Source organism: Apium graveolens, chromosome 3 (assembly GCF_009905375.1).
Source record: "Apium graveolens cultivar Ventura chromosome 3, ASM990537v1, whole genome shotgun sequence".
NCBI lineage: Eukaryota > Viridiplantae > Streptophyta > Magnoliopsida > Apiales > Apiaceae > Apium > Apium graveolens.
The window spans coordinates 298,003,555-298,075,643 of NC_133649.1; the positions used below are offsets into that span (position 1 = coordinate 298,003,555).

Sequence of the window (72,089 nt, forward strand, 5' to 3'; positions counted from 1 at the left end):
TTGCATACCTTGTTTCATTCGTTTCAGCCCCGATTCACTTTCGGACGACCCCAAATAAATGCGAATGCAATTTCATTAATCCATAGGGACAAATTATGAAAAGATATCCAAAAAATGGGCCGCCTCAATTTTAGCTCCATACCTCGTGTACTACTCCCTACGAGAAATATTTGCATACCTTGTTTCATTCGTTTCAGCCCCGATTCACTTTCGGATGACCCCAAATAAACGCGAATGCAATTTCATAAATCCATAGGGACAAATTATGAAAAGATATCCAAAAAATGGGTCGCCTCAATTTATGCTCCATACCTCGTGTACTACTGCCTACGAGAAATATTTACAAACCTAGTTTCATTCATTTCAGCCCCGATTCACTTTCGGACGACCCAAAATAAACGTGAATGCAATTTCATAAATCTATAAGGACAAATTATGAAAAGATATCCAAAAAACAGACCGCCTAAATTTTGGTTCCATACCTCGTGTACTACTACTGCCTACGAGAAATATTTACAGACCTAGTTTCATTCGTTTCAGTCCCGATTCACTTTCGGACAATACCAAATAAACGCGAATGCAATTTCATAAATCCATAGGGACAAATTATGAAAAGATATCTAAAAAATGGACCGCCTCAATTTATGCTCCATATATCGTGAACTTTTGTCTACAAGAAAATTTACAGACCTAGTTTCATTTATTTCAGCCCCGATTCACTTTGGGACGACCCCAAAATTACGGGAATGCAATTTCATAAATCCATAGTGATAAATTATGAAAAGATATCCAAAAAATGGACCGCCTCAATTTTTGCTCCATACTTCGTGTACTACTGCCTATAAGAAATATTTGCAAACCTTGTTTCATTCATTTCAGCCTCGATTCACTTTCGGACGACCCCAAATAAACACGAATGCAATTTCATAAATCCAGAGGGACAAATTATGAAAAGATATCCAAAAAATGGGCCGTCTCAATTTTTGCTCCATACCTCGTGTACTACTGCCTACGAGAAAATATTTACAAACCTAGTTTCATTCGTTTCAGTCCCGATTTACTTTCAGACGACACCAAGTAAAAGAGAGTGCAATTTCATAAATCCATAGGGACAAATTATGAAAAGATATCCAAAAAATGAGCCGCATCAATTTATGCTCCATACCTTGTGTACTGCCTACGAGAAATATTTACAAACCTAGTTTCATTCATTTTAGCCCCGATTCACTTTCGGACAACCCCAAATAAATGTGAATGCAATTTCATCAATCCATAGGGACAGATTATGAAAAGATATCCAAAAAACGGATCGCCTCAATTTTTGCTCCATACCTCATGTATTACTACCTACGAGAAATATTTACAGACCTAGTTTCATTCATTTCAGTCCCGATTCACTTTCGGATGACACCAAATAAAGGCGAATGTACTTTCATAAATTCATAGGGACATATAATGAAAAGGTATCCAAAAAATGGGCCGCCTTAATTTATGCTCCATACCTCGCATACTACTGCCTACGAGAAATATTTACAGACCTAGTTTCATTTATTTCAGCCCCGATTCACTTTGGGACGACCCCAAATATACGCGAATGAAATTTCATAAATCTATCTGGACAAATTATGAAAAGATATCAAAAAACGGGCCGCCTCAATTTATGCTCCATACCTCGTGTACTACTGCCTACGAGAAATATTTACAGACCTAGTTTAATTTATTTCAGCCCCGATTCACTTTGGGACGACCCCAAATAAACGCGAATGCAATTTCATAAATCTATATGGACAAATTATGAAAAGATATCCAAGAAATGGACCACCTGAACTCATAACCCCATTCAGGTCTGCCCATGTAGCATTGAATTTGTTCCTCTGGAGGATGAAAACTGGGATTATATCTCCGAAAATTGTCCATAATATCTTGTGCAGAGAGAGTGAAGTTGACTCCACATCGTAAATAGATGTGATAGCCTAACACTATGGCAGCAGTAATCGCCCAACAACAAGCTGAAAAAAAAGAGTAAAATAATATATATAAAGTGAACGAGTTAAATATGTATATACAATTTTATATTAGATTATACATATATTATATTATAAATTTTGCTTAATTCGCATTTTTTTCCACGTGAAAGAACTTAATGTTATATTATTGATTAATTAGAGTCTTATAATGAACAGTAATATTAAACAAATATTTACTTACCATGTTGGTATTGATGGGGTATGGGCTGTGATGTGATCATCTTTTGTTCTCTCCGAATCCAATTGATTTCCTGCCGAAAAAGATAGCGTAAAGTTTCTTCTTTTTTTTTGACAAAAAACATTCATTAAAACTTTCAAATACAGTCAGGACAAATCCCCGAACTAATAATACAACCTGATTGGGAAATAAAATGAGCTAAATATCTTATTTAATCATTTTTATGCAGTAATGATGGTTTTACCCTAAATGAAAATTTATATATACATGTGTGTTATATTATCAGTTTTTTGAAAAAAATTAAAATTTTAAGTAGAGCACTTATTATTAAGATAATATATATTACAATACTTGTACTTGTTCATGAATTGTGCATGGCATTTCACTTTCTGCGCCTTCTTTAGTTCTTAATGACCGTTTATAAAAACCATATATCTTTTATAAAAATGTTCATTATTTATATGAAAAATCTCCCTCCAAGACAATTTGAAACACAAATGACAAAACACAAATCTGCATCGCTTAGCAAACTTAACTGCATTTTCATTGTGCGATAAATAAGTGGGTAACAAGATCAGGGAGGGGAGGAGGGTTGATATATCTACATACTTTCTAGGGCTAGCTTATATATTCGAAGACCTAAGCTAGGTAATGACTTAATCTAGTCTTCTACCTTGTCAATATACAGTGAGTTCTTAGGAGACGTTTTATGCTTTCAAGAACCATACTATTTTTCAACAAGTTGCACTCTTTCTTGTTCATAGTATCATATATTATATTCCTAGAAAAAGAAATATTAGGTTCAGTTTGAATCTATACGTAGACATCAGATTATCAGAACATGAAACATAAGATATTTTCAAGATGACCCTAACACATTATACAAGTTTAGGTTAAATAACATGTACCATACCTCCCCAGGATTATACGTAAAAAATTGTAGCGGATCCATTGAGTAGAAGCAGATGTGCAGCGCTCTTGGATGGGCTCAACTAACCAACCGGCTCAGTGAACGAGTTAAGAGAACACTATCAACTCTATACTGGAAGTGGAACAACTGCTGCCTCATGAACTTGTATCATCAAATGACTATGTAGATCATAAATAAGAGTGTTTATACGAGTGTGGAAGCAAATAATGTTCTCTCTCAAGACTCGGTTTAGCGGATACGAGATGAAACTTGAGAGAGTATGTAGAAGAAAGCAGAAGTGTATTTGGTGAAGTGTATTTGGTGCTCTGCTAAGTTGGAGGCTGGGTGTGGGATGGCTGTTGCTTTCTTCCAAGCATGGTCTGTCAGAGGCTATAGTAGTATAATTGGTATTTTTCTGACCTATTTGGTGCTGGTTTTTCTCAAGGGGTGCTGTGGTTTCTTTTGTTGGGATGTTTTTATGGGATTTTTATTGGGGTCTTGTTGTTGCTGGTGCTTGATTGTTTTGGCAGTAGGAGGGGTTCTGGTTTGTTCTCTGGAGTGCAAGTTATGGGTCTATGGGAGAAGATGCAGTTTTATGGAGGGGGTGCAGAGATTCTTCTGCAAGTATTGGGCCATTCTCTTGGTTGTGGTCTGGTGTGAGTGTGTTTGTGGAGTGCGTGAGTGTGTGGTGTGTGTGGGTGTGTGTGAGCCTGTGTGTGTCAGTGTGTGTGTATGAGTATGGGTGGGGTCTTGGGTTTGGGTGGGGGTTTCCCTTGCTGGGTAGAGAAGCTAGGTGGTGCTGTTTTCTGTGGGGTGGGTTTGTTGGAATTTTGTTGGTTTGGAGGGGGAGAGGGTGGTTTCTGTTGGGTTGGGGTTTTTGGAAGTGGTTTGGGAGGTTTTTTCCTTGGTGGGAGGATGGTGTTGTGTGTCTGGAGGGGGTGGGGGTTAAGGGTAGATTTAGGTTGGGGTCTGCTTTTATAGTTAGATTTAGGTGGAAGTTTTTGAAAGGAGGGTTGTGTGTTTTGGATCGTAGGAGGTGCTACAGGGCTGCTATCTTTCTGCATCTTTTTTTTGTTCGGTCGAATTTGGAGGGGTGTAGTTGCTTGTTCGTGTCGTCTCGAGGAATGGTGGATTATGCTAGGGATTTTCTGATTTCTGGTCGTCGAGCTGCTGGTTTTTCGAGATGGGGTTTGTGTTTAGGTGCTTGCGAGGTGGTGCTGCATAGGAAGTTTTTTCAAGTTTCTCTAGCTACCTATTTTCTGAATTGCAGGAGCTCGATTGGTAGAATTTTGCTGCCTGTAATTTTCGTGGCTATGTCTCCAGGCCAGGGACTTTTGCTTCGGATTTTTCATTCTACTGTAAAAGTCTGGTTTGCTGACTTTGTTTCCCTTATGTGGGGCTTTGATTTGTTGGAAGCTAGCTGGGATGTGGCTGCTTGTTTGGGTTGGGCCTGTTTGACCTTGTTTAGGTCTGTTTTTCTCATGGACCTGTTGGATTGGCCCAGTTTTGGTTGCTGGACTTTAGTTAGGCTTGTTTGGTTTGCTTTCCTTGTATTTTGGTTTGTCTTTTATCCTTTTCCTTATTTCTTTTGGAGATTTGTTCCTTAGAAATTTGGGAAAGGATCCCCTCTTTATATTCTCTTCTCTGTTTTTTTAATATATACGAGGCTTGACCTCATTTACCCAAAAAAAAAAGCAGAAGTGTCTTGCATTCTTCTTCTTTTCATTGGAGTTACTCAGTACTGTTGCTCTTTAAATTAAATTTAAAAACTAATGTCTAGAAGTATGTTTTTTTAACACCACAAACTACGTGAACAAAGTCAAAGCGACACTTATTTTAGGGAAGAGGGAATATATTATTTAGGGTCGTCCCAGCCATCATTGGCTGTAAATCACGGTTTTGCCTTCCTGACATTGATCTTATATTCTGATGAATCTACGAAGTTTAGTGCTTTTTAACCGCTGGAATCACTCGAAAGTGGGGATAAAACTTTTAATTATCGCCGTTGACCAGGATTATGTATGTTGGTTAATAGGTCGCCCCAATGTTTAAGAGTCATTTGTTTAGCAAGCATAACGTGAAAGCAAAAAGGAAATTGCAGATTTCAGTGCTAGATTATTGAAGAACTCCAACAAATTAACATCTTGTATATTTCGGTTTTGCTCGAAATATGGAGAAAATTTTCTGGAGTCAAACAGCTCAAAGACACAATCATCACCTATGTTATGGATTAAAAACTAATATATATAATTGCTGTATTTAGTACTAAGGAACGTGAGCTTCGAGGCTCGATTTGACTGCTCTCGTGTTTCGTGACTCAATCTGCCTTTACGTGATGCCTACGTATCTCTGTGAATTAGAGAATCAAGCCAAAAAATGTAGTTCTGATGTGTGGGGTGAGACCCCTTATATAGATGTTGGTGGTCCTTGAATTGGACTTGGTATAGGAGACTTGGTGGGCAAGTCTCATAATTAGAATGGACTTTGGAGTCCTAGATAGTAGGAAACTGATTCCTTATCCTTTTAGGTCCCCTTGAGGCTAATCTACAAGGATTTATATCCTTATCGGGACTCTTCTCAATAGCTGACTTTTCCCTTATTAATTAATTACGAAATTAAATTAATTAATAATCAGGGTTTTTGGGCCTTCTTTGTTCTATCAGGCCTGATCTGGTCCACCAGGCCTGATCAACGTGTTAACCTTTCTGGTCTGAATATCATACATCTTCTTATTAGGCCCAGCAGCCCATTAATGTAATATTTAATTATAAAATCAGGATTTATTTATCCCTATCATTTGCCCTCCAACTTTTGGGAAACATTGATTAGGTTTCGCAGAAGTTAAGTCTATTCATTCCCTTACAGGGTTTCATTTTTGCGTAAAGTGTGGAGCGACCTACATGTTTACAACAAATTTTTCCTTTTATTCAGGAATTATCTTAATTTCCAGGAATTTTTCCCTTAATTCCGGGATTTTTCCCTAATTTTCTGGATTTTTCCCTTAATTTCTAGGATTTATCCTTAATTTCTGGATTTTTCCCTAATTTTCTGGGATTTATCCTTAATTTTTAGGATTTATCCTTAATTTTTGGATTTTTCCCTAATTTTCTGGGATTTATCCTTAATTTCTGGATTTTTTCCCTAATTTTCTGGGATTTATCCTTAATTTCTAGATTTTTTCCCTAATTTTCTGGGATTTATCCTTAATTTCTGGATTTTCCCCTCATTTTCTGGGATTTATCCTTAATTTCTGGATTTTTTCCCTAATTTTCTGGGATTTATCCTTAATTTCTGGATTTTTTCCCTAATTTTCTGGGATTTATCCTTAATTTCTGGATTTTTTCCCTAATTTTCTGGGATTTTTCAGATTTCCTGCCCTTTTTCGACCAGGATCCTAGTCGAAATTTCGACCTGGATCCTAGTCGAAATAGGGATCAGCCTTACAATCCTTGTCAAAGGAATTCGACTAGGATCCACGACCTGGAATTCGACCAGGATCCTAGTCGAAATTTCGACCTGGATCTAAGTCGAAATATGGGTCAGCCTTGCCATCCTGGTCGAAGGAATTCGACTAGGATCCACGACCTGGAATTCGATCAGGATCTTAGTCGAACTTTCGACCTGAATCCTGTTCGAAAATTCTTTGATTCTCTTGCTTCCTGGTCGAAGGATTTCGACTAGGATCCACGACCTGGAATTCGACCAGGATCCTAGTCGAACTTCGACCTGGGTTTTTTAATCCCAATCCTTGAAAGATGCTTGGTTTATTCGACCTCATTCCTGGTCGAAGTTTCGACCTCAATTCAGTCCCGTTATTTCAGCTATTTTCGGGTGTCTGCTCGAAAGATTTCGGGCAGGATTCACGACCTGGATTTCGACCTGGATTCTAGTCTTTTTTACCCGTTATTTTCGGGTGTCTGCTCGAAAGATTTCGGGTAGGATTCACGACCTGGATTTTGACCTGGATTCTGGTCTTTTTCTAGTCTTCTCCATTGGGCCTTACATCTTTTAGGGCTATAATTGAATTTTCCAAATCCTAATTGGATTTGGGCCTGGCCTTCTTTATTGGGCTTTTCCAAATCTTACTGGGCCCCTTTATTGATCTGGGCTTAATATTGATCTGGGCTTAATATACCCTGTTTAGAACCCTCTAGAATTCCTAGGAATATTCTGGAATATTCCTTTTTCTGGGCCTTTGTCCTTAATGGGCTTTCGTCCCTTCAACTTCCTTTTCCTCTTATATAAAGGACTGAGGAGAGGCTACTACTCCTCACCTTCTCATTTCTAAGTTTTCTTCTTTCTCCTGCTAAGATTCTCAGAGTAATAACAGCAAGTCGGAGCTCAAAGCCTTTTTTAGGAGCGCTTCTTCAGGTAAAATCCCTCCCTTTACTTTTTGTGTCTGTTTTTCTATTGTGTGCCCTTTTAAGATAGCCTGTCTATGTGCCCCCCTCTTTTTCAGATGGCTGACAAAAAAATGACTCGCTTGGCCAAGATGAATGTGGCCAGAAAGTCCAATGAATTTCCTATTCGATCGAGGTACACTTCCTTGATCGACATGATCAACACTCGAGGGGACGAGTACCGTCTGATGCGCATCTGGACGCGCACGATCATATTAGTGCTTTACGGGATCCCAAGGAGCTGGAAAAGTTGAGCAGCTGCTTCAAAATCAAGGAACCTTTTAAGTTGGTTCTTGCAGGTCCGGTCGACAGGGCCTGCCAGTGGAAAAAGGACGCGCTATGCGTCTATAGGGATACTCTCAGGGCAGGTATCAGACTCCCTTTTCACCCATTCATTCCTCTATTACTGGCTAATGTGGGCATCAGCCCTTGCCAACTCCCCCCCCCCAATTCGTGGAGGCTTATTCTGTGCTACCTGTCACAATGTGCCAAGCACAAGGTCCCTACTTCTGTTGCTGTCTTCAGGAAAAATTTTCAGTTCAAAAACAGTCCTGATAAAAGTCCGGGTTGGGTTTCTTTAAACCAGCGCCCCACTATTCCCCATATTGTGAATGGGAAGTCCATCCCCGACAACAACTTGGGGTGGAAGAAAGATTTTTTGTTCATTGTTTGGGAAGGCGGAGATTGGGGCACTCTGTTTCGGTCATCCTTTGGGCTGGCCGTGGATGGGAGCCCAAATGATATAACTTTGTCTGAGGAGGAGGCTAGAGCTTTCAACCTCCTTACGCAAGACAATGGGACTTCCCATTCTTGGGACCTTATCCGGGAGACCGTCCTGGTGGAACGCGGCCTCTCGCCCGTCCATAAGAAAAGTAAGTTCCCTTCCTTTCCTCTTTTTTATTTCCTTCATTTTCTATTCCATTGATTTTTCAACTTACTTCGTTTGTTGCAGTGGCTGAGAAGATTGAGGAGGCTACCAAGCCTAAGGACCTGGAGATAACCAGGATGAAGAGGGCTGGAAAGGTCTTTAAAGACCCTCGCCTTGGTGACCACTTCCCTGAGTTCCTCCTCCAAGCAACGGAGCCAAGCGAGGAAGGCCCCAGCCAAGTTTTGCGCACCAAGCAGAGGCCAGGGGCCTATTTTCAACCTGCTTGGGGGATCCGGGGCAAGGATTCAATCGTGGGCAGCACGGCGCTGTCCAAGGAATGGTCTAAGCATTCCATCTCCCCGGTGGACTATCAAGATTTTTTCCTTCAATAGGACTTAGAGGGGAATGAGCTTTTCGGAGCCCAGGCTTTGGCGACGGTACGTCCTTTACCTACGCCCTTCCTACTTGCCTTTTCATGTTTCTTTTCTCATACTTTTGCTGCTTCTCTTGCAGGCTAACGCCCATTTCCAAGGGGCAATTCACCAAGCTAAGGCTTGGAAAGTTGGCCTGGAAGATGCTAACAAGAAGTTGGAGGAGGCCAACCAGAGAATAGAGGCCCTTGAAGCTCAACTGGCCTCTTCCACTTCTGACCTGGAAATGGCCTGGGCCGAAAATGTTATTCTGAAGGCGCAGAAGGATAAAGCCTTTGACGGCTGGATGGACACCCAGGAGTTCAAGGACTTGATGGTGGAGCACGATGCCCTCCTACACCCAGTTAGCTATAAGGAGGGCTGGGATGCTGCTGTGGAGGCCATCCAAGATGAATTTCCAGAAGTCCTCGAGCAGTCCTCCTTCTCTTGCCCTGTGCGAGTTCCGGAGCTTGGGGGCGTTACTAATAAGCTTGCTGATATAATCAAAGACGGCCCTTCAGGGAGCCCCAGCCACAAGAGGAAAGAACTGGAGTATAGCTCTGGGGAGGAGGATGCTTCATCTGAAGAAGATCCTGCGCCTGCTGCGAAGAAGATCAGGGTGGAAGAGTCTTCAAGGGCTGCGCCTCAGAATCCAGTGTCTCCCGCATCCTCCAAAGCATCTGAAGGCAGTTCTGATGGAACCTCCGCAGGGACTTCTGAAGGGACGACTGAGACGTCTGAGGAGACTTCGGATAGTGGTTCCGAAGAGTCTCAGCCTTCCGAGGATTAAGTTTGTATATATTTTTTTTAGAAAATATGTAAACTTGGTTTATGTCAGAACTTGTTACCCTTCGGGGTTATTTGACATGTTGTTTTCCTTACTTGTTTCTTTCTATTTTATATGCATTTGAACTTTAAACATCCTTAGATCGAAATAATCTCAAACTCTTTAATAAGAAGTCTGGTTTTCCAAAACCTTACATAGCATGGGTTCGACCCTTGTAAATTCTACTAGAATATAAAATCCTATGCAAGCAAAGCTTCAAGGTGCTTTTCAATCTACTTGTCATCCAGACAAGAGAGAATCGTATTCAATTGCCCTACACATAGTAAACCTTCAGGTTTTGTGCATGCCAAGTTCTTGGGACTTCAAAACCATCCATAGTCTCCAGCTTGTAGGTTCCTCTACCCTGAACGCTCTTGACTTTGTATGGCCCTTCCCAATTCGGGGCAAGCTTTCCTTTCTGTCCTACACCAGAAGCTTCTATCTTTCTCAAGACTGGGTCACCTTATTTAAAAAACCTTTCTTTAACCCTTAGGTTGTAGTAGAATGAAGCCTTTTTCTGATATTCTACTATCTTTGCATGTGCCTTATCTCGCACTTCATCGATTAGATCCAGGGCTAACCTCTGTCCTTCTTCATTTTCTTCTTCATTGAAAGCCTGAATCCTTGGAGAGGAATGTGATATCTCCACTGGAACTACTGCTTCTGCCCCATATGCCAACATGAAGGGAGTTGCTCACGTCGTGACTCTACAGGTAGTCCTATAGGCCCATAATATGGGGAGTATCTCATCCACCCAATTATTTCTTGACTTCTCGATCCTCTTTTTTAGTCCATCCAGGATTATTCGATTTGCTACTTCCGCTTGCCCATTGGCTTGTGGGTGAGCCACAGAAGTGAACCGTAACTCAATCTCATTTTCTTCACAATACTTCTTGAATTCCTCGTTGTTGAATTGTGTTCCATTGTCAGTGACGAGGATACGGGGAATTCCATATCGGCACATAATATTTTCCCACAGGAACTGTGCAACCTGCTTAGTTGTGATTTTGGCCAAGGGCTTGGCTTCAATCCACTTGGTGAAATAATCAATGGCTACAATCAGAAACTTCCTTTGTGCCGTGGCCATAGGGAAAGGCCCTAGAATATCCATCCCCCACATAGCAAAGGGAATAGGCGAGTTGATAGAGGTCAGCATCTCGGGGGGTTGTCTAACAACTGGTGCATGCTTCTGACAGCGATCACACTTCTTTACATATCCTTTGGCATCAGCCATCATTTCTGGCCAATAGAAGCCTAAACGGGTTATCTTATGAGCCAAGGCTCTACCCCCCAAGTGTTGTCCACAAATACCTTCATGCACTTCTTCAAGAGCCAAGCGTGCCTCATCGGGCCTGAGATACCTCAAGTAAGGAACCACGAAAGATCTTTTGTAAAGAATCCCATCTATCAAAGAGTACATAAGTGCTCGAACAGTTAACTTCCGTGCTTCAGTTACATCGCTTGGCAGCCAACCGGTTTGAATGTGAGCCTTGATGGGATCAATCCATGACGTCCCCTGGCCTATGGGAGCCACAAGCTTAACATCTATGCTTCGTGTCTTCAAAACACGGAAGTACACACTTCCTGAACTTTCTTCTATCTCAGATGAAACAAACTTTGATAGCGCATCTGCCTTAGCATTTTCCTTCCTTGGAATGTGTTCAACATGGCATTCGTTAAATTGAGTCATCACAGCCCTTACTAGGCGAACATACTTAGCCATTGTGTCATCCCTTGCCTCAAATTCTCCCTTTACCTGGTATATGATCAGCCTCGAGTCTCCACGGACCTTTAAGTTTTTGACTCTAAGTGTCCCAGCTAGGCCAAGGCCAGCTATCAGGGCTTCATATTCTGCCTCATTGTTTGTGGTTGGAAAGTCTAGCTTCATAGCATACTCAATTAAGAACCCATCAGGGCTTTGCAAGACCAAACCTGCTCCACTTGAATTCGTTTTTGATGCTCCATCAAAATAGAGAACCCAATATTCTTTCTCCTTATCATCCTCATCATCCTTCTCTTTGTGCCCATTATCGACTTCCTTGTCTTGAAGTGCGGTATCTTCCTGCCCCCCGACTTCTTGGTTGGGTATGGTACATTCCACCACGAAGTCAGCTAGTGCCTGGGCTTTTATTGCCGTTCGTGGCTTATACTTAATATCGAACTCTCCCAACTCTATTGCCCACTTAATCAATCTCCCACTTGCCTTAGGACTGTGAATGATATTTCTCAGGGGCTGATTCGTTAGTACCTCAATCTGGTGAGCCTGAAAATAAGGACGCAGCTTTCTCGAAGCCATTACCAAGGCTAAAGCGAATTTCTCGATAGTTGAATAATTCAACTCAGCACCATGCAAAATTTTGCTGACATAGTATACAGGTTTCTGGACTTTCAGTTCCTCCTTAACCAATACCGCGCTCAAGGCGCTCTCTGAAACAGCCAAGTACAAGAATAAAACTTCACTCAGAACTGGCTTGGCCAACAACGGGGCATGGGCCATATACTTCTTTAACTCTTCAAATGCCTTCTGGTTTTCCTCACTCCATACAAAGTCTTTGATGTTCTTTAGTGACTTGAAGAATGACAAGCACTTGTCTCCCGATTTGGAGATGAATCGTCCTAGCGCAGCAACCCTTCCTGTGAGCTTCTGAACATCCTTGACAGTTTTTGGTGGTTCCATGTCCAGGATCGCCTTTATTTTATCGGGGTTAGCCTCAATTCCCCTCTTTGAGACCATCAATCCCAAGAATTTTCCAGATCCTACTCCGAAAGCACACTTCGTAGGATTCAACATCATCTTGTGGTACCTCAGGACCTCAAAAGCTTCCCTCAAATGGGTTATATGATCAGTCTTTACTAGACTCTTGACTAACATGTCATCAACATAGACTTCCATAGTCTTACCAATAAGGTCCTTAAAAATTTTATTTACCAACCTTTGATAGGTGGCTCCTGCATTCTTAAGACCAAATGCCATAACAAGATAACAATAAACACCAAAGTCAGTGATGAATGATACCTTTGGAATGTCATCCTTGTGCATCTTAATCTGATTGTATCCGCTAAATCCATCCATGAAACTCAGCATCTCATGCCCAGCAGTGGCATCAATCAAAGTATCAATCCTTGGCAACGGAAAACAGTCTTTAGGGCATGCATCATTCAGATCAGTGAAGTCTATACACATCCTCCACTTTCCATTAGCCTTCTTCACCATTACAGGGTTTGCTAACCATTCCGGAAATTGAATCTCCTCAATGAAACCAGCCTCTAAGAGCTTTTCAACTTCCTTCTTTATAGCCTCTTGTCTTTCCGGGGCAAAGTTTCTTTTCTTTTGTTTCACTGTCTTCCTGCTTGGATCCACGTTTAACTTGTGAGTGATCAGCTCCGGGTCTATGCCTGGCATATCAGCTGCTGACCATGCGAACACATCACTATTTTCTCGCAAGAATTTCACCAACTTCCCTCTAAGGGGGGCTCCTTTAATGTGGCTCCAATGAAAGTCATCTTCTCAGAATTCTCGGGGTCTAAAGGAACCGAAACCAAGTTTTTAGCTGGCTTTCCTCTCTTCTCATCATCTTCTCGGACATCCATATCTTCAATAGGAAGAACCTGCCCCCCCCAGCTCCATCTGCCCTCAAAGAGGCCACATAACAGCTTCTTGCCATTTTTTGATCTCCTCTTTCTTCTCCAATCCCGTTTCGGGTGGGAAACTTCATGACTGAATGGTAGGAAGAGGGGACTGCCTTGAAGGCATGTATCCCTGTTCTCCCCATGATAGCATTATAAGTTGAACTAGCCTTTACCACCACGAAATCCAGCATCTGCGTTGCTTGCCTTGGTTTCGTACCTATGGTGGTTGGCAATTTGATTATCCCTTCCACAGGACATTCTACTCCAGCAAATCCGTATATCGGCATGATTGTTGTTGTGCTTTCCCACAGACGGCGCCAAATGTTATGGATTAAAAACTAATATATATAATTGCTGTATTAAGTACTAAGGAACGTGAGCTTCGAGGCTCGATTTGACTGCTCTCGTGTTTCGTGACTCAATCTGCCTTTACGAGATACCTACGTATCTCTGTGAATTAGAGAATCAAGCCAAAAAACGTAGTTCTGATGTGTGGGGTGAGACCCCTTATATAGATGTTGGTGGTCCTTGAATTGGACTTGGTATAGGAGACTTGGTGGGCAAGTCTCATAATTAGAATGGACTTTGGAGTCCTAGATAGTAGAAAACTGATTCCTTATCCTTTTAGATCCCCTTGAGGCTAATCTACAAGGATTTATATCCTTATCGGGACTCTTCTCAATAGCTGACTTTTCCCTTATTAATTAATTACGAAATTAATTAATAATCAGGGTTTTTGGGCCTCTTTTGTTCCATCAGGCCTGATCTAGTCCACCAGGCCTGATCAACGTGTTAACCTTTCTGGTCTGAATATCATACATCTTCTTATTGGGCCCAGCAGCCCATTAATGTAATATTTAATTATAAAATCAGGATTTATTTATCCCTATCAACCTACATTCAGTGAGTTGTCCCGTGTGAAATGGATGCATCACTAGTGAAGGTGCATCGATTCCGCCTCAAATTACAATCAACTGCATAACTTTTTTCTGAAACATGAAGAATAACTTGGTTCATGAAGGAGAGTTTTGAGTGTGTGTCGAGGTTGTGAGGGATCACTGAGAGGGTAATTGACAGAACGGCATGAACATGCTGAGTATTACCGGGTGAACGTGTCAAAACATGAAAACAAGATAATAGCAAAAGATTGGACAATAGATATGGTCATACGTGTATGAGTATGCTTAAAACTGCATGATCATAACATTATTTTTTAATATTTGATCTTTGTTTAATTTTTTTTCCATTTTATTTTAGGGTTCATATGTGTGTATAAACAAAGATTATAATGTAACATTCATTTAAGCCATATATCTGTTTATGAGTCTAGAAAATATTTTGTCATAGCATCAGTAGATAAACAAACAAGAACACATAATTAATGCAGCCTTTTGCCTACATGTGCTGGAGAAGCAAGTGAAAAAAGTGCTCTGATGTTCTGCAAGATAGGCAGAAAATGTTTTGGTGTGTAATTGTACGCAGCTACATTTAGCTGTGTTTCCTTAACGAAAACATGCAATGCTCTTAGGGTGAGTAATGACCATCCTTGAATGTGAAATTTCCCTATCCTATCATCCAGCAGCCCTGACTATTCCCTGCCCTAACATTACAACATGTACCTCTCTTATCCCTCTCATTCCTTTAAAAAAGACGGTCCCTTTCATTTCTTTACATACCAAAAATAGTAATATTTTATTATATAAAATTCAATCACATCATCAACTTCACCCACTATCTCCACTTTATATTTACTTTATACATTACTTATTGACCGGTCCCACCACTTTACTTGCTTTTCCTACTTTTATCTAATAAATTACACTTTTTCTTGGTCTTCGTGTCCCCCCTCAATGTTTACATTGAGGGGGCCTGAGAGTATATCCCAGTCATTTTTTTAAACTTTTTTTTGGATGTCCCATTCAATTCTTAACATTTCAAGACGAAGTATATCCCAGTCATTTTTTAAAACTTTTTTTTTGGATATCCCATCCAATTCTTTACATTTCAAAACTTATCAGAAATAGTCAATAGATCCCACTACTTTCTCATTTTTCTTCCCCTTTCACACTATTTTTATTGCATTTTCTCCCTTTTATACATTAAAAATCATTGGATCACAGCACTTCGCGCACTTTTCTTCCTCTTTTCTACTAATTTATGTAAATCATTCTTTAAGAAATGACCGGGACGGAAGTGTACATTTTGGATTACTTACAAATAAATACTTTATTTATCTCTTTTAATCTTTTGTCGCTCTCATTTTTTTACAATTTTTTTCAACTGCTTGACACGCATTTCAAGATACTTATAAAATATACTTTCATTACTTATTCTTAAGATTTTCTTTTTCTTTATAAAAATTTAAACTTTAGAAGAAAAAAAATTTGAAATCTAATTTATCAGACTACGTTTTTAAGGAGTCTTAAAATGCACGTTGGGACCTCGTCCCCCAAGGTAAAGAATCCAGGGGGAGAGAGGGAGTATTTCATTATATTTATTTTATTTCATTTTATTGCAAGACACACATTTCAAAAAATATTGATAGGGATAAATAAATTATGATTGTATAGTTAAATACTGCATTAATTGTACAAGTTGTGGGCTGCTAGGCCCAATAAAAAGATATATAAAACTCAGACCAGAAAGGTTAAGCCTGATGGACCAGATCAGGCCTGATGGAATAAAAAAGGCCCGAAAGCCCTAATTATTAATTAATTTCGTAATTAATTAATAAGGGAAAAATCAGCTATTGAGAAGAGTCCCGATAAGGATATAAATCCTTATAGATTAGCCTCAAGGGGACCTAAAAGGATAAGGAATCAGCTTCCTACTTCCTAGGACTCCTAAGTCTATCCTAATTCAGAGGCTTATCCACCAAGTCTCCTATACCAAGTCCAATTCAAGGACTCCCACATCTATATAAGGGGTCTCAATCCCCCCCCCAACCAAGAACTACGTTTTTTGACTTGATCCTTGGCAATCAGCAAGGTACGTAGGCATCTTGTTAAGGCAGATTGAGTCACGAAATACAAGAGCAGTCAAATCGAGCCTTGGAGCTCACGTTCCTTAGTATTAAATACAACAATTATATATAGTAGTTTTAATCCATAACATTTGGCGCCGTCTGTGGGAAAGCAACAACAACCATGGCGAGAACACGGAGAACAACCAGCACTCTGGAGGAGGGAACACCATCAGGGACAACCCAGGTGATTTCATCAACCGTGGAGGTTCCTCCCCATTCAACTTATGCATCTACTCAGGGGGAAGCCCGGACAGGGGCAACTCATCCTCAGCCACAAGGGACAACTCCCCCGATTATTCAAGGTACGAATCCTCAAGTTCAACAAATACATATACCTGTGAATTCTCGACCCGTCGGGTATGAATATTCAACTATTGTTACTACTAACCCCCCTTATGGGATGCCCCTTCACCCTGAGGTTGGAGGAAGTGGATATGCTGGGCGAAGCGAAGCACGAGGGCGGTCGCCCCCCTATATACGAGGTTTGGATCCTATCCCTGAGGATCGGGAATTTTCTGGTCCATACACTGAGAGAGACTCCGAATCTTCGGATGATGAAGTGGCCCCGAGAAGGAGGCGTCCTGGAAAAGAGCCAATGGCCGATGGAAGGCAACGCCCCCAAAGCACCCCAGGGGCGAATCCCCAAGAAGTGCAGGAAAAGATCAGGGCTCATGAGGCTGAAATCCAAAGGCTGAGACGTGATTTGGAGGCTCACCAAGCCACCAGATCCCACATACCTCCTAGGGGGAGAAATCTTCCTCCTATCATAGACCTGGATGGTCCGGTAAGAAGAAGGGCTACTGTCCCAAGAACTGATCCAAGCAATCTCCTTCCCCTTGGAGATCCTGATGATCCAACTCCACCCTTCACAGAAGAGATCATGAATGCCCATGTCTCAAGGAAATTCAAGATGCCCACCATCAAAGCCTATGATGGCACGGGATACCCCGCTAATCATGTTAGGACATTCTCTAATGCACTGCTGCTGCAACCCGTGAATGATGCTATAAAATGTCGGGCCTTCCCTCAAACCCTGTCGGGTATGGCTCAAAGATGGTACAGTCGCCTACCCCCAAATTCTATTGGATCATTCAGAGAACTAAGTCAGGCTTTTATTAAGCAATTCATCAGTGGAAGGGTCCATGAGAAAAGTTCAGCATCTCTTATGAGTCTTGTGCAAGGAGCTAAGGAATCCTTAAGAGATTACCTGAATCGTTTTACAAAGGAGGCTTTAAAAGTCCCAGATCTTGATGATAAGGTAGCCATGATAGCATTGCAACAAGGAACTAGGGACGAGTTCTTTAAGATGTCTTTGGCCAAACGACCCCCTGAGAGCATGTTGCAGCTCCAAGAGAGGGCAGGGAAGTATATCAAGGTTGAAGAAAGTATGAGGAAGATCGTAGTAAGCAATGAGCCCACTGGAGGCAAGAAACGAAAAACTGATTTGGAGTATATCGCTAAGGACAAATATCCTAGAACCGAACAAAACCCTGATTCAACCCCCAAGAAGGGAGGACCTGGGCAAAAGTTCACTGAATACGCTAAGCTGAACGCTCCCAGAAGTCAGATTTTGATGGAGATTGAGAAAGACAGAGATATTCGCTGGCCTAAGCCCTTGAAGGCTGATCCCGCCAAGCTAGATAGGGGCAAGTATTGCAGGTTTCACAAAGATGTTGGCCATGACACCGATGAGTGTAGGCAATTGAAAGATGAAATTGAGTTTTTGATTCGAAAAGGAAGATTGAATAAGTATACTGGAGATGGAGGGGATAGAAATAATAATGGAAGGAAGAATTTTGAAGATCGTAGGAGGGACCAAGATGATCAGGGGCGGAATCCCCAACCTAGAGGACCAGTTATAAACACCATTTATGGAGGGCCGAGACCTCAAGGGCCTGTGATAAACACGATCTTTGGAGGTCCAACTGCTGCTGGATTGTCCAAAAATTCCAGAAAGGCATATACTAGAGAGGTTATGCATATTGTTGGAGAAGCCCCGAAGAGGGCCAGGACAGAAGTAACATTGGCTTTTGATGATTCCGACCTAGAGGGTGTGAAGTTTCCCCATGATGACCCGCTGGTCATAACACCAATAATAGGAAATAGCCCGGTTAAGAGGGTCCTTGTGGATAATGGTGCTTCTGTGGATATCTTGCTCCACGACACCTTTCTAAGGATGGGGTATAACGACTCCCAGTTAACACCAACCGACATGCCGATATATGGATTTGCTGGAGTAGAATGTCCTGTGGAAGGGATAATCAAGTTGCCAACCACCATAGGTACGGAGCCAAGGCAAGCAACGCAGATGCTGGATTTCGTAGTGGTAAAGGCTAGTTCAACTTATAATGCTATCATGGGGAGAACAGGGATACATGCCTTCAACGCAGTCCCCTCTTCCTACCATTCAGTTATGAAGTTTCCCACCCGAAATGGGATTGGAGAAGAGAGAGGAGATCAAAAAATGGCTAGAAGCTGTTATGTGGCCTCTTTGAGAGCGGATGGAGTCGGGGGGCAGGTTCTTCCTATTGAAGATATGGATGTTCGAGAAAATAATGAGAATAGAGGAAGGCCAGCAGAAGAATTGGTTTCGGTTCCTTTAGATCCCAAGAATCCTGAGAGGATGACTTTCATTGGAGCTACATTAGAGGAGCCCCTTAGAGGGAAGTTAGTGAAATTTTTGCAAGAAAATAGTGATGTGTTTGCATGGTCAGCAGCTGATATGCCAGGCATAGACCCGGAGTTAATTACCCACAAGTTAAACGTGGATCCAAGCCGGAAGACAGTGAAACAAAAGAAAAGAAATTTTGCCCCGGAAAGACAAGAGGCTATAAAGCAGGAAGTGGAAAAGCTCTTAGAGGCTGGTTTCATTGAGGAAATTCAATTTCCGGAGTGGTTAGCAAATCCTGTAATGGTGAAGAAGGCTAATGGAAAGTGGAGGATGTGTATAGACTTCACCGATCTGAATGATGCATGCCCCAAAGACTGTTTTCCGCTGCCTAGAATTGATACTTTGATTGATGCCACCGCTGGACATGAGATGCTGAGTTTCATGGATGGGTTTAGCGGATACAACCAGATCAAAATGCATAAGGATGACATTCCAAAGGTATCATTTATCACTGACTTTGGTGTTTATTGTTATCTTGTTATGGCGTTTGGTCTCAAGAATGCAGGAGCCACCTATCAAAGGTTGGTGAATAAAATTTTTAAGGATCTTATTGGGAAGACTATGGAAGTCTATGTTGATGACATGCTAGTCAAGAGTCTAGTAAAGACTGATCATATAACCCATTTGAGGGAAGCTTTTGAGGTCCTGAGGTACCACAAGATGATGTTGAATCCCACGAAGTGTGCTTTCGGAGTAGGATCTGGAAAATTCTTGGGATTAATGGTCTCAAAGAGGGGAATTGAGGCTAACCCCGATAAAATAAAGGCAATCCTGGACATGGAACCCCCAAAAACTCTCAAGGATGTTCAGAAACTCACAGGAAGGGTTGCTGCGCTAGGACGATTCATCTCCAAGTCAGGAGACAAGTGCTTGTCATTCTTCAAGTCATTAAAGAACATTAAAGACTTTGTATGGAGTGAGGAAAATCAGAAGGCATTTGAAGAGTTAAAGAAGTATATGGGCCAGGCCCCGTTGTTGGCCAAGCCAGTTCTGAGTGAAGTTTTATTCTTGTACTTGGCTGTTTCAGAAAGCGCCTTGAGCGCGGTGTTGGTTAAGGAGGAACTGAAAGTCCAGAAACCCGTATACTATGTCAGCAAAATCTTGCATGGTGCTGAGTTGAATTATTCAACTATTGAGAAATTCGCTCTAGCCTTGGTAATGGCTTCGAGAAAGCTGCGTCCTTATTTTCAGGCTCACCAGATTGAGGTGCTAACGAATCAGCCCCTGAGAAACATCATTCATAGTCCCAAGGCAAGTGGGAGATTGATTAAGTGGGCAATAGAGCTGGGAGAGTTCGATCTCAAGTATAAGCCACGTACGGCGATAAAAGCCCAGGCACTAGCTGACTTCGTGGTGGAATGTACCATACCCAACCAAGAAGTCGGGGGGCAGGAAGATACCATAACTCAAGACAAGGGAGTTGATAATGAAAGCAAGGAGAAGGATGATAAAGAGTATTGGGTTCTCTATTTTGATGGAGCATCAAAAACAAACTCCAGTGGAGCAGGGTTGGTTTTGCAAAGCCCTGATGGGTTCTTAATTGAGTATGCCATGAAGCTAGACTTCCCAACCACGAATAACGAGGCAGAATATGAAGCCCTGATAGCTGGCCTTGGTCTAGCTGGGACACTTAGAGTCAAAAATTTAAAGGTCCGTGGAGACTCAAAGCTGATCATATCCCAGGTAAAGGGAGAATTTGAGGCAAGGGATGATACGATGGCTAAGTATGTCCGCCTAGTAAGGGCTGTGATGACACAATTTGATGAATGTCATGTTGAACACATTCCAAGGGAAGAAAATGTTAAGGCAGATGCGCTATCAAAGTTTACTTCATCTGAGATAGAAGAAAGTTCAGGAAGTGTATACTTCCGTGTTTTAAAGACGCGAAGCATAGATGTTAAGCTTGTGGCTCCCATAGGCCTGGGAACGTCATGGATCGATCCCATTAAGGCTCACATTCAAACTGGATGGTTGCCAAGCGATGCAGCTGAGGCACGAAAGTTAACTGTTCGAGCACTAAGGTACTCTTTGATAGATGGGATTTTATATAAAAGATCTTTCGTGGTTCCTTACTTAAGGTGTCTCAGGCCCGATGAGGCACGCTTGGCTCTTGAGGAAGTGCATGAAGGTATTTGTGGACAACACTTGGGGGGCAGAGCCTTAGCTCATAAGATAACCCGTTTAGGCTTTTATTGGCCAGAAATGATGGCTGATGCCAAAGAATATGTGAAGAAGTGTGATCGCTGTCAGAAGCATGCACCAGTTTTTAGACAACCCCCCGAGATGCTGACCTCTATCAACTCGCCTATTCCCTTTGCAATGTGGGGGATGGATATTCTAGGGCCTTTTCCTATGGCCACGGCACAAAGGAAGTTTCTGATTGTAGCCATTGATTATTTCACCAAGTGGATCGAAGCCAAACCTTCGGCCAAGATCACAACTAAGCAAGTTGCACAATTCCTGTGGGAAAACATTATGTGCCGATATGGAATTCCCCGTATCCTCGTCACTGACAATGGAACACAATTCAACAACGAGGAATTCAAGAAGTATTGCGAAGAAAATGAAATCGAGTTACGGTTCACCTCTGTGGCTCACCCGCAAGCCAATGGGCAAGCGGAGGTAGCAAATCGGATAATCCTGGATGGACTAAAGAAGAGGATCGAAAAGTCGAGAAATAATTGGGTGGATGAGATACTTCCCATATTATGGGCCTATAGGACTACTTGTAGAGTTACGACAGATGCAACTCCTTTCATGTTGGCATATGGGGCGGAAGCAGTAGTTCCCGTAGAGATATCACATTCCTCTCCAAGGATTCAGGCTTTCGATGAGAAAGAAAACGAGGAAGGGCAGAGATTAGCCCTGGATTTAATTGATGAAGTGCGAGATAAAGCACATGCAAAGATAGTAGACTATCAGAAAAAAGCTTCATTCTACTATAACTTAAGGGTTAAAGAAAGGTTTTTTAAACAAGGCGATCTAGTCTTGAGGAAGATAGAAGCATCTGGTGTAGGACAAAAAGGGAAGCTTGCCCCAAATTGGGAAGGGCCATACAGAGTCAAGAGTGTTCAAGGTAGAGGAACCTACAAGCTCGAGACTATGGATGGTTTTGAAGTCCCAAGGACCTGGCACGCACAAAACCTGAAGGTTTACTACGTGTAAGATAGGCGAAGTACGATTCTCACTTGTCATTGTGACAAGTAGGTTTAAAAGCACCTGGAAGCTTTGCTTGCATAGGATTTTATATTCCAGTAGAATTTACATTGTCTAGTTATTATTGATTAGGGTCGAACCCATGCTATGTAAGGTTTTGAAAAACCAGACTTCAAACTGAAGAAATCGAAATTATTTCAACCTATGGATGTTTGAGTTGTGATAGCACTTGCGTGGCTAATTAGTTCAAGTTTGAATGCACATTAAAGTATCGGAAAGATAAAAAAGATGCGAATAAGGAGAATAGCATATAAATAGCCCCGAAGGGTAATAAATTCTGGTACAAACAAAAGTTCAGGCATAAATTAGGGATGAAATTACAAAGTAAAAAACTACTCCTCCATGCGGGAGCCTTCATTCTCTTTCTCCTTGTCAGCACCTTCGGCATCCTTCGCAGGAGAAGCGGGAGGAGAAGCAGTGTTAGGATCCAAGATGCGATCATCTGGCTGAGGAGAGTCGAAGAGGGCGTCTATGCTGTCCTCTGACTCAGCCTGCTCAGGACTTATAAAGTCCTTAGGGTCGACTAAGCCCGGGTACTTCTCAGAAACAGCCTTCACGGCCGCATCCCATCCCTGAGTGAACTGTAGGGAGTAAAGACCCTCATCATGAATCTCCATGAGATTCCTAAACTTGTCAGAATCCATGTAGTCATCAATGAGCTTATCCTTATCGCTCCTAAGTTTCACCAGCTCGGAATGAGCCTTAGCCAGCTCCTCTTTCTTCGTGTCCAGCTTCTTCTCCAGGACCTTGGCTCTCTCCTCCCACTTCTTCATCTCCTTCTCAAAAACATCAGAGTTACCCTTCCAAGATCTAGCCTGATGGAGGGCCGCCTGGAAGTAGGTATTACTCTGCAAAGAAATATGTATGAGTTAGCACAAGTTCGTTGGAATACAAGAAAGTTGGGATTCAAAGAAGGAGAGAAAGAAAATTACCGCAGCTTGGGCTTGAGAACCCAGAAGCTCAATAGTCTCGATATCACTCCCCGTAACAATGTCAGTAAAGTCATGGGGAGTGACGGAGTGATAAGACCAATCTTTAGCGTGTTTGGTGGATCCAACCACCGTATCGCTCCTCCTGAAGCCCCAGTTAGGCCTGAAGGAATGTGCCTTAAGTGGAGGATCCACATCGTCCCCCAGCTCGACCACCGGGACATGGGGCTTAAGAAAAGAAGGACCGTCAGGTTTGCTCCTAGGGTCCCTGTTTAGCTTGGCCCTTTTCTGACGGCCCGACTCCCCCTCCTTAGGCCTGTTAACATTATTGATGGCCTCGCAAGCTGAAAGGAAAAGTAGAAGGAACATTAAAATCCAGAAAAAAAGAAAAAGTGCGATTAAAGAGAAGGAAAAATAATTACGCAGGTATAAATTTACCCTTATCACTGGCCTGGGAGAGACCAACTTTCTTCAAGGAAAACTCCTCTAAAAGGGTCCAGGTATCCGTTTTCCCATCATCTGAAATTAAGGCCTGGTAGGCCACCTCCTCCTCATCAGTCAATCTGATACTACCAGGACTACCATCTGATACCTTGCAAAATGGCCTACGGAAGAGTGTGGCCCAATCACCCCCAGCCCAGGTCAGCCTCACAAACTCATCCCTCCATTTAGGGTTGTTCTCGACTATAGAGTTACTATCAAATATATGGGGAACTTTGGGTCGTTGGCGAATTAAAACCCATCCCGGTTGACTCATGGAGCTATTATAGAATTGGAAAACTTTCCTAAAGACAGCTACGGAAAGAGGGAAGTTATTCCTGAGACAAAGGACCATAAAGCAGATAATATTCCTCCAGGCATTGGGAGGGAGTTGACAAGGGTTGATTTGTACATCGGCTAATAAACGAGGAATAAATTCGTGGAATGGGAACCTAAGACCTGCGGTCAGGGCTCCTCGATAAATGAACAGGGTATCCCCCTCCCAATTACAAGTCCTATCCCCAGGGGCGGCTGGAGTGATCCTAAGGTGGGGTGGAAGTCTGTACAGGGTGTTCATAGATTCTATTCTACCATCTAACTCATGAAAAGTGTTACCATGATTATACGAATCTAACTCAGATAGAGAAGGATATTCATCACCTCTCGAGTTAATCATGTCAATGAGAGAAGTATATGGAGATTGAATTTGAATGTTTGTACCTCTCTTAGAGACATTCATCTTCTGCAAACGAGCCAAGTCGCGGTCCGCCATTGATGTGCTTCGTTTAAAAGCTTGAAACCCAGAAATGCTTGAAAAACGGTGGAAGCTACGGTGGCTGTGAGCTCGCCGGAAATCGCCTACTCAAAGGGAGAACTCTAGAGAAGTTTATGGGAGAAAATGAGAAATGAGAAATGAGAAGTGAAGTGAGGATTCTCACTTCACACTACACTTATATAGGCGAAAAGCTCGGAATACGAGGTGTTTCTAGGCCCATTAAGACAGGTCCAACCTAAAGGCCCGACTACAAGAATTATCAGGAACAATCTAGAAGCTCCTGTGGAATTTAAAAAGTCAAAAATCGACCAGAACCTTAATATGGTTCGATCAGAGTCCTGATCGATGCAAAAGAGAGTCCTGATCGATATCTTATTCGAGCAGAAGGGTAGAAATCCCTTAAGATCGATCAGAGTCCTGATCGATGCAAAAAAGAGTCCTGATCGATAACTCATTCGAACAGGAGGGTAGAAATCCCTTAAGATCGATCAGAGTCCTGATCGATGCAAAAAAGAGTCCTGATCGATAACTCATTCGAACAGAAGGGAAGAAATCCCATAAGTTCGATCAGAGTCCTGATCGATCCGAAAAAATCCTGATCGATTCCTCAGTCGAGCAAGAAGGAAGAAAAACGCTAAGATCGATCAGAGTCCTGATCGACATAGAAGAAAGTTCTGATCGATATGCTATTCGATCAGACTGGTCGAAAGTCACTTAATTCGATCAGAGTCCTGATCGAATTCGATCAGGAATTTCGTCGACCAGAGTATAAGATCCTGAGCTAATTCAATCAGGAATCCTGATCGAAATCGATCAGGAATTTCGTCGACCAGAGTGTAAGATCCTGAGCTAAATCGATCAGGAATCCTAATCGATTTGGTTGCATCCTGATCGATTTGGATGCATCCTGATCGATTTTGGCTGCATCCTGGTCGATTTTGCATGCATTCTGATCTATTTTAAGCCAGAAACCAAGGGAAAATCCAGAAAAATTAGGATAAATCCCAGAAATTAGGATAAATCCCAGAAATTAAGGGAAAATCCAGAAAAATTAGGATAAATCCCAGAAATTAGGATAAATCCCAGAAATTAAGGAAAATTAGGATAAATCCCAGAAATTAAGGGAAAATCCAGAAAAATTAGGATAAATCCCAGAAATTAAGGGAAAATCCAGAAAAATTAGGATAAATCCCAGAAATTAAGGGAAAAATCCAGAAATTAAGGGAAAAATCCCGGAAATAAGGGAAAAATTCCTGGAAATTAAGATAATTCCTGAATAAAAGGAAAAATTTGTTGTAAACGTGTAGGTCGCTCCACACTTTACGGAAAAACGAAACCCTGTAAGGGAACAAATAGACTTAACTTCTGCGAAACCTATTCAATGTTTCCCAAAAGTTGGGGGGCAAATGATAGGGATAAATAAATTATGATTGTATAGTTAAATACTGCATTAATTGTACAAGTTGTGGGCTGCTAGGCCCAATAAAAAGATATATAAAACTCAGACCAGAAAGGTTAAGCCTGATGGACCAGATCAGGCCTGATGGAATAAAAAAGGCCCGAAAGCCCTAATTATTAATTAATTTCGTAATTAATTAATAAGGGAAAAATCAGCTATTGAGAAGAGTCCCGATAAGGATATAAATCCTTATAGATTAGCCTCAAGGGGACCTAAAAGGATAAGGAATCAGCTTCCTACTTCCTAGGACTCCTAAGTCTATCCTAATTCAGAGGCTTATCCACCAAGTCTCCTATACCAAGTCCAATTCAAGGACTCCCACATCTATATAAGGGGTCTCACCCCCCCAACCAAGAACTACGTTTTTTGACTTGATCCTTGGCAATCAGCAAGGTACGTAGGCATCTTGTTAAGGCAGATTGAGTCACGAAATACAAGAGCAGTCAAATCGAGCCTTGGAGCTCACGTTCCTTAGTATTAAATACAGCAATTATATATAGTAGTTTTAATCCATAACAAATATATATAATATAATTTTATAATTTATTGTTCAAATTCTTTTTCATAAATATTTAAACATTAAATTATATTCGGGAACAAAATATACTGATTTAGTAAACTACCTCCAACGACATAAGTAGGATTTTTTTCACTCTTGACGAGCATTGTCCGAGGTCTTTGATCACGATTTTTATGACTTTGTTCGTAATTCAGATTCCATCTCCATTTTCAGCGAAAAGGCTCAGCATGGTGAAACTGCTAGAGAGAACGAGGGAAATGGAAATTCACGCCGAAGATGTTGACCGAAACAAGTGTAAACAACAGTGAAGGGCCAGGTTTTGGGGACTTGCATTAAATTATATTTGATTAGAATATATTTAGTGCGTTATCTTGAATCCGTTTATTTATTATATAATATATCCATCTCAAAATTTGGTCAAATTAATTAAATTTTGATTAATCATTACACACATTATACAATTAAAAATATTTTAAATATATATCATTAGAAAATATTTAATCTATTTTAACATGTATTTTTAGAGTTTAAAAAATTGTAAAAGAATAATTTTTTATTTACATTCAAATGTTGGTCAATTTGATTATTAAAAAGTCAAGTAAAGTAAGACTATTATTTTGAGATAAAGGGCGTATGTTAAACTTTAGATTCCTTAATCAGATTGATTAAACCATTAGATTAAACTTTCTATATTTCTCTACATCTCCTCCTAAATATCCAAGGTTCGAATCCCATCAATACTTATTAATATTTTATAATATAATATCTATTATATCCTATATATAATTAGCATAAGTGAGTTAATATGGCATGGTTTGGTCGTCAGGGGTACAATAGTAATTTTAAAAATAGTAGTATCAAGTATAAGGGAGTTAATATGGCATGGCTTGGTCGTCAGGGATAAATAGTAATTTTAGAAATAGTAGTATCAAGTAAATAGGCATAGGTTCGACTACTCACAACTACAACAATTAACTTATTATATTCTATTTAATTATTTAATTATTTGGCTAAAACAATAATTTTAAATGTATAAAACATAACATGTAGACAATAGAAACAAGTATAGACACAAGTATTAAAGCAGACAAAATATATAATCAAAAGCCTAATAAACAGCTAATTTCGATAATTTCGTGCAATCATAACCAAAAAACAAGGGTAAAATAGTAAAATAAGCCCACCCAAAACAGCATGATCCATCCTGATTCCAGTCCACAAGAAATTACCATATTATATACAGAAATAAATACGATATATAAACAATAATAAACCCCTCCTCTCAACCACTGTCACTCACCTTTGTTATTATCATACAAACGTATCTCTCTCTCATGTAAAAATGGCTAGAAAGTTCTTCGTCGGCGGCCACTGGAAATGCGTAACTTTCTAATCCATACTTACATATACGTTGTAATCAATTGTGTATATCTGTTTTTATAGTCCGATCTGATTTTATAGCTGTTTTTGTATTAATTAATGTCACTTTGATATGAATACACAGCCTGATCTGTTTATATGCGTGTGTGTATTTATTGAGAATATTGGAGTGTTAGATCTGTTTTTAAGTGATTTGTTTGATCAATTAAGTTGTGTGGAGAGTTATTAATGATATTCGTGTTGGATCTGTTTTATAAGTGTTTGATCGATTCGATGTGGTTTATTTTCGCTGTAAGGTTATCCGTCGGCGATGCCGAGTTTTTTCAAGGAATTTGATGTTAATTAGATCATGTACTGATGTGTAATTAAATAATTATGTATATGTTTGCGTATGTAGTGTATGCACACTGTTTTGAGTTGTTGGTGTAAATTATGATTCTTTTGACATAAACTGAATGTGATATAGTTTGATTGGTTGTATGTGTGTGTATATGTACAGATGCTACTATCTGTGGTTGTTTAGTGTTATATATAATATATATAATGTGTTCAAGAGTATTTGTTTATTCAGAATGATTATGTATAGTTACGGAGCCTAGGAGATTTTGGTGCGACTGAGTTTATATGTGTGTGTATGTACAGATGCTATGATCTGTGATTGTTTAGTGTTATATCTGTGTTGAAGAGTATTTGTTTATTTAGAATGATGATGTATACTTATGTAGCCTAGAAGATTTTGGTCCGAGATTTGTTTGTGGATGGAGGGAATCTGATATTTATGTGGTTTAATTGTGTATTGCAGAACGGTACCTTGGATGAGGTTAAGAAGATCGTGGCTATGCTCAATGATGGCGCAGTGCCATCTTCCGATGTTGTGGGTATGTAATATAGAGTTCTTGCCTTGTTTAAAATAATAACAAATAAGTCTTATTGGACAATAGATATGGTCATGCGTGTATGAGTATGCTTAAAACTGCATGATCATAACATTATTTTTGAATATTTGATCTTTATTTAATTTTTTTTTCATTTTATTTTAGGGTTTTATATATGTGTATAAACAAAGATTATAATGTAATATTCATTTAGGCCATATATTTGTTTATGAGTCTAGAAGATATTTTGTCATAGCAGCAGTAGATAAACAAACAAGAACACATAATTAATGCAGCCTTTAAATGACAAGATTAGTTAAACCACATTCTAAGTCATGCGCCTGGCTAGAAGAACACACTTCCCTGCTATACTAAATTAATATAGCACTTGAATATCAGTTATACTAAATTGATGCAATGGAGCACTTCCATGCGACTGTATGTTTTACTACTAACACTCAGGCATCCGGTTGAGATTTCTTCTATTTAAGTCATTTGTACTTATTAGAGAAATTAGATACTCCATACCTGAAGAGGTTCACAGATTTATGACATAATTCAAACTTAAACTACTCCTTGAATTATGTAAATATACATAAATACATCATAAATATTAATATTTAATTGTAATATTAATATATGTCGTATATTTCGTGTCGAGTCGTGTACTCAAAAAGAAAATACAAAACTGACACTAAATCTCGATCGTGTACTTTTGTGTTAATGTATTTTCGTGTCATGTACTAAAAAAACAAACACAAACACTAAATTTTTGTGTCGTTTCATGTCGTGCAAGTCGTCTCGTGTCCAAAATTACCGGATCTATTTGTAAGCCATAAAATTAATAACAGAGGTCCGGAAAACCTAGTTTGAAATGACTAATTTTACACGTTTATGTGACTTATTTACTCTTAAATCATTGAATTTTACGTGGATTTACGCATGAACCACTGAAATTACTGAAATTTCAAAACTTCTGGTCGAATCAAATACGAAATGGAAATCCCCGTACCTTAATATTACAATAATAACATATTTGAGTAGAGTAATATTGGATGGAACCGTACCACGAAAATTAAAAATCGCGTTTTGCGGTGCGATTGGTTGGAAGCATACATTGAAATTCAAAGAACACACGAGTCAATTTCAAGCGTCAATGGATAGCTTACCATACGTTGCATATATATTATTATGTACGCTTCTTCGAAAATGAAATGATGTTTGAAAACGGGAGACAGGTATGACATCTGCTGGTAAGAAGATATCAATTAATTTATAAAGCAAAGTACATGCTCACGGGGTGTGTTGCCTGTACACTTTGAAAAATACAACGAAAAGGACTGACTACTCAAAGTAATAGTCACGGAAAATCTGGATAAAGTAACATAATTCGTCTGCGTTGGTTGGTATATGTGCACAATACCCCACCCCACATGATCAACTCCCTCCTCATTTGTCTTTCGCGCGCGAAAAGTAGTATTCACTGTATCATCCTTTAATTGATGTATACCACTATCAAATTGTGAAGACATGCCAGCTTGCTAAAGTAGTTCACGTGAATGGAAGTATAGAATTGTGGTCACTTGATTTACATATGACCAGTTCTTGACTTGCAGAGGGGAGGGGTGCTAGCAGATAGCAATGAATCTAGTATTAATGAAATCTGATTTTAAATTATTACTGCTGTGAAAAAGAGGGAGTAAGAATTATTGTAGGAGATTCTTGAAAATTATACGGAAGATCAAGAAATCAAAGAAGGCAGAATTATACGGAAGAATCTCCTACAATAATTCTTGCTCCCTCTTTTTCACAGCAGTAATAATTTAAAATCAGATTTCATTAATACTAGATTCATTGCTATCTGCTAACACCCCTCCCCTGTGCAAGTCAAGAACTGCTCATATGTAAATCAAGTGACCACAATTCTATACTTCCATTCACGTGAACTACTTTAGCAGGGTGGCATGTCTTCACAATTTGATAATGGTATACATCAATCAAAGGATGATACAGTGAATACTACTTTCCGCGCGCGAAAGACATATGAGGAGGGAGTTGATCCTGTGGGGTGGGGTATTGTGCACATATACCAACCAACGCAGACGAATTATGTTACTTTATCCGGATTTTCCGTGACTATTATTTTGAGTAGTCGGTCCTTTTCGTTGTATTTTTCAAAGTGTACAAGCAACATACCCGTGAGCATGTACTTTGCTTTATAAATTAATTGATATCTTTCTTACCAGCAGATGCCATACCTGTCTCCCGTTTTCAAACATCATTTCATTTTCGAAGAAGCGTACATAATAATATATATGCAACGTATGGTAAGCTATCCATTGACGCTTGAAATTGACTCGTGTGTTCTTTGAATTTCAATGTATGCTTCCAACCAATCGCACCGCAAAACGCGATTTTTAATTTTCGTGGTTCGGTTCCATCCAATATTACTCTCTACTCAAATATGTTATTATTGTAATATTAAGGTACGGGGATTTCCATTTCGTATTTGATTCGACCAGAAGTTTTGAAATTTCAGTGGTTCATGCGTAAATCCACGTAAAATTCAATGATTTAAGAGTAAATAAGTCACATAAACGTGTAAAATTAGTCATTTCAAACTAGGTTTTCCGGACCTCTGTTATTAATTTTATGGCTTATAAGTAGATCCGGTAATTTTGGACACGAGACGACTTGCAGGACATGAAACGACACAAAAATTTAGTGTTTGTGTTTGTTTTTTTAGTATATGACACGAAAATACACGAACACAAAAGTACACGATCGAGATTTAGTGTCAGTTTTGTATTTTCAAAATTCTTTTTGAGTACACGACTCGACACGAAGTATACAACATATATTAATATTACAATTAAATATTAATATTTATGTATATTTACATAATTCAGGGAGTAGTTTAAGTTTGAATTATGTCATAAATCTGTGAACCTCTTCAGGTATGGAGTATCTAATTTCTCTAATAAGTACAGATTACTTAAATAGAAGAACTCTCAACAGGATGCCTGAGTGTTAGTAGTAAAACATATAGTCGCATGGAAGTGCTCCATTACATCAATTTAGTATAACTGATATTCAAGTGCTAGGTTAATTTAGTATAGCAGGGAAGTGTGTTCTTCTAGCCAGACGCATGACTTAGAATGTGGTTTAACTAATCATGTCATTTAAAGTCTGCATTAATTATGTGTTCTTGTTTGTTTATCTACTGCTGCTATGACAAAATATCTTCTAGACTCATAAACAAATATATGGCCTAAATGATTGTTACATTATAATCTTTGTTTATACACACATATAAAACCCTAAAATAAAATGGAAAAAAATTAAACAAAGATCAAATATTCAAAAATAATGTTATGATCATGCAGTTTTAAGCATACTCATACACGTATGACCATATCTATTGTCCAATCTTTTGCTACTCTCTTGTTTTCATGTTTTTACACGTTCATCCGGTAATACTCAGCATGTTCATGCCGTTCTGTCATTACCCTCTTAGTGATCCCTCACAACCTCGACACATACTGAAAACTCTCCTTCATGAACCAAGTTATTCTTCATGTTTCAGAAAAAAGTTATGCAGTTGAGTGTAATTTGAGGTGGAACCGGTGCACCTTCACTAGTGATGCATCCATTTCACACGGGACAACTCACTGAATGTAGGTGTTTGTGTATTTGAGCTGTTTGACTCCAGAAAATTTTCTCCATATTTCGAGAACTCACTGTATATTGACAATGTAGAAGACTAGATTAAGTCATTACCTAGCTTAGGTCTTCGAATATATAAGCTAACCCTAGAAAGTATGTAGATATATCAGCTCTCCTCCCCTCCCTGATCTTGTTACACACTTATTTATCGCACAATGAAAATGCAGTTAAGTTTGCCAAGCGATGCAGATTTGTGTTTCAAATTGTCTTGGAAGGAGATTTTTCATATAAATAATGAACATTTTTATAAAAGATATATGGTTTTTATGAACCGTCATTAAGAACTAAAGAAGGCGCAGAAAGTGAAATGCCATGCACAATTCATGAACAAGTACAGGTATTGTAATATATATATTATCTTAATAATAAGTGCTCTACTTAAAATTTTAAATTTTTTCAAAAAACTGATAATATAACACACATGTATATATAAATTTTCATTTAGGGTAAAACCATCATTATTGCATAAAAATGATTAAATAAGATATTTAGCTCATTTTATTTCCCAATCAGGTTGTATTATTAGTTCGGGGATTTGTCCTGACTGTATTTGAAAGTTTTAATGAATGTTTTTTGTCAAAAAAAAGAAACTTTATGCTATCTTTTTCGGCAGGAAATCAATTGGATTCGGAGAGAACCAAGGATGATCACATCACAGCCCATACTCCATCAACACCGATGTGGTAAGTAAATATTTGTTTAATATTACTGTTCATTATAAGACTCTAATTAATCAATAATATAACATTAAGTTCTTTCACGTGGAAAAAAAATGTGAATTAAGCAAAATTTATAATATAATATATGTATAATCTAATATAAAATTGTATATACATATTTAACTCGTTCACTTTATATATACAATTTTCGGAGATATAATCCCAGTTTTCATCCTCTAGAGAAACAAATTCAATGCTACATGGGCAGACCTGAATGGGGTTATGACTGCTGCACTTGTTCAGGGTTGCCTTTGGCGAGTCACAACCCCTTTGTGGCTTGCTGGAGAGACACCAGGCATATTCCACCTATTACGGTAACATTACACAAATTCTTATTTATTTATTATATATAATTTAATTTAAATTAATAAGTTTGAGTTTTCTAGTATATAATTTTTTTTGCTTGATATAAAAAAATTATTTTTCTTAAGAATCCGATTTGACTTGTTTAAATAATTAATATAATGTATTGAGATTTTGTAAAACATAACTATTAAATAATTTTATTTTTGATAAATTATAAATTTACTTACAATAATAATTATTTTTTATAACCATCCAGGGTCCCCGAATTGGAATTCCAGGTCACCGGAGTTTGGGAAATTGGACTGATCCGGACCGCAGGGATGATATCTTTAACTCTTTAATGAGACAACCGCTTGCAGCTGCTATCAGGGCAACAGTGAGATTTCAAAGTCTCACTCATGTGACAGGACAGGTGATATTTACATTGAATTACATTTTGGTTTATTATAACTAGACGTAGTTCAATTTTAATATTTTTGTTTTTCTCAAAATATTATAACACACCAGTTATTCTGCCCCTTTAATTTTAGAAATATATTTTTTTCAATTTCAAACCGAAAAAATTGAATCTATCAAATTGCAAAAAGAAATTTGAACCGACTTAGATTAAGTGATTGTCTTTATCGTTGATTTGATACCTTTATTTTTATGCATTCCAGGACATTTATCGTGAAAGATTCGATTATGATGAATTTGTTGAATGTCACAGTATCGTAGTTGTGGGCATGAATATACGAGAAAATTATTTTATTATAAGAAATTCTTGGGGAGAAAATTGGGGACTTGCTGGATACGCAAAGTGGACTGTAGCGAGTTATTTGATTTCACGGTCCCCGTCGGAGATCTTTATTTTCTTTAGGAAGTATATTGTTCAATTTTTATCTTAAATTGTAATTTGATTGAAATGTTATTTTTAATGAACTTTGAGTTGACTATTTATTGTTATGTACCAATTTCTTCAATTTATTTTTCATATATAGCTTAGTATAAATTGGTATCACAGTTAAACCACAGTTGCATCTCATTTAGTTGGATCATTGTGTATTATCATCGTGTCCAAATTATTAATATCTTGTTCCTCTGTCCCTTTCTCATTTAGTTGCATCTCATCTAGTTGAATCAAAATATTTGCTAAAAATATGCATGCATCCATATAAAATTGTATCTCATTTAGTTGCATCTCATTTAGTTGAATCAAAATATTTGCTAAAAATATGCATGCATCCATATAAAATTGTATTATACAAAACTGTTTTGAAAGCTAGTTGTATTGCCTCGTCCAGATTATGTTGCTCTCTTCAGACGAGCAATTTTCGCTGCTTGGTTTTACTCTGGTGATTATAGTTCCTTCAGGGGACCTTTTAATTGCATTCTTACAAAGTCCACATGTTTTGATCTCAGAAATCTGCATCTCCCATTTTGTCATCAAGGGAGAATGTGTCATTGTCATACACTACCTTCAATTATGTGACAGTGGTGTCAGAAACGATCATTTTTGTGCAATATACATAAAGTACACTATCACCAAAACCAACTCTTTGTTAGCACAGCATATATTCACATATAAATCGATACTTATATCATATACGTACTCGGTCAGATTTATTTGCAATGAATAAAATCAGCTGCAAAAAATGGATCTTCTTGCAACACCTCATTGCATAGATATCACTTAACTTCATTAAACAATTTCACTGACTTTCAGCTGAACTCTCATATACGAACTCAAGATTAACTCGCTAAACATATATATATATACGTGTGTGTGTGAGACACTAGTTCACAATTTTCAAATTGTAAATTAAATAATTTAACACTAACATTGTGTCAAAGTGGAGGCCTTAAATTTGGACCATTAAACCCAATATTTTTGGTAACTTAATAGTGTACCAGAGTGGACGTCTTTAGTTCCATGCTCAAGTACGAATCAGGGAACCCCGACAATTTTAACCATTTGGTAAGTAGGATCCTAATATTTGGTCCCGAAAATAGGGTCCTACCAACATATTATCCGAACCCAAAAAACGGGCTTTCGTTTTCATGTGAGGTTTGGTAAGTAGGATCCTAATATTTGGTCCCGAAAATGGGGTCCTACCAACATATTATCCGAACCCAAAAAATGGGCTTTCGTTTTCATGTGAGGGGAATTCTAAGTGATATAAGATCCAATTATATATTGCTCCTGTCAAGTTTGTTCCAAGGATCATAATATCCAGATCATCACCTTGTTTAAACTTAATTTAAGGACTATTAGCATCCCATAAAATATGCCTAAATTATTGTTAAAATTTCATAGAAATGAACCAAAAAAACGCCTAAAATCTAGTTCATGGATCATAATCTTTTAAAATTTTAAGTTTTTAAGGTAATAGTCAGGGATTATATTCCCTTATAACAAACATGGCTCGAAGAAATGGTAACATCAATACTTAAGTACCTTCAACCTCTTCATGTCTTCATAACAATAACAGAGGGGTCCAACAATCAAGAACAGTATTCACAGTACACTACAAATTAAGAAAATGTGGAACTTAAAAGACTTACTAGTTTGACAGGGAGATTAGTATCTGTAATAGAGATTAATTACCTGTTTTCCAAATCTGAGAATGACATAGGGATCACTGCTCCTGGTGTCTCTGATAGCTAAATTTACACCTCTCTTTACGCGAACTCTGAGAAGGCCCAACAAATGCTCCATTCTGTATGTTTACAAGAAGACTATAAGTAAAGAGGGAGTGGGAGAGCTAACTCTGAAAAGGCCCAACAAATAAGACTAAGAGGGAGTGGGAGAGTGTTGATGCTTCTTGCTAGAGAGAGAGATGTTTACAAGAAGACTATAGGTAAAGAGGGAGTGGGAGAGCGAACTCTGAAAAGGCCCAACAAATAAGACTAAGAGGGAGTGGGAGAGTGTTGATGCTGTGAGGTTCCAGAGAGAGAGAGAGCGCGAGAGAGCGAGCGAGAGAGGGAGAGAGCGATAGAGGGAGTGGGGGAGGGGGAGCGGAAGCGAGGGGGGAGGGAGGGAGGGAGCGAGGGGGGAGGGGGGAGAGAGAGAGAGGGAGGGAGGGAGAGAGAGAGGGAGAGAGAGAGTACATACGGAATACGAGAATTTCCACCTTGTTGAATATCTAGTGGTGCTACCCGAAGACTTAAATGAATAGTCATCGCTGTTAAGAACAACCGAGATCCAATGAGAATTTGCGCGTAGCTTCTGGTCTTTGACATCGAAAAAGAAGGTTGTAATAACGAAACGGGCATGTGAGAATTTGGTCCTAGCTAGTGGAACAAGAAAGACATGGATCTATATTCAATACACAATCAAAGAATTCCCCCCCCCCAAAAAAATATAAGAATGCCTATTGCTTTGTTTTCGCTCCGCTCGTGCGTGGCACTCCTTGCTCGCAGGGCGGCATACCTAAAAAAGAAAGGGATTCCGAGACCTGGGAATAGTTCAATCTTCCCATCATGATATCGACTAAGAGGAAAGTCGCACGTAAATATGGGTTCGAATCTCATTCATGATTCTAGTTCAGAAGGACTTCATTCCATCGCGAAGAAGGAAGCACATTACGAACCGAACAGATAAGCACAGACAAGGGGGGCTTTTTATTTAAGTGTAATCATTATGAACATTTTTCATTTTATACGTCATCCTTTACTTATTCTCTTTCTTACCGTAGGTCTTAGTTAAAGCGCCCAACTCATAATTGGCGAATTCGTAGGTTCAATTCGTACTGGATGCACGCCAATGGGGCCCTCCAATAAGTCTATTGGAATTGGCTCTGTATCAATGGAATCTCATCATCCATACATAACGAATTAGTGTGGTATATTCATATCATAATATATGAACAGTAAGAACTAGCATTCTTATTGAGACTAGAACTCATAGGAAGAAAATATTTTTATGGATGGAATCAAATATGCAGTATTTACAGACAAAAGTATTCGGTTATTGGGAAAAAATCAATATACTTCTAATATCGAATCAGGATCAACTGGGATAGAAATAAAGCATTGGGTCAAACTCTTCTTTGGTGGTATATTCATATCATAATATATGAACAGTAAGAACTAGCATTCTTATTGAGACTAGAACTCATAGGGAAGAAAATATATTTATGGATGGAATCAAATATGCAGTATTTACCGACAAAAGTATTCGGTTATTGGGAAAAAATCAATATACTTTTAATGTCGAATCAGGATCAACTAGGACAGAAATAAAGCATTAGGTCGAACTCTTCTTTGGTGTCAAGGTAATAGCTAGAGAGAGGGAGAGAGAGAGAGGGAGGGAGAGGGCGAGGGAGAGGGAGTGGGAGAGGGAGAGAGAGCGGAGCGAGGAGTGGGAGAGGGAGAGATGGAGGGAGAGAGCGAGAGATGGGGAGAGAGGGAGAGAGCAGGAGAGCGGGAGAGAGGGAGAGAGGGGGAGAGAGGGAGAGAGGGGGAGAGAGGGAGGGAGATGAGAGAGGGAGAGATGGGGAGAGAGGGAGAGAGGGAGAGAGGGCGAGAGGGAGGGAGGGAGAGAGAGAGAGTGGAGAGGGAGAGATGGGGAGAGAGGGAGGGAGAGGAGAGAGGGAGAGATGGGGAGAGAGGGAGGGAGAGGAGAGAGGGAGAGAGGGGGAGAGAGAGATGATTATGAAGTTATAAATATATATGTATATATACACAGTGGAATTTAACAAAAAAAGGAAGTTATAAATAGCGGAAGAGTTGATGATAATTTTATTTTACAAAATACGCAAGAAAAGCATATCTTAATGTGCACTTTAAATTTCTTAGTATGCTTTTTATTTATAATGTATTTTGAAATTTCATTTTATTGAAAAAAATTTTAAACTTATATTAAAATAAATATTAAGGCCTCTATTCTTAAATTTCGCATAGGGCCCCCAATAATTTTGTCTCGTGCCTGCTTAATAAGTACTGAATTGGTCGGCTAGTGAGTGCTCAAAGAGTATAATGTGCTTTCTGATAATACTAAACTATTGACCCTTTTTTTCCTTTAAAACAAAGCTGTAGTATTACTTTCCGGTGTCCATTGCACATCTTAGTAGCATCTTATGTTACCCCGTGAGTATTTAATGTAAACCTAATGTATCAGTTATTATCAAGCATTAATCTTCAACCAAACAACCTTAACGTTTCTTCTGCAAATATAGCATAAAAAAACCTTGCAATCTCTGTCAGATGCCTCAAGCACCTCAACAATACTCTCTGGTATCTCCTCCTCTGAAAAGAACCACAGTACAACATCATTGTATAGGAATTTAAACTAGACTGTAGATGCACAAGGTAAAAAAAAGTGTCTGAATCAGAAGATATAGTATATAAATATGACACGGGGAACCTTGGATGTTGGTAACCATGTAAGATATATTACAGTTCTTTTAGACTATGAGATCACTCTGTTCTTACTAACAAAGAAGTGTCTATCTTTAGAGAGTACTATGTTCTTTTTTTTCGATACATAAAATTTCTTTACAGGTTTGTGGTCCTAAAACACCTTCTAGAGGGGATATAATTCAAAGAAGTTGAGTTGCAAAGAGGTGTATAATTACAGTGGATGATAGTTGGTTATGCTGCAGCACGAAATTTGAATGTAGCATAAAACAGGGGCATGTAGCTATTACCTCTAACACCTTCACCAAGCCCCTACGTCAAAGAACAACAGCCGGAGCTACACATCTTGCCTCCTCAGTCCGCCCGGATCAGCTGTAATTGGCATTGAACCTAATATTGGATTCACATGACAGAAAGTCATAAACTAAGGAAATATAGGTGCACACCTTCTCTTTATGGAGAGCCATAAAGGCCTCCAACCACTTGAGGAAATTGATGTTACAGATTATAGTGCAGAGGAAGATTGATATGGCAGCCAGCAAGACCTTGCCAGTAGACATACTATCACATATGGTACTGGCGCGGGACAAAAGTGGGAAATTTATGGAGGAGCTGGGAATTGTTGAATATATCATATACGTGTACAACAAAAAAATTATTCATTTTCAAATACCAAGGAAACGATTGTATCCTACATGCATTGATATAAACAATAACATAATTGTAAGCACTACTCCCCACCCCCCTCCGGACAAAAAAAACCTCCCAACCCCACCGACCAAAAAATTATAGTTTTGAGTATTCCATTAAAAATCAAGTATCTTTCTGACTTCAAGTAATATACATGTCCTGAAAATTATATAACCAGGGGCAGAGTGTTTCAAACCAAGTGCAAGTAATATAAAGATTCTTTAAGGGGTAAAGGCACCTAAAAGGACATAGGAAATTGCATGAATCCTGGTGCAGGAAGATACAATATAGAATAGCTTAACTGCAAAAGTGTACCAACCAAATATAATCTACAGAAGGCAGACTACAGAGAAATATAGCTCTGTCATCCTAAGTACTCCTATAATACTTCAAAATTTGGCATTCTTTTACGAGCCAATGACCAGATTGACATCATGAGACGACATCAATTAATATTACTCACACATTACAGCAGTAAAAATCAGAAAGTCAAGTACAACTACCACAGGTAAATGTAGTGATGAAATTCCCCCCCCGGTGGGAATGATAAATCATTGCTTGAAAAAGATAATGATGTATCTGAGCATCCTCCATTTGAACGATACAAATTTGGGCTGGAAGAGACACTTGAGCTGGCAATACTGCCATTCCCGTTACATTTTACAAGGTCGGTTTTCATCTCTGATATCTTTTTTACCTTTTTCTCTTGGACCTATCACACGAAAACAATACATAAATACGAGGCATAAAGCATACTATTATTTAAGACAAATTTAGCTGTGGAAACAAACAAAAACTCCCACAAGTACCTTCACAGATGGCATAATTTGTAACTAAGAATACTCTCAATTGTATGATAAGCATCGAATTGTTTCTATTCTTTATAAGAGAAGGATTTCTAGCTAGTGTTTTCAGATCTCTCTAAACCTTTTCTATTTAACTTGCATCAGGACAATAATATCAAATTTCTAGACAGTATATAAAGTACTGCTCTCATAGATTACAGAATATTACACTTTTGTCTAGCATCACAGGTCTTCTGCCATCCATACTTATCATGAGAAGAAGTCGTATAAATGTCTCCGCCCCAAATTGTTCCAATCTGATGCTTTCTTATTAAAATGTAGTTTATTTAGCAGATACTTTTTTCTTGCAAGGTGCAGATACTTTAGTTAGCAATGGATAATCAATTTTATGTTTTTGGTTAACAGTGAAACATTTTTAGAAAATGATTAACAAAAAGGTTTTACATAATTATTTCTAATTGGTCTATAGAACACATATAAACAAGAAAACAGTATTCTTATAAAAGCCTATGGTTGGAGATAAGGACTATGTCGCTCACTGGACTCACTCCCTTTTAAAAAAGTACATTGATACATTAGAGTACTCCAAGTACCTTCTAATAACTTTTAAAATATATATGTACGCTGATTTGAAGCCTACCATTATAGCAATAAAGAACAAAAATATAGATAGAAGTGATGGCTTCTAGCTCCCCTCATATATCTAACTCTACTTCGGTAAAGGTTGTCAGATCAAATATTGTTGTCCAAGATGTTCTGTAGTGGTTTGCCCTGAGTGGTTGGCAAAAGTTATACTAATCCATTTTTAAAATTTCTTCCATTATGACTGGGCTTGGGTTTGGGGTGACCAAAAACTAGGGTTATCTCACTGTCCACTAAACTCAAGAAAACATAGTTTAATGTGAAGAAAGAAGACCCTTAGAGGTTTGCAAAGTGGAAAGTAGACAATTTGATCAACTGGTAGAAAAAACTTGCAAGACATACATGATAGGAATTATGTGAACTACACCTAAATTTCAACTACAACAGTAGTGGGTTTTGAAAGGAGTGATTGAGATAATGCATTAATAACTGTAATTTTCTCGGAATTAGGAACATAAAGCTTGTGATATCATAGAGGACAGATACATGGGAAAAATTTAAAGTGAAGGAACACTATAATCTGTACAAGTGAGTTTTCCAGCAAGCAGAAGTTATTATCAATAATTACTTAGCTGTAACTATTGATGTTGTTTAAAAGTTAAAACCTATATCAGATTGTTTGCATGAACACAAAGGATCAACAAATCATCTACCTTCCAGAATTTAATGGTCTTGTCATTTGTAGACAAAAGAAAAAGTGCCCCATTTGCTGTTTGGCACCATCTGATTTTGTTGATTTTCTCCTCAATTTCTAAGCTCTTTAAATAATCAAAGTATCAAACTGAAAGAAAAATATTAAATAAAGAATGAGTATAAACATTCCAAACTGACAACAATATAATTACAGAATTACTTTAAGGGAGCGAGGTTCCAACTATAACGAGATACATAACTTTTTCCAGATTCCACTTCCTTTTTGGATCTCAAAATCAGAAATAGAGGGTATTTACAGGATATGGTTCAATTCATTTGTGTTTAAGAAATTAAGTGACATACCTCAGGTTCATGACTTTGAAATTCTGTCTTGTAGCGGAACTCAGGATGCCTACTGACTGGATAATATATCCTCTCCAAAATCCCTTCTGCTTCCTCCATGCTGTGTACATCAAAATTTAGAATTTGTAAAACAAATTAAGAGTAGAAGGAATGTAAGATCATGCATATTTAAGATTCAACTGCTAAGATGAAAAGAGTATACAGCTGTAACCTCTTTTGCATCAGTCGTTTCGAATAGCAAAACTCCACCGCCACGATAAACAGTAGCAAGATGATCACCAGATTTGTCGAACTCAATAGCTGATACAATATCAACTGCAAAATTGTGAAAATTGAAGTTAACTGTTAAAGCCAATGTACTTAAAAGAAACAGCTACATCCAAAACATGTGCAACAGAGTGTCCCTGTTAAAAAGTCTGACCAAATTCAGCAATCAAGTTTGGGGAGCTTCTATATGAGTTTTTAATTTGTATCCAGAAAAAAATAATAAATTAAAAGAAAATAGAAGTATAACTAATGCAAGGACATTGTCTTTTCATCAAGCATTATGGCTCAGATTTAGCTAAGTTAAATGTCACTAAATCAGTCTCTTTCAACCAAAAGAAATCGTGTTTAAGGATACAATCTTCAGAAAGAAGAGCAATTGAAGATTGATAAATTTAATAAAAAACTGCAAATAAATCATTTAAGGACAACGGAACTGTATGTGTATGATACGCTTCAACATTGGTATTGTATAAAGTTAAGTAGCTCTCCCGCCCCCTCTCCCTCTCTCTTAACCCTCGCTGTAATTTGAGAGCTGACATTACTAATTTACATGAAAACTTGATGCCCTGAGGTTAAAGAGATGGTAATTACTAATCAGTAATAACTACATCTATTTTTCCGATTTGCAAAAATAACAGTGCTCTTATTATATCACATCATCAAATATGAAAAGACCAGCGGACATAAGAATGTCATAAACACAAATATTTAACCGAGAAGGTATGATGTGGAAAAAAATCATATAATTATGCAAGACATATATATAGATGTGACTTTCAATACTGTGTTCGATTCAACTTCTATAAAAAAAAGGGAAGAAAAAATATGTAATTGATAAGAAAGCTCTGAAACTTTCTATGCTTTTCGGTTAGTCTCCTTTATGAACAGATGACAGACGGGGAATACATAAAATGGCAAGTTGCTAATTTGACAAGGTACCCATATTACATGTCCTAAGAGCAAGTCCAAGAACTTGTGTCCTAGAGGAGAATATAAGGCATTTGGGACAAAAATGCAATCCAAGAATGTCCTAGTGGTGCCTTAAACAACTAGGACACACGATATGTGCCTTATTTTTGAGGCACTACTACACATGTCCTAGATTATTTTTCCCAATAAAATATTCACTTCCCTACACTTGTACATCATTTTCCTTCCTTTTGTACCTAAATATATTAACATTTTAATTATAAGACATCAAGATAAGGCTTATTGTTGGAGTACAAGTAGGTCTGTGGTGTCCTAAATCACTAGGACAACATATTTTATTATATATTTAAGTCTTCTCCTAGAACACTCTTGGACTTGCTCTAATGTTCCACAGTACACAAGTAACTGTAAAATAATCACTTCATCATATATCAGATAAAAATCTTGTCCAGGTACTGAACAAGTCTTTTTTAGAAAAACTTTTTTATTATTAGTATTAACTAATTACAAATATGCATTTACCTATATAGCAGCTAGGAATCCAACTAAAAGGCCGCTAAGTGCTCGTAGATAAGCTAAAAAGCACCTCATATATATATACATATACACACACACATATATATATAAATATATATATATATGAGTCCCACTCTACAGACACACGTAGAGACACTTCTATTTTTATTTATTTACATAACACATATGGTATGCAAATCGATCGTTAGGAGATGAAGAAAAATACTGTGATTTTAAAAAATCAAATTAAAAACGGAGGAAATTTGCATGTGAGAGTGCCCCTTGCGGGGACCATTAGATTAGATTAAAATATGTGGTCCAGATTGTGTCTCCACTTGTCTCCATATAAGAGGTGTCTCTCTGGAACAAAGGCCTATATCTATCTATACTATTATATTAAAGACGAAACAATGAAAGTTTTATTGGTAGTCGGCCTGGTCATGCTGGTATTTACTTAATTATCCTTATTGAATTGTTTTTATTAAATTTACTTAATTACCGTTACTTAATTATTATTACTTGAAATCTATATTAGTCTTAATTGGTATATAAATCTATTACCCTTTTCAACTACGTTTTTCCCAACCAAAATAGTTCAATTTCTATAAATATAATATGCAATTCTATTTATTATATATAAATCAATTACCTTTTTAACTAAAACACATTACCTTTTTTACTTTTTCCAACTAAAACACCTATTTTCCAAAAATATTACGGGCAACTTAATTTGATAAAATAATGTAATTGGTAATAACAAATCAATCAACTTTTTCAGCTAACACCCATAATCTTTTATATTTTAAATAAAAAATTTGTTATTTTTCAAAATAACACGGATAGTTTAATTTAAATTTAAGTAAAATTAAAAATATATATAATATTAAAAAAAACCGTGCATAGCACGGGTTATAAGCTAGTATATATATAAGGACCTATTCCAGTACAAAATCTTATTGTATAAACATGCAAACCAGTGCTTATGACAATAATATTCGGTGATTAGCAATTTTTAGCAAGTGATTGTGTTTATGCATTTTAGTGATTAGCAGTTTTTAGCAAGTGATTGTGTTAATACATTTTAGTGATTGTTTGTACAAACTCTTATTGTACAAACATACAAACCGGTACATATGACAATAATATTAGTGATTAGCAGTTTTTAGCAAGTGATTGTATTAATACATTTTAGTGATTGTTTATGCGTTTGTACTATAAGGTGTTTGTATTTGAGCACTTCCCTATATATATTGTTTAGAACTAGCATACAACCCGTGCGATGCACGGACTAATTATATTATTTGTAATTTTATAAATTTATTATTTTATAAAAATAAATTATTAAAATAATAATTATATATTATTGAGATTAATTATGTTAAGATATTTATTATTTTGTATGTATTATATTATTGAATAATTCAAAATTTAGATAGTTAAAATCTTAAAAAGTTCTTCCATTCGTTGCGCGGGTGGAGATTCTATGCAAAAATGAGAGTCTTGAAAGTGGTGTATGTAGATGATTTGATATATTTTTATTGATTTACTAATTATTTTGTTATATTATAATTTGAATTACAAAAATTAATATTAGAAGTGTTTGATTCAGAAAAGGTAAGAAAGAAGTTGAGTATGATTAGAAGTTGAGTTGAATAATAATTCGCAGTGTTTGTAGTTATATTAAATACATGATTTAATTTTTTTTAATTAAATTATATTTGTTTACACTTTATTTTAGGAGGTGTTAACATGTTTGTATGAAGGTGTTAACATACTTTTAGGAAGGTGTTAATCAACGACCGAACGAAACCGTGTTTCGCTTCTAATAATATAGTATAGATATTGATATACTAAGTATAGTATAGATAGTATAAATAAAGATATAAACGAAATATTATAAAGTTATAATATGAAAGAGATGATTTGAATCTTTCGATCGATTTAAAATATAGAAAAGAGGTACTCCCTCTGTCCCATTGAATTCTATACATTACTTTTCGACACACTTTTCAATGCTCCTTTAAAGCATAACTCCACAATATTTTTTTTTTAATAAAAATTTGATGTTCAAACTTTTATTCAAATATAAAATTAAAAAAAACATTATGAAACTATACTTTATAGAAGCATCGAAATACGTGCAAATAGTAAACGTATACAATCTCACGGGACGGAGGTAGTATATAGTTTGCTTCTACGATTTAGTGTTTACAGGTGCTCTACTCCGCTAATGAGATTAGGCGGCAGCTTCCTCAAAGCGGAGTGTAGGCTTCCTAGGAATATGCCTTGGTTTGTTTATCAATTAGCTTAATTAAAAAAATATTTTTGAGAAATTACTAAATATTTAATAAGGTTAGTTAAGTAATTTCAGTAAGTACCAACCACCAACCGACCGACTACCAAACTTTTAACGTTTCGTGTATTAAAATATAGTATAGATTAGATAAATAGGACACTGACACACAAATACAGCACAAAGATCCAAAACAAAATCCAAGACATCATATTAGAGTAATAAACACCATGGTAAACTCGCTTTCTAAAATTTCGGTAATCGTTACTTAAAACACTAACGAATCCAAATAATTGCATCAGCTCAATTAAGTCGAATTGCATACTTCAATCCATATGACTCCAACAGTCTCACAACTAACAGTCACTACATCGCAATCAATCACTTAATGCTAAATCTACTCAATCAATCACGAATTACAACACAAACAATCAAAAAACAGATCAACGCCACTAAATCAAACCCTAATTAACCAAAACACCGAACACAAAATCGGATCTCCTCACCTTCCTGCACTTCCTCGCTGGCGGTGCGCTCCCCGAAGACCTGCGAGAATTTCCACTCAAGCGGCTGTGACGCTGCCACGAGCTCTCCATCGCCGCAGTTCATTCCTCCTCGAAATCACCGAACCGAACCGACTCAACTCACTGTGAAGAATAGATAGATGTATAGATACAGAATCTGTGTATATATATACAGGAGATGATTAAATTGAAAATTGATCGGGATTGTTAGGTATCGAGCTCGATCGGAAGCTTAATGATCAAGCAAAATGCATCAGAGAAGTGTTAGTAATGTAATTGTGTGCGCGTGTGTTGAGATTGAAGCATCGTTTTTACGAGCACCTCGATTACGAAGAGGACAACAATACAATAGTGAACCAAAAAAAACTAGTGTACAAAATGATATGGTGACGTGGACAAATAAAATGTTCTAAGCGGTGTGACGAATGTAAATGCACAAACACCGTCTCACCAACGCTTGGGATAACTGGGGCTAAAAGTCCATCCGGATTATTAGTTGTCTTTGACTTATATCCGACTCGAAAATATGATACATATTTCATATTCGTTTTAAAAATGATCCAAATCTGGCGGAAAAATTAAGTCCAGATAAAATATGATCCCGGATATGAAATGATCCTATCCGAATATTTAAATATGATCCATGAATCGTATTCGTTTCAAACTCATATAAAATTATATTTTTAACCACTTACATTTATAAGTAAATGTTCTTCATTTTATAAAACTTTAATACCGTATTTAAGTCTAAATCTTCACAAAATATGATTTATTCACCGTGATAATGCATATTATTTTTCTATATATTTAATAAACTATATATAAATACATATAATTATAAGTTTTAATTCATATTTATAAAATTCATCTATTATTATGATTATTTAGATTCATGATAATTATTTGAATAGTTAAAATAAAAATGATATTTTTTGTTAATGGATCATATTCAGCTCGTATTCAGTGGATCATAAACTATCTGGTTAGAAAATAGAAAATACGGTACTGGCTCATATTCGGTCCAGATTTGGACTTCAAATATCCGGAATCGGTTTATATCCGAATAAAAATGATTCCGAACCCAAATCTGGACATACTAAAAATAAAATGATCCGATACTTGAGCAGAGAGGTACATGCATCATCATTTTAGGGATAACCTTGGGATTCTAGAAGGGAAACACAAATGTGTTGCGTCACTTGAGTTTTTTTTTTGCCAAGTTATTTTTTGTAGGAGATGTCGATTTTTTGTTGAAATATTAAATTATAAAAATCGGGATCATTTACAAAATGTTGGTACCGTTTTTATTTATGTCATTTTATTTTTACATTTTTTTTAAATGAAGTACTTATTTCTAAGTCAAAAAGTATAGATGCATTAGTTTTTCAACTAAATCATAATTAAAAAATGAAAATTAGAGTTTGAACTATTAGTTATTTTTCCTTTTCTAGATTAAAATAAAAAAATAATGAATAACTCAATTATCAAAATAAATAATCATTATAATATATTTTAAGTAAAAGATAATAATAATATTCAAACTTGAATTTCGTTTGAAAAATTAGAAGTCGAAATCGTCAGTTCTTAATTTCAAATTTCTCTGTTCAATTGTAATCGATTTGATTTATATTACAATCACATTTCATAAAAATAAATATAACAGATCATTTATAATTTTTTTTTTGTGAGGAGATCATTTATAATTAGTAAAACTAAAAAGTAACAAAAAATAATATTTGGTTCATGATACCTCTGATCTTCTCTAAGGAACATTACTTTGTAATCTCCTTCGCATCCAAAATATTCCAATATTCTAGGTAAAAATGAGTAAAATACATTATTTGTAATATTCTGGTTCAAAATTTTGAAATATCAATCTTTGTCCTTCACTGTACTTTATTCTATTTTTTAGTCTAGACTAACTCGTTAACAAATTAGTAATTAAATACATTTTGTGTACTTGCACTTTTGTTGAAGTATCTTTATGTATTTGTAAATCCTAAATTATGATGATCACACAATCATAGCAAGTCACTTTCATATTATGGCTTGCTTATATATATACTGTTGATAATAGACTGCTGGATTATATGTGCTAACTCAGTTTTGCAGGAATTTATATTATCACCATAACAGTAAGGTGTTATGTGATAACAACAAGCTGTTACAGAGTCCGAACAGAAGTCTGAGACTGCCCAGAATTTCACTCAAATTTTATATCAGGGTTAGGACTTCTTTATTTGTAAATTCTCTATAAATTTATGTTTGTAGTAACGTTTAAACTCAGTTTAAAATTCATAAACGTTTTCAAACATTAAGGAAGAAGTTGGTTTGTTTTCAAACTCGATTTTTACTCCAACAACTTCAGCCTTATTCCATATATATAGTAACTGTTTTATAAACGTTTTCTTTCTTCAAAACTCCTATTTATGGGTAACTGGTCTTCAGTAATGTTGAAGAACAACGTTCATCTCAACGTTAATGTGTAGATTTAGTTTATAGCCGTTGTATAATTTCATATATAAACAGTGTTCTAACTTTTCATACAATTGATGCAACTCTGATTGAAAAGTTTACAATTTTCTCTGAACACGAGCTTGAATATTTACTGCCTTCATATCTTATTTAGAGAATATAGTTTGAGTTGTAATCATTACTTTTTGTATTGAATATTGAGATTAGTTGCTGAAAAGTAGCGGGGTTCTATAGAGTTTATAACGGGGAGAGCTAGGTAATTAGACTAAATTGTTTCTCAGTTGCACAAGGTTCAGGAACGAGGAATTCAAGGATAGGAAGCTCAATGAATTCAGAGGTTCAAGGAATAGGGTGCTGGGAGAAGTCAGTGTCGAGCTAGTCGCAGTCAGCTCACAGTTGCAGTGATAACAACAAGCTATTTTCAGTGACTGGGAAAATGGAGATATATTATTATTCTGTAATTGTTTGATTTTTCAGTAATAATATATTCTTTTACCACGTTGGTAGGGGACTAGGATGTAGATCATTAGTTATAGGGGTCGAACCTGGCTAAAAGTTCTTGTGCCTCTTTTACATTTCCGCACTTTACTGTTTTATTGATTGGATGCATAATAGCTTGACATATTGATCTTTGAATTGAAAATAGTAAGCCATTTTTTGAGGCATTGCAGACTGCTAGAATAACAGTCAGCTATAACAAGTTGGTAAAAATTAAAAATAGTCATTATTAGCCATATACACCTATTCACCTCCCTCTAGGTGTAATTTCATTTGGTATCAGAGCTTGGTATACTAATATTTCTGTAATAGGAAAGTATCGATCGATATGGCTGAAATATACAATGATGACTATCCTCTTGGTTTGGCAGCTAACCATCCTCCATTGTTACTTGGTACTCATAACTATAATTGGTGGGAAAATAGAATGAATATGCATATGTCCAAGGAACCAAAGGAATGGAGAGTTGTTTTTAAAGGTCCCTACACATTCATTACTGATGATGGCAAGCCAAAAGATATTGATGATCTCACGGATGCTGAAATTCTCAAGCTGAGCTACAACAACAGGGCTATGAATACTACCATGACGGGTCTCTCCACTTCCGAAAGTGATAAAGTCTCATCTTGTTCCTCTGCCAAAGAAATGTGGGATATTCTTGAGCAATATCGTGAAGGAACAAAACCTCGACACAAAGTTAAACTGGGCCAACTACTTGATGATTATGGAACATTCAAGCTAAAGGAGAATGAAACTATTCGTGAAGCTCAAGCTCGTTTTCAGGTTATAATGAATGGTCTTGCACTTCTTAAAAAGACAATACCTCAAGAAGAAATCATTATGAAAATTCTCAATGCAGTTCAATGGCAATTTCAAACGAAGGTGACATCAATGGAATCTAATCCTCTACTTGATAAAAATGATACTTTTCAAATCTTCTCAGAATTGGAAGTCTTTGAAAAGAAAATCTTGAAGAGTCAACATAAGTCTTCAGCTCCTCCATCTACTCATTTGAAGAATCTAGCTCTCACTGCTGAAAAGAGCAAGCTAGAATCAGAAGAGGAATTAGCTCTACTCTCTAAGAAGATCCAGAAGTTGATTCACAAGCACAATAAACTCAAGATGGAAAAGGGCAAGGAAAAGGCTAAGTTCTCCAATGGAAAGAAGAACTTCAAGGAGTCTAAGGATCAAAACTGTTTTGAATGTGACAAGTCAGGTCATTACAAGAAGGACTGCTATAAGCTAAAAGCAAAACAACCTGCCACTTTCAAGGACAGAAAGAAAAAATCCAAAGCCTTGCTTACTTGGAGTGATGATGATGAAGAATTTGCCTCCAATGACGATTCTAGTGAAGAAATGGTCAACTTGGCACTCGTGGACATGGATGATGACAACAGTGAGGTTAGTTCATTTAGATTTGATATGTCTATTGATAATCTTATTATAGAACAACTAACCATGCAGGAATTAGTCAAGAAATATGATTCTATTAAGGCTGAAAATAGGAAGCTAGGTTAGAAGAATGTCTACCTAAAGAAGATGGTTCAAGAACTTATACAAAAGGTGGACAATCTGATTGAAAACAAGGAGCCAACTATTATTAAAGATGAAGCCAAAGTTAAGGAACTAGAAGATAAGGTTGATCAAGTCGAAAATCTCAGTAAGGTTCTGTTGAAATGGAACAAGGCCCAATCAGAAGAAATTTCTCAATTGAAGCTTGATATTGAAGCTATGGATGCATGTCTGGAAACATTCGAAGACAAGGATTCTACAAAGACACATCCATATCAACCTGCTGCTACTACATCTTAGCTTACCGCTACATCATCAAAATAAGCTGAAAGAGTCAAAGTTCTCGAATCTGAAGTCAACAAGCTAAGGAAAGGAATAGGAACATTTGTGCAAGGTGAAGAAGGTCTCAAATTCATGATGAAGAGCATCAAAGAACCTCTGGTTAGAGAAGGAGTTGGGCTAAACTTCAACAAGAAGGCAAATGCACTCAAGTATGATGGAAAGCATGGGAAACCCTACAAATATGCTATGCCTTGGAAAAAATGTGCTACGTGTGGTGGAAAAGGTCATATATCACAAAATTGCAGAGTGCAACCTCCAAAGAAAGTCTACCAGAAGAAGTTTGAAAGAAAAATAGGCTACTGGAACAGACAAATAGCTTACCAGAATGGGAATTGCAGAAGTAGAACTAAGCTTGTGTATCCTACAGTGGTCCAAAAATGGATCAAGAAATCTGATTTAAATGCTTTATATGTTCTTGCTTCTAACCAAATTGGACCCAAACCAATCTGGGTTCCAAAAGGTTGAGGTTTGTTTTTGTTTGTTTTGCAGATGTGTCTTGCCACTAAAAGCAAATCAAAGCAATGGTTCGTTGATAGTGGATGCACAATACATATGTGGAGACAAAACTCAGTTCATTAGTCTAAAGATTAGGGGTGAGCAAAACCGAACCGAAACCGAAAAACCGAACCGAACCGTATAATTTTGGTTCGGTTTGGTTTGAATTTTTTCAAAAATTTCGGTTAATTCAGTTTTTCGGTTTTAACCGAAATAATATTGGTTCGGTTCGGTTAATCTAAAAATTAATTCGGTTTAACCGAAATAACCGAAATTTAAATACATATTTTTTTAATTTATATTTTATTTATATATATAATACAATATAGTAAATATAAATAAAAAACATACGATATGTATCTTCAATTGGTGAATATATGTATTTTCAATTTTTTACATATATAATATAATATAATATGTATTCTTTTAACATTTCAAATAATTTTTTGTTTTCATTTTAAATTATTTTGACAAAATTTCAAATATATAGGTTTTCAGAAACCGAACCGAATTAACCGAAATAATTCGGTTCGGTTTGTGCATAAGTTTGGTTCGGTTCGGTTAGGAAAAAAATATCATTTCGGTTTTCGGTTAATTCGGTTCAGTTCGGTTTCTGACCGAACCGACCGAATGCTCAGCCCTACTAAAGATGAAAAGAGGTGGTGGTGTAACTATTGGCAACATTAAGACACTCCCTATTTTAGGTAAAGGTAAAGTAGGTAATACCACAACCTCTATTTCTAATGTTAGATATGTTAAAAGCTTAAGTTATAATCTTCTTACTGTTAATCAATTACATGATGATGGTCATAAGGTTGATTTCTCTAAGGATGAATGTGTTATTACTATTGTTACTAATCAAACTCCTCTAGTTGCTAGAAGGAAAGGAAATATATATATATATATATACTAGACTTTGAGTTGCAGAAAACAACCTGATGTGGATGCTGATCCTATCATTTGTCATAGAAGATTGGGTCATGCTCACATGGAATTGCTCAACAAGTTGTCAAACAAGAAGTTAGTGAGAGGATTACCTAAACTAAAGTATGTCAAGACTGAGGTTTGTTCAACATGTCAGCTAGGCAAGAAAATTCGTAGCACTCATAAGGCTAAGAATATGGTATCAACTACTAAACCTCTAGAGCTCTTACATTTAGACTTGTTTGGTCCTGAATCTTATAAAAGCATTGGTGGTAAGCAATATGGTTTTGTTATTGTTGATGATTATTCTCGATTTACATGGGTTTTATTTCTTCGTACTAAAGATTGTGCTTTTGAGGAATTTGAGAAACTCATTAAATTGCTTGAGAATAAGTTGAATACTAAGCTCATAGGGGAGTAATCGAGGAGGAGAATTCCAAATGGACTTCATTACTTACTATGAAGCAAGAGGAATCACTCATGAATTCTCAGCTCTAAGGACTCCACAACAGAATGGGGTTGTTGAAAGGAAGAATAGGTCTCTACTAGAAATAGCTAGGACATTATTGCAAGAAAGCAAGTTGCCAAGAAGTTTTTGGGCAGAAACGGTCAATACAGCATGCTATGTTCTGAACAGAATGATCATAACCCTATCCTCAACAAAACTTCATATGAGCTGCAAAGAAACAAAAAGCCTAATATCAGGTATTTTAGAGTTTTTGGTTCTAAATGCTTTGTTTATAGAAAGATTGATAGAGATGGCAAGTTTGATTCCATATCTTTTGAAGCTATATTTCTTGGCTATTCTTTAACTAGTCTTACTTATAGATATTATAATTTGTCTAAACATACTGTTGAAGAATCTATTGATATTGTGTTCAAAGAACCTAACAATGATATGCCAAGAGATGAGGAAGATGATGCAGGTGATGATAAGGATCCATATCAGCCATCTAAGGAAAATCAACCAGTTGAGCCATCTACTCCAGTATCTCAGCAAGCTAGAAGTGCATCTCAGTCAGCTCAAACACAATCTTCGCAGGCTGGAAGCTCACCACAGCAAGCTGAAACACCAATTTCATCTGATGAAATTGAAGGGTTTCGTGCATCAAAACGCAACGGAAGCAACACAAAAATAATGGAAAAACTGAAACCCTCCGCAGGATCCATGCGAAAAACGATATTTAATTCGTGAACATAATCGTTTACCTTTTGAAACTTTACGAATGGATACCAAATGGAGATCCTTTGATATGATCATCACGCAGCCCTTGATCCAAGATTCGCGTATCTAATCAGGCCACACGAACGTCTGATCGTCTAACGATCACCGGAGTTTGGCACTAGCCAAGAAGAAGCCTCAAATTTCTCTCTCTTTCTCTCTAGCCACACCTTGATGTAGAGTGACTAGGGTTTTTGTATGTTAACCCTAAAACAATATATCTAAATATATATATAGGGGTGACAAATCCGGGCTTAACCCTAGTCAGGTTGGGCTTCACAAACCCAGTCCAATTTTTGAATTTTATTATTATTAATTTCAAATTATTATCTGATTAATTAAGTCTCACTTAATTAACCTAATAATTTAAAGTGATAACAATATTTTATTTATAGTCAAAATTTAAATAAAGCTCCGTTTAAAACGTCGTGATCCTTTAGGTTATTATTACGTTGACAATAATTTTATTCACCAATTAAATTATAAACACTAAATAGCATCTTCAAAAGGCCACTTGCCTAGGCCATGAGCCTTCTTGATCACCCATCGACCCCGTCCAGGTATGTAAGTTTTCCAGTCTGCCACCCTCTTCTTCATATACTCCTGTTTCAATCCATTCTCGCCTCTTCTCTCGATGTGGGAAACTCCGGACCAAGATTATCACATACAAACCAACCATATACTTATCAAATTGTTCGAATTTCTGCATGTCCGGTTAAATATCGTGATTTATCTTATCAAATATCTGATGACAACTCGAGATCTTGAGCCAATTTTAAGTTTAAATAAAAAATTCTTAGTTCCAAAAATCATTTTTTTAAAAAAACAGATTATAGCCTAGTATTAGTAAATGTAAGGAAGAAAGTTATTTAAAGAAGAAAAGTTTGAAAACAAATCAAAATATCAAAGATTCAAGTTTAATCATATCTTATGGACTAAGATATTAAGTAGCTAATTACATATTACTAACTTCTTGCTCTAAATTGATTTTGTCACATTTCTTTTTGAAATATTATTAGATTTATATTCTCTTATTTTTCTTTATAATTTGAGACTTTTTAATTATAAATATTATTAGTACGAGAAGGGACCGTCAATTTTGTGGACCGTGATATAAAATTATATTGCATACATGTTACGAAAGAGTTGATAACATATACCTTCCATACTAAAAAATAATTAATATTACATGTGTTTTATATGTATTAATATTATATAAATTTTAGAATTAATTTTTATTTATTTATTTTTAGTCATATAATGTTAATATTAATTTTACATAGTTATCCACATATCATCATATTACGATATCTATTAAAATTAATTATTCCCTTTTTCCAAACTATTTCTTTACACATTCATTTTTGGGATATCATATCCAATTCTTTACATTTCAAATTTAAACAAAAATAGTCAATGGGTCCAAACACTTCCCCACTTTTCTTTCTTTCCCACCAGTTCACCCACTTTTCCTTTTCTCTTCCACTACTGTATACATATTTCTTAACCTCCATAAATGGTTGGGACGGAGGGAGTATATAAGAACATGCATTATTACAAATTTTAATAATATGATTGAATTATCGTATTTTATATATATACATAAATAAGTATTTATAGTGAATTATATTATAATAAATATATATATTAAATTTTGGAGAAGTTAAATGATATAATATATTAATTAACTAGCATAAAAGCCCGTGCAAGGCACGGGCCTTCGGTTTAAATCATTTTTCTAAATAAAATCATATGCTTTATTTATAATAGCCATGAATTTTATTTAATTAAAATTTTTATTAATAAATTATATCTTTCCGATTCATGTATTCTAATTAATTCATAATTCAATTGCTTTACTGATTGTTGAAATATTATTTATAAAGTAAATTTTTGTTTTTAGATTTATATTACATTTTATATTAGAGTAAATATTTTTTATAACGATACTTTCATTACATAAATATTAAAATAAATAATATTTATAAATTTAGTAAGGACATCTCCACTATTGAAACTACTTTTGAAAATAACTGTAATCTTTTAAAAAAATAGATTATCGTGTTAATAAACTGATATACAAAACATAATTATACATTTCTTAGTATATATATCACTCTTCTACAAGTACTAATTTCAATTACAAATAACAACTTCATCAACATACTACTTTTAATTGTTTGCAATGTCAATGATCATGTTTTTCTATATATACTCCATTCCAACTTGTCCTTTTAATCTAACTCAAATATCTCACACGCAATAGCCTTCATGATCTCAGACCAGAAATCACAATCAGTAAAATCAACATATATATTCCTTAAACCAGTCTTGTCATCTTGTGTTATAACATCATATTTAAAATATCCAACCACTCCAAAATTGTAGCATCAACATTTACCTTTATAGTACTATTTTGAGATATGGCTATAAAACTCAATCCCGAGTATAGCGAAGACATTTGTTTACTTTATAAGTATAAGTACTGATATTAATTGAACCAATAAATCATGATCTTTTAGGGACTATGATGGGCTTGTGAATCTCCGAAGTTGTTGCATTTAGACAAGTATATTTCGACTTATTTTCAAATTCGACATTTGAGACTTAGACTCGATTTTCAAAAACCTCAGGATTTGACATAAATTGTCCCATATGGTATTAAATCCAACTCTAAAAAAATTTGATTAATCAAATTGCTGAACGCGGGTACACAAATGATGGTGGTATTATCCCACAATGACAATAATTCGAGGGTAGAGGACAAGAAATCATCAGGTATGTTATCACATATGGTATTAGAGTCAAATCTCGAAAGTTTGATTAGTCAAGTTGTTGGAGGTGGGGACATGAAGGGTGGTAGTATTATCTCATATTGACAATAGTTAGGGGTGGGAATACGAAGTCATAAGGTATTATCCAATAATGGTTAAAGAGGTTCGATACGGGCAGCTTGAGAAGGACATTAGGAATTTAAGTAGAGCAGTTTCTAACAGCCCTGTCTCACACCGAGAAGAGTGAAAATATTTGTTCACTTTTATAAGTGAAGTACTAATACCAATTGCACCAACAAATCATGATCTTTTGAAGATCTGTGATGGGCTTGTGAATTACTCAAGTTGTCGTAATCGAGTCAATGCATTTCGTCTTATTTTTTAATTCGTAATTGATGACTTTACTTGATTTTCAAAAAAAACTCACGATTTGACCCGGTTCCCATAATAGCACACCTATCCAATCTATTATTTGGTATTAAGAAGGAGATATTTATAATGGAAGTATTGTTTAAAGTAAATCATCATTGAATCAGTAACATTACTCACTAGTTATTGCTTACTTAATATTGGAAAAAAAAAGATCTCGAACGTTGATAGTTCTAGGTGTCAAATATAAGGTCACACATATCAAACCTATTACTAAACACTGTTAAATTATATTTTTTCTAGGAGATGTTTATTTAAATAAAATTTAAATTTTACTATTAAATTTTTATTTAGTTTTTAGATCATGGGGTGCTCAAGCCCCCTTCTAGATCCGCTCCTGCCTCATTAATAACCCAAAGATCATGTAAAATGAATCTAATCAATATTTTTATAAGAACTTTATCATTCTTTATGTATATTATATAAAATACTATAATCTTGTAACAAATTAAATTATTACTTATATATATATATATATATATGTGTGTGTGTATATATATATGACTAATATGTTTTCATTTATCGAGATTCTACTATAATTGAGTGTATAGTGTAATGATCAAAATTTTAGGAGTTAATTATAGTTTCTAAACCTTAATTTTGACTCAAATACACACGCGTATATAGTTTTTTGTGTGACAGCTTGCAATGTAAATTTCATAAATCCTGTATTCTACAACCCCCACCCACTTTTTCGTTAAAAATGTGATCAACGTTGTCTATTTATGTTCTTTATGGTCATGTTTGTCTTACCTTATCTTTCAGAAATACATCATTTATTTGTTTCAAAACAAATACATAAATGTGTACCTTTTTCTTGAATTTTTGTTTATCTTGGTGTTTTAGGTTGAACATAATAAATTTACACATTTACATTTGTTTAAAAATAAATGACATATTTTCAAAAAATAAGATAAAATTAAAGGGGTATAAAAAATAATAGATAAGATAACCGGAAAAGCAAGTTGGGATTACAAAATACAAGAAACTAAATTATGAAGTTTAGATCGTAAATTGTCAAATAAAAAAGTATATGCACTCACGCGTGTTCTGGCCAAAATTAAGGATTGCAAACTGTAATTAACTCTATTTCAGCTCTCAAATAATTTTTGTGTGCAAAAAATAACATCATTTAACATCTTTGTCATAATAAATCAAATAATGACATAATTATAGATGAGTAGTTAATGAAGGTAATAAACACAACTAACATAAATATATAATGTAAATATATTAATTAATGATATTAATGAAGTAGTGTAATAAATGTAATAAATGATGACATTTTTATAAATATGAGTTAAGTAGGGGTATACTCGACATTTCACGGCTTGTTTGGCTCTTTTTGCCGTTGGTTGTCTTTTAATATATAGAAGTAGAAGTAGATTAGCTATATGATCAAGTATACATATTAATAGATAAAAAATTTAATTACGAAGAATAAATTTAAGAAAAAAGAATGAGATAAATATTATTTAATATGTACTAATGAGGGTATTATTGAGGATGTTAATTATTGAATTTAAATAATAAATATAGTATTAATGATTAAATTTGCTCAGTGTTATGCTATTATATATATAATAAATTTGTGTATGGGTATTGAGTTTTTAAAGATTTTCTGCTACACATAATTATAATAATATACTGTGCAATATTTAATAATAACGAAATTCTCAAAAAGACTATTAAAAATAACAAGATTAGCCCGTGCTCATTCAAAAAGCTACTTGATTGTCGATATCTAAATTTCTTAGTTTATCTTTGAACATAATAATCATATTTTTTTCCTATTAATAAAAAGGATTCGGACACCTTGAAAACTAAAGTACTTGGAGACCACGTCTAACTATTCAATTAAAACATTAATGCACAATTAATATTGAAGTTAACAAATTTTTTATTTTTCTAAAAAAACTATACCAAAATCTAGTGCATCTTATGTTAATGTTTATAAATTATATACGACTGAAAACTATTATCCCATTTTCTACCTTGTCCAAAGACAATTACGAGTCAATTTTTATATTTTAATTTCTATCCTAAATCAAATCGAAGATCTAGTAAGAGAAAGCATAATATAGTAAGCTGAAGCGTAAAAATTAATTCGGTTTAACCGAAACAACCGAAATTTATATATATATATTTTTGAATTATATTATATATATATATATAATACAATATAGTAAATATAAATAAAAAATATACGATATGTATCTTCAATTGGTGAATATATGTATTTTCAATTTTTTACATATATCATATAATATAATATGTATTCTTTTAACATTTCAAATAATTTTTTGTTTTCATTTTAAATTATTTTGACAAAATTTCAAATATTTCAGTTTTCAGAAACCGAACCGAATTAACCGATATAATTCGGTTCGGTTTTCGGTTCGGTTTGTGCATAAGTTTGGTTCGGTTCGGTTAGGAAAAAATTATCATTTCGGTTTTCGGTTAATTCGGTTCGGTTCGGTTTCTGACCGAACCGACCGAATGCTCAGCCCTACTAAAGATGAAAAGAGGTGGTGGTGTAACTATTGGCAACATTAAGACACTCCCTATTTTAGGTAAAGGTAAAGTAGGTAATACCACAACCTCTATTTCTAATGTTTGATATGTTAAAAGCTTAAGTTATAATCTTCTTACTGTTAGTCAATTGCATGATGATGGTCATAAGGTTGATTTCTCTAAGGATGAATGTGTTATTACTATTGTTACTAATCAAGCTCCTCTAGTTGCTAGAAGGAAAGGAAATATATATATATATACTAGACTTTGAGTTGCAGAAAACAACCTGCTGTGGATGCTGATCCTATCATTTGTCATAGAAGATTGGGTCATGCTCACATGGAATTGCTCAACAAGTTGTCAAACAAGAAGTTAGTGAGAGGATTACCTAAACTAAAGTATGTCAAGACTGAGGTTTGTTCAACATGTCAGCTAGGCAAGAAAATTCGTAGCACTCATAAGGCTAAGAATATGGTATAGAGCTCTTACATTTAGACTTGTTTGGTCCTGAATCTTATAAAATCATTTGTGGTAAGCAATATCGTTTTGTTATTGTTGATGATTATTCTCGATTTACATGGGTTTTATTTCTTCGTACTAAAGATTGTGCTTTTGAGGAATTTGAGAAACTCATTAAATTGCTTGAGAATAAGTTGAATACTAAGCTCATAGGGGAGTGATCGAGGAGGAGAATTCCAAATGGACTTCATTACTTACTATGAAGCAAGAGGAATCACTCATGAATTCTCAGTTCTAAGGACTCCACAATAGAATGGGGTTGTTGAAAGGAAGAACATGTCTTTACAAGAAATGGCTAGGACATTATTGCAAGAAAGCGAGTTGCCAAGAAGTTTTTGGGCAGAAACGGTCAATACAGCATGCTATGTTCTGAACAGAATGATCATAAGCCCTATCCTCAACAAAACTTCATATGAGCTACAAAGAAACAAAAAGCCTAATATCAGGTATTTTAGAGTTTTTGGTTCTAAATGCTTTGTTCATAGAAAGATTGATAGAGATGGCAAGTTTGATTCCATATCTTTTGTAGCTATATTTCTTGGCTATTCTTTAACTAGTCTTACTTATAGATATTATAATTTGTCTAAACATACTGTTGAAGAATCCATTGATATTGTGTTCATAGAACCTAACAATGATATGCCAAGAGATGAGGAAGATGATGCAGGTGATGATAAGGATCCATATCAGCTATCTAAGGAAAATCAACCAGTTGAGCCATCTACTCCAGTATCTCAGCAAGCTAGAAGTGCATCTCAGTCAGCTCAAACACAATTTTCGCAGGCTGGAAGCTCACCACAGCAAGCTGAAACACCAATTTCATCTGATGAAATTGAAGGGTTTCGTGCATCAAAACGCAACGGAAGCAACACAAAAATAATGGAAAAACTGAAACCCTCCGCAGGATCCATGCGAAAAACGATATTTAATTCGTGAACAGAATCATTTACCTTTTGAAACTTTACGAATGGATACCTAATGGAGATCCCTTGATATGATCATCACGCAGCCCTTGATCCAAGATTCGCGTATCTAATCAGGCCACATGAACGTCCGATCGTCTAACGATCACCGGAGTTTGGTACTAGCCAAGAAGAAGCCTCAATTATCTCTCTCTTTCTCTCTAGCCACACCTTGATGTAGAGCGACTAAGGTTTTTGTATGTTAACCCTAAAACAATATATCCAAGTGTATATATATAGGGGTGACAAATCTGGGCTTAACCCTAGTCAGGTTGGGCTTCACCCTACGAGGATTATTCGGAAACCGAGTTCCATTCGTTTCAGCTCCGATTCACTTCCGGACGACCCCAACTGGATGCGAATGCAATTTCATAAATCCATAGGGACAAATTATGAAAAGAAATCGAAATAAACGGCCCGCCTCAATTTTTGCTCCAGACCTCGTGTACTACTCCCTACGAAGATTATTCGGAAACCGATTTCGATTCGTTTCAGCTCTGATTCACTCCCGGACGACCCCGAATGGTCGCGAATGCAATTTCATAAATCCATAAGGACAAATTATGAAAAGAAATCAAAAAAACGGGCCGCCTCAATTTTTGCTCCAGACCTCGTGTACTACCCCTACGAAGATTATTCGGAAATCAATTTCGATTCGTTTCAACTCTGATTCACTCCCGGACGACCCCGAATGGTCGCGAATGCAATTTCATAAATCCAAAGGGACAAATTATGAAAAGAAATAGAAAAAATGGGCCGCCTCAATTTTTGCTCCAGACCTCGTGTACTACCCCCTACGAGGATTATTCGGAAACCGAGTTCCATTCGTTTCAGCTCCGATTCACTTCCGGACGACCCCGAATGGACGTGAATGCAATTTCATAAATCCATAGGGACAAATTATGAAAAGAAATTGAAAAAACGGGCCGCCTCAATTTTTGCTCCAGACCATGTGTACTACCCCCTACGAGGATTATTCGGAAACCGAGTTCCATTCATTTCAGCTCCGATTCACTCCCGGACGACCCCGAATGGACGCGAATGCAATTTCATAAATCCATAGGCATATTAAAAAAAATTGAAAAATTGGGCCGCCTCATTTTTTGCTCTAGACCTCGTCTACTACCTCCCCCTACGAGGATTATTCGGAAAACGAGTTCCATTCATTTCAGCTCCGATTCACTTCCGGACGACCCTGAATGGACGTGAATCCAATTTCATAAATCCACAGGGACAAATTATGAAAAGAAATCGAAAAAAGGGCCCCCTCAATTTTTGCTCCAGACCTCGTGTACTACCTCTATGAGGATTATTCGAAAACCGAGTTCCATTCGTTTCAGCTCCGATTCACTTCCGGACGACCCCGAATGGACGTGAATGCAATTTCATAAATCCATAGGGAGAAATTATGGAAAGAAATCGAAAAACGGGCCGCCTCAATTTTTGCTCCAGACCTCGTGTACTACCCCCTACGAGGATTATTTGGAAACCGAGTTCCATTCGTTTCAGCTCCGATTCACTTTCGGACGACCCCGAATGGACGTGATTGCAATTTCATAAATCCATAGGGAGAAATTATGAAAAGAAATCGAAAAAATGGGCCGCCTCAATTTTTGCTCCAGACCTCGTGTACTACCCCTACGAGGATTATTCGGAAACCGAGTTCCATTCGTTTCAGCTTCGATTCACTTCTAGACGACCCCGAATGGACGTGAATGCAATTTCATAAATCCATAGGGAGAAATTATGAAAGGAAATCGAAAAACGGGCCGCCTCAATTTTTGCTCCAGACCTCGTATACTACCCCCTACGAGGATTATTCGGAAACCGAGTTCCATTCGTTTCAGCTCTGATTCACTTCCAGATGACCCCGAATGGACGTGAATGCAATTTCATAAATCCATAGGGAGAAATTATGAAAAGAAATCGAAAAAACGGGCCGCCTCAATTTTTGCTCCAGACCTCGTGTACTACCCCCTACGAGGATTATTCGAAAACCGAGTTACATTCGTTTCAGCTCCGATTCATTCCCGGACGACCCCGAATGGACGTGAATGCAATTTCATAAATCCATAGGGACAAATTATGAAAAGAAATTGAAAAAACGGGCCACCTCAATTTTTGCTCCAGACCACGTGTACTACCCCCTACGAGGATTATTCGGAAATCGAGTTCCATTCGTTTCAGCTCCGATTCACTCCCGGACGACCCCGAATGGACGCGAATGCAATTTCATAAGCCCATAGGGATATGAAAAGAAATCGAAATAAACGGCCCGCCTCAATTTTTGCTCCAGACCTCGTGTACTACTCCCTACGAAAATTATTCGGAATCACTCCCGGACGACCCCGAATGGTCGCGAATGCAATTTCATAAATCCATATGGACAAATTATGAAAAGAAATCAAAAAAACGGGCCGCCTCAATTTTTGCTCCAGAACTCGTGTACTACCCCTACGAAGATTATTCGGAAATCCATTTCGATTCGTTTCAACTCCGATTCACTCCCGGACGACCCCGAATGGTCGCGAATTCAATTTCATAAATCCATAGGGAAAAATTATGAAAAGAAATCGAAAAAATGGGCCGCCTCAATTTTTGCTCCAGACCTCGTGTACCCTACGAGGATTATTCGAAAACCGAGTTCCATTCGTTTCAGCTCCGATTCACTTCCGGACGACCCCGAATGGACGTGAATGCAATTTCATAAATCCATAGGGACAGATTATGAAAATAAATTGAAAAAATGGGCCGCCTCAATTTTTGCTCCAGTCTATGTATACTACCCCCTACGAGGATTATTCTGAAACCGAGTTCCATTCGTTTCAGCTCCGATTCACTCCTGGACGACCCCGAATGGACGCGAATGCAATTTCATAAATCCATAGGGATGTTACAAAAAATCGAAAAAATGGGCCGCCTCATTTTTTTCTCTAGACCTCGTCTACTACCTCCCCTGTTATGGATAAAAAACTAAGGTTATTATTTGCTGTATTTATTACTAAGATTCGGGAGCTCAAGGCCTTTAATGGCTGCTTTCGTGTTTCGTGGCTCGATCTTCCTTTACGAGATGCCTACGTATCTCTGTGAATTAGAGAATCAAGCCAAAAAACGTAGTTCTGATTTGTGGGGTGAGACCCCTTATATAGATGTTGGTGGTCCTTGAATTGGACTTGGTATATGAGACTTGGTGGGTAAGTCTCATAATTAGAATGGACTTTGGAGTCCTAGATAATAGGAAACTGATTCCTTATCCTTTTAGGTCCCCTTGAGGCTAATCTATAAGGATTTATATCCTCATCGGGACTCTTCTCAATAACTGATTTTTTCCTTATTAATTAATTATGAAATTAATTAATAATCAGGGCTTTTGGGCCTTTTTTATTCCACCAGGCCTGATCTGGTCCATCAGGCTTAATCTTTCTGGTCTGAATATCATACATCTTCTTATTGGGCCCAGCAGCCCATTAATTATAAAATCAGGATTTATTTATCCCTATCATTTGCCCCCCAACTTTTGGGAAACATTGATTAGGTTTCGCAGAAGTTAAGTCTATTCATTCCCTTACAGGGTTTCGTTCTTGCGTAAAGTGTGGAGCGACCTACACGTTTACAACGAATTTTTCCTTTTATTCAGGAATTATTTTGATTTCCAGGAATTTTTCCCTTATTTCCGGGGGTTTTCCCTAATTTTTCTGGGATTTCTCCTTATTTTCTGGATTTTTCCCTAATTTTTTCGGGATTTTTCCTTATTTTCTGGATTTTCCCTAATTTTTCTGCGATTTTTCCTTATTTTTTGGATTTTTCCCTAATTTTTTCGGGATTTTTCCTTATTTTCTGGATTTTTCAGATTTCCAGCCCTTTTTCGACCAGGATCTTAGTCGAAATTTCAACCTGGATCCTAGTCAAAAATAGGGGTCAGCCTTGTCATCCTGGTCGAAGGATTTCGACTAGGATCCACGACCTGGATTTCGACCAGGATCCTAGTCGAAATTTCGACCTGGATCTAGGTCGTCAATTCCCCACTTTTAGCTTCTGATTTTGAGCCCATCGACTAGGATTTTGACCAGGATCCTAGTCGAAATTTCGACCTGAATCATGGTCGAAAATTCTTTGGTTTTCTTGATTCCTGGTCGAAGGATTTCGACTAGAATCCACGACCTGGATTTCGACCAGGATCCTAGTCGAAATTCGACCTGGGTTTTTAATCCCTATTCCTGAAAGATGCTTGGCTAATTCGACCTCATTCCTGGTCGAAGTTTCGACTTCAATTTAATCCTATTTTTTCCGCTGTTTTCGTGAGCCTAGTCAAAAAATTTCGGGCAGGGATCACGACCTGGATTTCGACCTGAATCCTGGTCTTTTTTGTCCGTTATTTTCGGGTGTCTGCTCGAAAGTTTTCGAGCAGGATTCACGACCTGGACTTCGACCTGAATTCTGGTCTTTATTACCCGTTATTTTCGGGTGTCTGCTCGAAAGATTTCGGGCAGGATTTACGACCTGGACCTCGACCTGGATTCTGGTCTTTTTTTTAGACCTCTTCATTGGGCCTTACATCTTTTAGGGCTAAAATTGAATTTTCCAAATCCTAATTGGATTTAGGCCTTTTTATTGGGCTTTACCAAATAATGCTGGGCCTCTTTATTGGGCTTTACCAAATAATGCTGGGCCTCTTTATTGGGCTTTATCAAATAATGCTGGGCCTCTTTATTGGGCTTTATCAAATATTGCTGGGCCTCTTTATTGGGCTTTATCAAATAGTGCTGGGCTTAACACACCCTGTTTAGAATGCCCTAGAATTCCTAGGAATATTCTGGAATATTCTTTTTTCTGGGCCTTTTCTTATGGGCCTTTGTTCTTAATGGGCTTTTCGTCCCTTCAACTTCTTTCTCCTCCTATATAAAGGAATGAGGAAAGTCTATTACTCCTCACTTTCTCATTTCTTAGTTTTCTTCTTCATCCTCCTGCTAAGATTCTCAGAGCAATAACAGCAAGTCGGAGCTCAAAGCCTTTTTCAGGAGTGCTTTTTCAGGTAAGATTCCTCCCTTTGCTTTTCGTGTCTATTTTTCCATTGTGTGCCATTTTAAGATAGCCTGTTTATGTGCCCCTTTCTTTTTTCAGATGGCTGACAAAAGAATGACTCGCTTGGCCAAGATGAACGTGGCTAGAAAGTCCAACGAGTTTCCTATTCGATCGAGGTATACTTCCTTAATCGACATGATCAATACTCGAGGGGACGAGTACCCGTCTGATGTGCATCTGGATGCGAACGATCATATCAGCGCCTTACGGGACCCCAAGGAGCTGGAAAAGTTGAGCAGCTGCTTCAGGATTAAGGAACCTTTTAAGCTGGTTCTTGCAGGTCCGGCCGACAGGGCCTGTCAGTGGAAGAAGGACGCGCTATGCGTCTATAGGGATACTCTAAGGGCAGGTATCAGACTCCCTTTTCACCCATTTATTCCTTTGCTACTGGCTGATGTGGGCATCAGCCCTTGCCAACTTCCCCCTAATTCCTGGAGGTTGATTCTGTGCTATCTGTCGCAATGCGCCAAGCACAACGTCCCCACATCTGTTGCTGTCTTCAGGAAGATTTTCCAGTTCAAAAACAGCCCTGATAAAAATCCGGGATGGGTTTCTATCAACCAGTGCCCCACTGTCCCCCATATCGTGAATGGGAAGTCCATCCCTAACAACAATTTAGGGTGGAAGAAAGATTTTTTGTTTATTGTTTGGGAGGGTGGAGATTGGGGCTCCCTGTATCGATCATCTTTTGGGCTGGCCGTGGACGGGAGCCCGAATGACATAACTTTGTCTGAGGAGGAGGCTAGAGGTTTCAACCTCCTTACGCAAGACAACGGTACTTCCCATTCTTGGGACCTTATCCGGGAGACCGTCTTGGTAGAACGCGGCCTCTCGCCCGTTCATAAGAAAAGTAAGTTCCCTTTTTTACCTCCTTTATTTCCTGCATTTTTATTTCATTGGTTTTCAACTGACTTTGTTTGTTGCAGTGGCTGAGAAGATTGAGGAGGCTACCAAGCCGAAGGACCTGGAGACAACCAGGATGAAGAGGGCCGGGAAGATTTTTAAAGACCCTCGACTTGGTGACCGCTTCCCTGAGTTCCTCCTTCAGGCAATGGAGCCAAATGAGGAAGGCCCCAGCCAGGTTTTGCGCACCAAGCAGAGGCCAGGGGCCTATTTTCAACCTGCTTGGGGGATCCGGGGCAAGGATTCAATATTGGGCAGCACGGCCCTGTCCAAGGAATGGTCTAAGCACTCCATCTCCCCGGTGGACTATCAAGATTTTGTCCTTCAACAGGACTTAGAGGGGAATGAGCTGTTTGGAGCCCAAGCTCTGGCGACGGTACGTACTTTACTTATGCCTTTTATACTTCTCTTTTCATGCTTCTTTTCTAAACTTTTGCTGTTTCTCTTGCAGGCTAACGCCCATTTTCAAGGGGCAATTCACCAAGCTAAGGCTTGGAAGGTTGGCCTGGAAGATGCCAACAAGAAGTTGGAGGAGGCCAACCAAAAAATTGAGGCCCTTGAAGCTCAATTGGCCTCTTCCACTTCTGACCTGGAGACGGCCCGTGCCGAAAATGTCATCTTGAAGGCGCAGAAGGATAAAGCCTTTGATGGCTGGATGGACACTCAAGAATTCAAAGACTTGATGGTGGAGCATGACGCCCTTCTTCACCCAATTAGCTATAAGGAGGGTTGGGACGCTGCTGTGGAGGCCATCCAGGATGAGTTTCCCGAGGTCCTTGAGCAGTCGCCCTTTCCTTGCCCTGTGCGGGTTCCAGAGCTTGGAGGTGTTACTGAGGAGCTTGCTGATATGATCAAGGATGGAGAGGAGGAAGATTCTTCCGAGGAGGAATTTGAGCCTGTTGCTAAGAAGGCCAGGGTGGAAGAGCCTCCAAAAGCAGCGCCTCAACAGCCAGCATCTCCTGCAGAGGGAACTTCTACACTTCTACAGGGACTTCGGAGGGGACGACCGAGACGTCCGAAGGAACGACTGAAACTTCCGAGGAGACTTCGGATAGTGGTTCTGAGGAATCTCAGCCTTCCAAGGCCTAACTTTTTGTATATCTTCCTTTTGAACTTTATTCATATCAGAACTTGTTACCCTTCGGGGTTATATTGTATATGTTGCTTTTCTTGCCTCTTTCTATTTTAACTTTACAATCTTAATATGCATTTGAACCTTAAACATACTCGGATTGAAATAATTTCAAATTCTTTAATATGAAGTCTGGTTTTCCAAAACCTTACACAGCATGGGTTCGATCCTAATCAATAATAACTAGACAATGTAAATTCTACTGGAATATAAAATCCTACGCAAGCAAAGCTTCCAGGTGCTTTTAAACCTACTTGTCACAATGACAAGTGAGAATCGTACTTCGCCTATCTTACACGTAGTAAACCTTCAGGTTTTGTGCGTGCCAGGTCCTCGGGACTTCAAAACCATCCATAGTTTCCAGTTTGTAGGTTCCTCTACCCTGAATGCTCTTGACTCTGTACGGCCCTTCCCAATTTGGAGCAAGCTTTCCTTTCTGTCCGACACCAGAAGCCTCTATTTTTCTCAAGACTAGATCACCTTGTTTGAAAAACCTCTCTTTAACCCTTAGGTTGTAGTAGAATAAAGCTTTTTTCTGATATTCTACTATCTTTGCATGTGCTTTATCTCGCACTTCATCGATTAAATCCAGGGCTAACCTCTGCCCTTCCTCATTTTCTTTCTCATCAAAAGCCTGAATCCTTGGAGAGGAATGTGATATCTCCACGGGAACTACTGCTTCTGCCCCATATGCCATATGAAAGGAGTTGCACCTGTCGTGACTCTACAGGTAGTCCTATAGGCCCATAATATGGGAAGTATCTCATCAACCCAATTATTTCTTGACTTTTCGATCCTCTTCTTTAGTCCATCCAGGATTATCCGATTTGCTACCTCTGCTTGCCCATTAGCTTGCGGGTGAGCCACAGAGGTGAACCGTAACTCAATTTCATTTTCTTCGCAATACTTCTTGAATTCCTCATTGTTGAATTGTGTTCCATTGTCAGTGACGAGGATACGGGGAATTCCATATCGGCACATAATATTTTCCCACAGGAATTGTGCAACTTGCTTAGTTGTGATTTTGGCTAAGGGCTTGGCTTCAATCCACTTAGTGAAATAATCAATGGCTACAATCAGAAACTTCCTTTGTGCTGTGGCCATAGGGAAAGGTCCTAGAATATCCATCCCCCATATAGCAAAGGGAATAGGTGAGTTGATAGAGGTCAGCATCTCGGGGGGTTGTCTGACGACTGGTGCATGCTTCTGACAACGATCACACTTCTTTACATATTGTTTGGCATCAGCCATCATTTCTGGCCAATAAAAGCCTAAACGGGTTATCTTATGAGCTAAGGCCCTGCCCCCCAAGTGTTGTCCACAAATACCTTCATGCACTTCCTCAAGAGCCAAGCGTGCCTCATCGGGCCTGAGACACCTTAAGTAAGGAACCACGAAAGATCTTTTATACAGAATCCCATCTATCAAAGAGTAACTTAGTGCTCGAACAGTTAACTTCCGTGCTTCAGTTGCATCACTTGGCAACCAACCGGTCTGAATGTGAGCCTTGATGAGATCAATCCATGACGTCCCCAGGCCTATGGGAGCCACAAGCTTAACATCTATGCTCCGTGTCTTCAAAACTCGGAAGTACACATTTCCTGAACTTTCTTCAACCTCAGATGAAGCAAACTTTGATAGCGCATCTGCTTAGCATTTTCTTCCCTTGGAATGTGTTCAACATGACATTCATTAAATTGGGTCATCACAGCCCTTACTAGGCGGACATACTTAGCCATCGTATCATCTCAGGACCTCAAATTCTCCCTTTACCTGGGATATAATCAGCTTTGAGTCTCCACGGACCTTCAAATTTTTGACTCGAAGTGTCCCAGCTAGACCAAGGCCAGCTATCAGGGCTTCATATTCTGCCTCATTATTTGTGGTTTGGAAGTCTAGCTTCATAGCATACTCAATTAAGAACCCATCAGGGCTTTGCAGAACCAATCCTGCTCCACTGGAGTTTGTTTTTGATGCTCCATCAAAATAGAGAACCCAATATTCTTTATCATCCTTTTCTGTGCCCCCATTATCGACTCCCTTGTCTTGAGGTATGGCATCTTCCTGCCCCCCGACTTCTTGGTTGGGTATGGTACATTCCACCACGAAGTCAGCTAGTGCCTGGGCTTTTATGGCCGTACGTGGCTTATACTTGAGATCGAACTCTCCCAATTCTATTGTCCACTTAATCAATCTCCCACTTGCCTTGGGACTGTGAATGATATTTCTCAGTGGCTGATTTGTTAGCACCTCAATCCGATGAGCCTGAAAGTAAGGACACAGTTTTCTTGAAGCCATTACCAAGGCTAGAGCGAATTTCTCAATAGTTGAATAATTCAACTCAGCACCATGCAAAATTTTGCTGACATAGTATACGGGTTTCTGGACTTTCAGTTCCTCCTTAACCAACACCTCGCTCAAGGCGCTCTCTGAAACAGCCAAGTACAAGAATAAAACTTCATTCAGAACTGGCTTGGCCAATAACGGGGCCTGGGCCATATACTCCTTTAACTCTTCAAATACCTTCTGGTTTTCCTCACTCCATACAAAGTCTTTGATGTTCTTTAGTGACTTGAAAAATGACAAGCACTTGTCTCCTGACTTGGAGATGAATCGTCCTAGCGCAGCAACCCTTCCTATGAGCTTCTGAACATCCTTGACAGTTTTTGGGGGTTCCATGTCCAGGATTGCCTTGATTTTATCGGGGTTAGCCTCAATTCCCCTCTTTGAGACCATCAATCCCAAGAATTTTCCAGATCCTACTCCGAAAGCACACTTCGTAGGATTCAACATCATCTTGTGGTACCTCAGGACCTCAAAAGCTTCCCTCAAATGGGTTATGTGATCAGTCTTTACTAGACTCTTGACTAACATGTCATCAACATAGACTTCCATAGTCTTACCAATAAGATCCTTAAAAATTTTGTTTACCAACCTTTGATAGGTGGCTCCTGCATTCTTGAGACCAAACGCCATAACAAGATAATAATAAACACCAAAATCAGTGATAAATGATACCTTTGGAATGTCATCCTTATGCATTTTGATTTGGTTGTATCCGCTAAATCCATCCATGAAACTCAGCATCTCATGTCTAGCAGTGGCATCAATCAAAGTATCAATTCTTGGCAGTGGAAAACAGTCTTTGGGGCATGCATCATTCAGATCAGTGAAGTCTATACACATCCTCCACTTTCCATTAGCCTTCTTCACCATTACAGGGTTGGCTAACCACTCCGGAAATTGGATCTCCTCAATGAAACCAGCCTCTAAGAGCTTTTCTACTTCCTGTTTTATAGCCTCTTGTCTTTCCGGGGCAAAAATTCTTTTCTTTTGTTTCACGGTTTTCCGGCTTGGATCCACGTTTAGCTTGTGAGTAATCAGTTCCGGGTCTATGCCTGGCATATCAGCTGCTGACCATGCAAACACATCATTATTTTCTCGCAAAAATTTTGTCAACTTCCCTCTAAAGGGCTCCTCTAATGTGGCTCCAATGAAAGTCTTCCTCTCAGGATCCTTGGGGTTTAAAGGGACCGAAACCAGGTCTTCAGCTGGCTTTCCTCCTCGTCATTTTCTCGAACATCCATATCTTCAATAGGAAGAACCTGCCCCCCAACTCCATCTGCCCTCAATGAGGCCACATAACAGCTTCTAGCCATTTTTTGATCTCCTCTCTCTTCTCCAATCCCATTCCGAGTGGGAAACTTCATAACCGAATGGTAGGAAGAAGGGACTGCCTTGAAGGCATGTATCCCTGTTCTTCCCATGATTGCATTATAGGTTGAACTGGCCTTTACCACCACAAAGTCCAACATCTGCGTTGCTTGCCTTGGTTCCATGCCTATGGTGGTTGGCAACTTGATTATCCCTTCAACGGGACATGCTACTCCAGCAAACCCATATATCGGCATGTCGGTAGGTGTTAACTGGGAATCGTTATACCCCATCCTTAAAAAGGCGTCATGGAGCAA

General features: G+C 37.6%; 2 protein-coding genes across 15 annotated transcripts; one reads left to right on the forward strand and one right to left on the reverse strand.

The window, feature by feature from the left end:
- Positions 1 to 27,570: 27,570 nt before the first annotated feature.
- Positions 27,571 to 34,275, forward strand: LOC141713741 (uncharacterized). 5 transcript variants are annotated; one of them, XM_074517307.1, is made up of 7 exons: positions 27,571 to 27,705; positions 28,507 to 28,582; positions 32,097 to 32,256; positions 32,919 to 32,988; positions 33,205 to 33,338; positions 33,587 to 33,742; positions 33,990 to 34,275. In XM_074517307.1, the coding sequence occupies exons 4-7, from the start codon at positions 32,949 to 32,951 to the stop codon at positions 34,215 to 34,217; spliced, it is 558 nt and encodes a 185-aa protein (XP_074373408.1). In that variant the 5' UTR covers positions 27,571 to 27,705; positions 28,507 to 28,582; positions 32,097 to 32,256; positions 32,919 to 32,948; the 3' UTR covers positions 34,218 to 34,275. The 5 variants fall into 5 exon arrangements, 4 of the variants coding, with proteins under 4 accessions (XP_074373408.1, XP_074373407.1, XP_074373406.1 ...); XM_074517306.1 differs by having other exon boundaries at positions 32,166 to 32,256; XM_074517305.1 differs by lacking the exon at positions 32,097 to 32,256.
- A 257-nt stretch (positions 34,276 to 34,532) lies between these two features.
- On the reverse strand, positions 34,533 to 46,762 carry LOC141713742 (uncharacterized). 10 transcript variants are annotated; one of them, XM_074517316.1, is made up of 9 exons: positions 46,317 to 46,762; positions 42,016 to 42,119; positions 41,805 to 41,904; positions 39,864 to 40,072; positions 39,117 to 39,282; positions 38,961 to 39,042; positions 38,501 to 38,559; positions 35,918 to 36,029; positions 34,533 to 34,787 (listed from the first exon to the last, which is right to left on the reverse strand). In XM_074517316.1, exons 1-6 carry the CDS (start codon positions 46,404 to 46,406, stop codon positions 39,025 to 39,027), a joined length of 687 nt encoding a protein of 228 aa, XP_074373417.1. In that variant the 5' UTR covers positions 46,407 to 46,762; the 3' UTR covers positions 34,533 to 34,787; positions 35,918 to 36,029; positions 38,501 to 38,559; positions 38,961 to 39,024. The 10 variants fall into 10 exon arrangements, with proteins under 10 accessions (XP_074373417.1, XP_074373415.1, XP_074373416.1 ...); XM_074517314.1 differs by having other exon boundaries at positions 38,465 to 38,559; XM_074517315.1 differs by lacking the exon at positions 38,501 to 38,559.
- Between the last annotated feature and the right edge of the window lie 25,327 nt (positions 46,763 to 72,089).

Bases quoted from the DNA above. Each gene is read 5' to 3' on its own strand.
- LOC141713741 (XM_074517305.1), top strand. From the start codon at position 28,520: ATGAGGTTAAGAAGATCGTGGCTATGCTCAATGATGGCGCAGTGCCAT. The intron at 32,989-33,204 runs GTAAGTAAATAT...TTCATCCTCTAG, and splicing joins ACTCCATCAACACCGATGTG to AGAAACAAATTCAATGCTAC. The intron at 33,339-33,586 runs GTAACATTACAC...ATAACCATCCAG, and splicing joins GGCATATTCCACCTATTACG to GGTCCCCGAATTGGAATTCC.
- LOC141713742 (XM_074517311.1), bottom strand. From the start codon at position 46,406: ATGGAGAGCTCGTGGCAGCGTCACAGCCGCTTGAGTGGAAATTCTCGC. The intron at 40,073-41,804 runs GTATGTCACTTA...TTCGTGTGATAG, and splicing joins TTCAAAGTCATGAACCTGAG to GTCCAAGAGAAAAAGGTAAA. The intron at 39,283-39,863 runs GTAGTTGTACTT...AACAATTCCCAG, and splicing joins CATCACTACATTTACCTGTG to CTCCTCCATAAATTTCCCAC.